This window comes from Phyllostomus discolor, chromosome 3 (genome assembly GCF_004126475.2).
Source record: "Phyllostomus discolor isolate MPI-MPIP mPhyDis1 chromosome 3, mPhyDis1.pri.v3, whole genome shotgun sequence".
Classification (NCBI taxonomy): Eukaryota; Metazoa; Chordata; class Mammalia; order Chiroptera; family Phyllostomidae; genus Phyllostomus; species Phyllostomus discolor.
The window spans coordinates 77,277,199-77,349,287 of NC_040905.2; the positions used below are offsets into that span (position 1 = coordinate 77,277,199).

Consider the following 72,089-nt stretch of genomic DNA (forward strand, 5'->3'; position numbering starts at 1 on the left):
GTGATATGTGTGGTGTTTAGTAACTTTTTAAAATTCATAATGTATTTTGACATTTCCTCACTCCACATATTTATTTTCATGCCCAGTTTTCTATTCATAATCTGATGTTCTTTTTCTTACAGAGGCTTCCCCAACCCAATACATTGCATAAGCTTCAGGTCCACAAAACCTGCATCAGTCCCTGCATGGAATACATTCAAGAAACAATGCAAAGGAAAGAAGACAGCAAACACAAAAGCTCTTCAGTGGTGTACTTCTAGGAGTGAGAGAACAGGGAAAGGAGAAGAAGGGAGAGGAGAGAAAAATTAAGTCAAAGGAGAAGTGAAAGGGAAATGATACCACCAAATGTTTCACCTTGGTTGTCTGGGGGTCTATCACATTTTCTGGAGTTTTCAGTGGTGGAGAAAATGAGGGAGTTGGGATCTTGGAATAGACCAAGTGCAACTGAGCATCACAGAAGAGCCTGGGTCTCAAGGGTCTGTCCTGGGCCAGCCTTAAACACTGACCTTGAGTAAACACCACAGAAAACAGGAGGTTCAGCAGGTGGTATTACCACCTAGGGCGTATGTTTCTTCTAATAGCTTTGTAACCATTGTTAAATGGTTTGGTTTTCATTTAAGTAGAAGAGTCTGTTCAATCAAAATCCCTGGCGGGGAGCAGGGATTTTGGGGAGGATTAAACAAAAAAGCAGAAAGAAAGAACTCACAGACACCAATGTGGTGATTGGGGAGGGGGGCTGGTAGAGGTAGAAGAGAGTATAGAAGTGGTGATGGCAAAAAATAATAATAAAATTTAATTGTAAAAAACATCCTGTAGGCAGACCCAATATACACAGAGATTAAAACATACAGATCAGGGTTCTGGTGCGTGAACAGCTGGCTTCTTGCAGTGTCCTCACACGGTAGAAGGGGTGAGGGCGTTTCTGGGGGCACGACTGTCATTCATGAAGGCTCTGCCCCCATAAGTAATCACTTCCCAAAGGCCCCACCTGCTAATACTATTACATGGGGGTTAGGATTTCAACATACGAATGGGGGGAGGAGGTCCAAACATTCAGTCCATAGCGATCCCTTTTGTGCATCATTCCTTCCAGCCTTTGCGAACTACTCATTCTCCTCGTAATTTTAACTTCCTCACCTTCACATGTCATTCTCACTCCCCAGTTCCCCAGACCCCATTCTCTGCCAGTGGAGTCACTGAAGTCAGTTACTCCTTGAAGGGGCTTTTCTCCCCATGAACCTGTAAGACTGAAGTCAGAAAATGTTTTCTTCTTGTTGTATCTTCAGAGCCCAGCACCAGCAGCTTAGCAGGGTGGAGGGCATGTATGGGGCAGCGGTGGGGGGGCGTGGCGGAGAAAGGCACAGTGGTTATAGTGCAGGGACAGCAGATCCCTCTGAATGCTAATATTGAGAAATGGAGAAAATGTAGTGTGTCAGTTATCAGTTTATTGCCTCTCAGGGTCCAAATTTCCACCCTTCAATGCCTGCTCCATAAACAGAGAGAAAGAACCCGTATTTTTCCTTTGGCGCCTGGCGCAATGTTAAGCTTCACCAGCAGGGAGTGTGGGGAGGAACACTGGAGAAGAGGCTGTTTCCTGGTGCTGGTGCGCTCCTCCGCGATCTCCCGCAAAGTGCCCACAGCTTCCTGACTCTTGGCTCGTGCAGCGTGCGGTGGTAGACAGACAACTAACAGCCAGCCAGCAGCTCCGCCTGCTTCTGCCAACATCCCCTTTGGCCCCAAAGCATGGTACCTGGCGCCAACAGCTCCCGTTAGCACCCCAGAAGACCTATTTCTAGGAAGTTCCACCACGTGACACCTCAGTGATTTCTCCACCACACTTTGCAATGAGACCTGGAACCCAGCCGCAAGGGGCGTGGAGGAGGGGCTTTCAGCTTGCTTCCGTGAGCGCCCTCTCAGCCCCAGGGCTAGTACCTACCCATTCCCTACAGCTGCTTTTCGCGTATTCTAAGTTCTTTACTCCCTACCAGCCAATTCCCTATTACTCCAATCTCTGATCATGCTCATTATTTATGCTTAAATTTTCCTCTTCAAATTACTGTGCGGTTTTTGTCTCCTGGTTGGACCTGGGCAGAGACAGGTGATCAGAGGAAGGGGCCAATTTAACACACTTGTTCTCCCTGCTAACAAAACCCAGATCAGCCTTTTGCCCCCTTGCCGAATTTAAAAACTGAATCCATATGCCGACATGGTATACAGAATTTAACACCGGTGATACTTAATACAAGGTACATAAAGGTCTAAGATTATCTTCCATGAAGGACAATAGGTTCCATATGCTAGTGGCAAGAGTCACACAATAAGGTAAGTGACCACTTATCACAAATGTGAAAGAAAATCAAAATCAAAGCAATAATCTGGGTCTTTGGGGCAAACACTAAAAATTCAAGTGTTCAGCTGTGGTTTGAGGTCGTGGTGCTCCTGACTGGGCCACATTTTAGCACTAGGGGGCAGTATCATCACTTGGCATCTGTTCTCAACTGGCACACTCCTAACAAATTGTTGTGGCTGTTTATTCCTCCCAGGGATTTGTCCAATTAGGGGGAAGAATCAAGAGTGCATAAAAGAAAAATAAACGCAATTCATAGTTCACTTGGGGACTGAAAGACTTGCTCTCCAACTATTTTGGAAACTCCCAAGACTAGTCAGTTAATTCTGATTTTCACCTCAGCAGTTAGAACTTGGGATTCCAGTGTGAATGACTCTGTAACCAAAAGCCCTCATCAGCCCCTGCTGTCATTTGCCTATCAAACAGCCATCCACACAAAACTCTCATTTTTTTTTAGAGTGAATTTCAGTCAGACACTGTAAATGTAAAAGGGGAGAGCTACAGTTAAATGAAATTTCTCCCTGACACATCAGGACTTGGTTAAACAAAATTATTCAGTAGTGGGGGAGAAGGGAAAATGAGAGGGGGGAATGGGAGAGGGGGGTAATTAAGCTTCTTTGCAGGAACCACAGGAAAAGTCTGTACTTCCCCAATGCTTGGGGAATTGGGGAACATACTCTCGTTGTTTTGGGTTTTTTTTTTTTTTTGAGGGCAGCAGGCCCTCCTCCATGTCTAAAATTGCATAAATACAGGTCACCCAGCACACCATTGAACAAGGCCAGATGGCTGTTTAGGAAAAGCTCTAGCTTGGAGAGCCATCATGAATTTGCGGAAAAGTCAAAATTTGTGATACAAGGATCTATTTAATTTGGTTGAAACTGTTCACATTTTTTGAGCATTTATTTTTCTGCTAAACACATTATTCATTTTACCTTTGCAGCAACCCTAAATTCCAGGAGGTAATAATTTGCTCAAAGTCCTTCAATTTGAGAGGAGTGGAGCAGTCTTACACCAGAACTCACATTAATCACATAATCATGCTTCCATCCCCAGGTCTTGAGCGTCTGAGAAGGTTCAAGTGAGAAGGGCTTTAGAGGATCATCCAATTCAGTGCAACCATGTCTCCAAATGAATTCTTAGGCAGAATTCCAAATTTTAGAAAATATTACAAAAGACTGGCTTTAGTTAGGTGGGGCGAGTGAGAGAACTTCCAGCCTTACCCATTCAGCACGGCCCGCCCCCGTCCCATCTCACCCTGCTAGCACTGATGCGCCCGTTTCCCACCGGTGAGGTCCAGGAACCACACTTCAGTGCGACTCCCGTGCTGAAGGTGAGGAAACAGGAGCTTAGTTACCATTCAGATCTTCCACACCCAGCTCTGACACCAGAGGTAGGGGTTTAAAGATTCCCAAAACATGGCCCCCTTTCCAGTGAAGTTGTATTTCAAAGCACAACAGAATGGACAGCAAATGTTTCCTCCAGGTGGCATTAAAAAACTTCCGGAAGAATGAGGCTCTATTTCCATGAAAGCACAGCTGACGCCTAATGCGCAGCTCCTCTTTTGATCGGATAACAATTTGCATTTATGTCATGGAGATTCCATTAAACATTAACTATATGCCAACACCATGGCTGCTGCAGAGAGCTCTGTAGTTTATTTACTCAACAGCCTGACACACTCAGCTCGGGGGAGGGGGGTAAAGTGGGGCCCAGAACTCAGCCACTGCCTCTGCCCAGAAGGGGTCCCTTTGTCTAATTCACACAATGGTGTCATCTGCTCCCTGAGCTGTGTACCTCCCACCAAGCCAGTGTCTGTGAGGAGTAGGATGCATTTCCTAATTCACACAGAAGCACCATATGGGCTAGCTCAGGCCTTGGTGGTTAAAACAGTTTATCTTGTTTAATCCCCATTTAATCACTAGGACCCAAGGCTCCTCTATCAGGCCCATTTTACAGCTGAGGGAAGTGCCTTCCTCTAGCTTTCCCATGTCACACAGCCAGTAAGTGGCAAAGCAGAATCCCATCCAGGTCTCTAGTGCCTATGCCACCACTACCAAGACATCCAGGTGCAAACAAAGGAAAGTTCTGCAGCCACCAAAGTCAATCTGATCCCACCACATTCACACACAGTCCCAGTGAGAACTGCCATGTGATCTTCCCAAAGTCCTCAAATGCACCTTCCTCTCCAGATATGTTCCACAAATAAGTACCTAAAATCACATCAAATAAACTAGAAGACTGTTGCATTAGCTACTTCATTGTGGACTATTACACAGAAGTAATATATATATTAGTATATAAAAATGTGTAGTTAAGAAATAAATTAGTGATTCCGCTCCTGTGGTCACCACCCAGGTCAAGAAGTCACCAGCACTTCAGAAGACACTGTTCCATCAAGTCCTTCCCAGTTACAACTTCTTCCCTCCTTTTATGATAAAGGTTTGTCTGTATATTTTGATACCCATATATACATCTCTAAAGAATATGGTTAAGGTCACTCAGGAACTATTCATTAAGCATCTGATATGTACCAGGCTCTGTCTAGGCACTTGAAATAATAAAGATCCTTCCCCTCATGGGGCTTACATTTTAGCCAATTTGTTTTTGAACTTGTAACTATCATACATATAGCATGGCATTTATTCTGCACATTGTGAGATTAATTCATTTTGTTGTATATAGTTGTGATTCATTTTCCTCGCCCTCTATGTAAATGCTTCATCATTTATTTCTTCATTCTATTATTGATGATCATCTGCATTGTTTCCAAGTTGGAACTATGAACTTCCTTGTACATGACCCAGACGGACGTGACCATGAAATCTTTAAACCATACATCTTTGAGTAGAATTGTGAGGACACTGAGTATGCAAGTCTTCAAATTTGCTTGATAATAAACGATTATCTGAAATAGCTATAACAATCTACCCTCCCACCAGCTATGTATGAGTTCCTATTGATGCTTACAAATACTTGATATTTGTTAGCCTTTAAAAATATTTACCAATTTGACGTGTTAGCAGTATCTTGATGTGAGTTTAGTTTGCGTATCTCCAACCATGTATTGGTCTTTGGATTTCCTCTTTCATAATGTGCCAGTTTCAAGGCTTTTGCTCACTGACAGCAGAGGGGTTGGGGGTAACTGTAGAAGCACGTGAGCAAAGCTAATCCTGAATATGTATCTGATACTTCTGAGGACTCCCAGTGTACAGATTAAGAGTCATTATTATTTAGTTGTTAATGTTGACATTATGACAGTTGTACCACAGGATGATCGGGTTGGAATTTGCTGAGCACCTATCATAAGCTAGACACTTTATGCCAAGCAAGCTACAAGCTGAACTCACCTCCAGAGGTAATTCCAAGGTAACTGTTAATAGAAGCAACAAAACAAGCTAAGGGCATCTTGTTACATCTAATCTAAGGAATTGGTTGGTCTAGCTCAAAAAATAAAATTGTTAAATCACCAGAAAAAAAAAAAAGAAGAAAAATCTCATTTCCTCAATCTAACAAGATCAAGAGAGACACTCCTGTAATGGAAAGGAACCAACGAGTAAATTCCGCTGGGTGAGAGAATCGTAAAGAAACCTCAGGGCTTCCAGAGAAACAGGAACTTGAGGTCTGTTCCCAGTTTGTGAAGGTGGGAGGGAATTAACTTTGCCGAGGTCACTCCCTAATAAGGAGCAGATGTGCGACTTGAATTCAAGTCTACCCTCTCCAGCATTCTTCACATTGCAGCTTCTGAGGATTCAAAGAGTACGCCAAACAAGAACTTCATTGGCAAAACCTGAGAGCAACTCAGCCAGAACCTAAGTGACACTGACAGGAGGCAGGGAGGTGGGGACGACTTACCATAGAAGCCGTTATTCCCTATCAATGACTTATTAGGCTTTCAGAAGTGGTATGGCGAGTTGCTGATGACTTTCTGATGCACTTAGATGAATGACTGAGCATCCCAAAAGGATCCTGTCAATTCTCTCTGACCCACCATTCTTTTAAAAGATTTTTAATAGCTCTTCTTTTAATATGAATTGCCTAGTTTGCAAGGGTCAAAGGGCTCTGGGAAATTGCAGTTTAATTTTAAGGTACCATTGAGACACCATGTGTCTATATAAGGGTTCTTCTACTCCCAATTTCAATATACCTGTGAGCAGCACGTATTCAAGCACATCTCTACCTACCATCTGGGTGTCCTACAACTGAACTCAATACTGGTGCTGTCTACCTGGACCCCAACCAACCCCCATTTTGGAGACCAATCAAAAGTCCAAGCTGTCAACTGTGCTGCTTTCTGACCAAGCCAGACGTTCCCACAACCCTCTCCTTTGGCACAACTGATTTGCTAGAGTGGCTCACAGAGCTCAGAGAAATAGTTTACTTGACAGATCACCCGTTTACTAAAGGACACAACGTAAGAACAGCCAAATGGAAGAGATGCACAGGGCAAGGGATAGGATAAGGGTGTGGAGTTCCCAAACTCTTTGAACACACTGCTCTCCCCCAATCTCTTCTTGTTCACCAGTGCCAAAGCTCTCCAGGCTCACCCCTTTTTGGATTTTATGGAGGCTGCATTACACAGGGCATGGCTGATTAAATACTGGCCATCAGAGATTGATTCCAGCCCCTCTCCTCCCCAGAGGTTGGGCTTGGGATTGAAGGCTCCGATCTTCAAATGACCTGGTTGCTCCATTAGCAACTAGCACCTACCCTTAGGTGACCTAGGGGTTTTCCAAAAGTAACCTCATTAACACAACAAAGGACATCTTTATTGCACCTAGGGTATTGGTAGAATTTTAGGAGCTCTGTGTCGGAAATACAGACCAAGACCAAACATGTATTTATTATAAATCACAGTATCACACCATGCCAAGCAGCAGTTATGCGTAAGTGAGTTTGGGACTCAGAGAAGAGGTCTGGGCTGGAGAAAAGCTAACTGCAGGGCCACTGGCCAATGGGTGGTTACTGCAGCCACTGCAAAGATGGAAGTGCCTACAGAGTCAGGACTCCACATGGCAGGCAGCGCTAGGTCATGGACTGAAATGACAAATCCTAAAACCCCAAAAGCAAATACGGATGATCCAAAGTTAGTCAACATCCTAGCCCAGAATTTCGGTATGAGAAAAATGCAATGATCTACATCCTCTGATCTCCTTCTAAAGACTTAACATTTGTTTTAAGATATCCACATGTAACTAATTTCCTCACGCTTTCAATCCAATCTCTTAGGCCGACCAGGATGGCCAGCCTAAATTCAGTTAGTATTTCAATGCACGTAAGAACTGAATCCTTTAGCCTGAGTGGCTTTTGTTTTTGTTCTGTCATACTGCACTCATCTCTTCTACTAATGGAGGTGTGGGCTCCTCGGATGTCTACATCCAAATCAACAGGCATCTAAATGCAAAAGGTTGTCTCATGTCTTTATTCACAAGGTATCTCAATTGGAAAAACTTAGAGCCTTAGAAAAATGGCCAATTGGGGGGAAAATTGGTCAAACTCATTGCTCACCATAATCTAAGAAAATGAAAGTACATAAATTAGGTCCAGGTCAGTCGATTACATTCCTACATTAATTAGGAGGAATTATTTAAATTATTCAAATTGATTGAAATAATTGAATTCAAATCATTTACCTCCACCATCAAAATATTTTGTACGAAGTACAATGTAATCTCTTTTAGATCAATGCTCCTTTCATTCCTATTGTCTCTAAATCAAACTATATATAAGTGAAGTGTTGAGATATGGAGAGAAGGTTAATAGATACTGAAAACCTTTTCAATTCCATAAATAGCCTTTTAAAGTAATTTTAATTCTCAAACTATGTGCAGATGAACTGTAGACAGGTTGAAAAACGAGGGATACTGTGGCTCCTGGTTGAGCTAAAACTATCGAAGCAAAAGATCTTTGGGGGAGTTAGGGAAACTATCTCAAATAGAACCAAAATGAGACTATTCACACATTAAAATATAAGCTGTTTTCTGAAACAACTTATAAGGAAGACGGTCAAGAGTGCTATAGACTGTAAATAAGGTCAGATATGGGGCACCGTGACCAAAGCACACACATCTCTGCTACTAACTGGAGAAGGTGCTGCCTAGAACAATTCTACACTTTGTAGATACTGGGATTTCCCTAACTGAAATATAATAACTCCATGCATTTTAGAATAGATCCAAATCTTCAAACTGCCTACAAATATGACTTACCACCAGAATCCATTTGTATTACCAACTTCTGAGTTATACTTGTCTTTGAAACCATTTAAAAGCAGAGTCCAGGACTTCCGGCCAAGATGGAGGCATAGGTAGACACACTGTGCCTCCTCACACAACCAACATAGGGACAACAACAGTTTAGAAACAGAGTAACAACCAGAACTGACAGAAAATTGAACTGTACGGAAGTTGGACAACCAAGGAGTTAAAATAGACCCGTTCATCCAGACCGGTAGGAGGGTCGCAGTGCGGAGAGCACAGAGCATTGGGACCAGGCGTGTAAGGCATCCCGGGCATGCAAGACTGCAGCAGGTGGGCCCTGAGTGCGCAACTGGCAGACTCCAGCTGAGGGGAGGAAACTGGCAGATCCAGCAAGGCAGCAACTCTGAAGCAAAGCACTGTGTGCAACCCAGGATCCCAGCACTGGGAAATAGAGCCTTGGGGCACTGAATGAAAACACCTGTAGGGGTTGAAGCACAGGGAGAGACTCCCAGCCTCACAGGAGAAGTCCTTGGAAAGTCCCATGGCGTGCACAAGCCCACCCACATGGGAATTGGCACTAGAGGATACTAGTTGGATCAGGGGAAGCAGTGGAAGGGACTGAGGTCCAAAGGAGAGTAGACTGTCATTGTTCCCTCTCGGACCCTGTCCCCACATACAATGTCACAACCCAGTGACTGGGGTGCCCCGCCCTGATGAACACCTAAGGCTCTGCCCCTCATACGTAATAGGAGGAACCAGACCAAAGGAAAAAAAAAAGATGGCTCAAACAGAATGAAAGCCCCAGAATCAGTACTTTTAAGCGACCAAGAGATAGACAACCTATCAGATGCACATTTCAAACCACTGGTGATCAGGATACTCACAGAATTGGTTGATTTGGGTCACAAATTAGATGAAAAAAATGAAGGCTACAATAAGTGAAATGAAGAAAAATGCACAGGGAACCAATAGTGATGGAATGAAAGCTGGGTCTCACATCAATGGAATGGACCAGAAGGAAGACAAAAACACAATCAGAAAAGAATGAAGAAATAAGAATTCAAAAAAATGAGGAGAGGCTTAGGAACCTCCAGGACATCTTTAAACATTCCAACATCCAAATTACAGGGGTACTAGAAGGAGAAGAGGAAGAGCAACAAGTGGAAATCTTATCTGAACAAATAACGAAGGAGAACTTCCCCATTCTGGCAAAGGAAATGGACTTCTAGGAAGTCCAGGAAGCTCAGAGAGTCCCAAAGAAGTTGGACTCAAGGAGGAATACACCAAGGCACATCATAATTACATTACCCAGGGTAAAAATGAAGGACAGAATCCTAGAAGCAGCAAGAGATAAGGGGACAGTAACCTACAAAGGAGTTCCCATCAGACTGTCAGTTGATTTCTCAAGAGAGACCTTACAGGCAAGAAGGGGTTGGAAAGAAATATTCCAAGTCATGAAAGACAAGGACCTACATCCCAGATGGCTCTATCCAGCAAAGCTTTCATTTAGAGTGGAAGGGCAGATAAAGTGCTTCTCAGATAAGGTCAAGTTAAAGGAGTTCATCATCACCAAGCCCTTATTTTATGAAATGTTAAAGGGACTTATCTAAGAAAAAGAAGATTAAAAACATGTATAGTAAAATGACAGCAAAGTTACAATTATTAGCAACCACACCTAACACAAAACCAAAAGAAACTAAGCAAACAAGCAGAACAGGAACAGAACCACAGAAATGGAGATCACATGGAAGGTTAGCAACAGGGGAGTGGGAGGAGGAGAGAGGGGGAAAAGGTACAGAGAATAAGTAGCATAGATAATGGGTAGAAAATAGACAGAGGGAGGGTAAGAATAGTATGGGAAAGGTAGAAGCTAAAGAACTTATGACACATGGACATGAACTAAAGTGGGGGAATGTGGGTGGGAGGGGGTGTGCAGGGTGGAGGGGAATGAAGTGGGGTAATGGGACAACTGTAATAACATAATCAATAAAATATATATACACATATACATATAAGCAGAGTCCAGTAAAGCTATTTTTTAAAAATGAGAATTTCTCATCTTCCAATTCCCTATATGTATCTTCAAAACTCTATGCAGACCTTGAAAAACTCAAAGGCTTTATAGGCAGGGCAAGTAATAAGGAGGTGAAGATGCCCTGAAATGGTGGAGTGTGTGCCCTGCCCAGAGACAGAAAGCCATTCAAGTTTTTTGCTTTTTACAAGATAAAAAGCGAAAAAGCTGTTTTTGCATTTACAGATGAGGAAACAAAACATATACAGACATTCCTCCTGGAGTGGCTATTTTAAAACCCTTGACTAAGGATATTCTTTGAAGCATTATTTGTAAGAGCAAAGACTACCAAAGACTATCCAACAATGCAGTCATTAAAAACTTGTTTTTTAAGAATGACAGAAACAATATTTTGTGTGGCAAACATTCCTCAATATTTAAGTGAGTTTTCATAGGAAGGCTGGTTAATAGTTCAACATTTAGATTTTGAGTTCAAATCCCAGCCCGGCCACTAATAAGCTTTGAGATCCACACAGGTTATTTAATCTCTTCGACACTCAGCTTCCTCACCTGCATGGGTAAACTCCTCTTTGGGATGTTTTTATGAGAATTACAGTAAGGTCGACATAAAGCAGTTAGCATAGTTCCTGGAATATAGTAATCAACAAACGGCAAACTTTTGAAATAATAAATCCTAACAAACCTTTTAGCTAACTGTGGATATATTTTACAGTTAACTCATTTTAGTTTATCAGGGACTAAGGGTCAGGAGAATCAAGCAAATTCTACTCAAGGCACAGTCTGGAAGATACATGCTGAAACGTAAAACCACGGTGGGCTTTTTGTAAATGGTGGCGGTGCCCTATAACCCCTGCACTGAGTTTGGGAAGCCCACACTCTCTGCGGCAGGCAGCCCTCCTTTCATTGCACTCTGCTTTACTGTGCTTCACAGATGTGTATTTACGAATTGAAGACAAGACTCCTTCACCAGGCAGAGATTATGGTTGGCTTTATTGCAATACAAGCTTTATTGCAGTGGTCTGGAACCGAACCCAGAATATCTCTGAGGCATGCCTCACTGAATGACGCAGCACTTGGGGGTGTTTCAATTAAATGTTTGCCCCAGCACTCAAGAGGATTCAAAGCTTCTTTAAGAGATCATTTTGGCCTTACCTGTAAATATCATGAGGCCTATGTCAGATGACAGTTCCCATTCCAGTGGAGCCTGCTAAATTTTCACTAAAAAATGGCATATACTCTGGTACCTCCTCTCCACGCTCCCCCACCACAGAAGCTGGAGGAATGCTGCGGTTCTCTGAAGCCCAGCGCCTCCCCCGTGATCTGGGCTCAGCAGCATTGGCTTCACCTGGAGCTGGTGAGAAATGCAGGCTCTCAAGCCCCACCTCGGCCCTACTGATTACATTCTGCATTTTAACAAGATGCCCAGGTGACTCATGCACGTTAACACTTCAGAAGCACTGCTCCACAGCACCTGCAGCTTTTTAATTACCGAGACCATCGGCAGGTTTCAGGAACCAAGGAGAAATCGATCATAGACTAGGTTAACCTGAGAATGACACTTGACAGGGGCCTCAAGTCCTTTTCGTGCCGTTTATGAGTTCTTGTTCAGTTACATAATGAGAAAGAAAGAAACCTGAGCTATCTGGATTTCACAGAAAACTGGATTTAATTTTTATCTGACTGGTTGAATTATACTTCTAATTAAATATTCGTGTATTGCTCCAGTTTGGTGTTGGGCATCATAAGCAAATAACAGCAGATGAACATATGACTTACGATTCCCTTAGTACAATTCTGTATTCAAATATATTCTCATCATTTGTGAAAGATCTCTTATGAGATTAAATACTATTTTCAGAAATGCTAGTGATGTACATGTGAAGCCACCATATACTGGTTTAACACACCAGGCATTGTGTTGAGTCCTTTGCATACATTATCTAATTCACCTAAAGTACATACCACTAGAACTATTTTACAGGTAAGATGAAGCTCACAGCTTAACAACTCGTCTAAGATCACATATCTATTAAATTAAGAAAAACCTCAGATGTAAATCCAAACCAAAAATCCACACTAACTGTAACTATTATGCCTGTGCGTTCCTTAGAATGCTCTCGCTGTAACATTTACAGTCAAATGGGCACTAAATGCTGACAGAATTCCTGCAAAAATAAAATATCTGACTGCTTAACAGATATCACCCAGACTTATTTGCTCATGGAGTCCTCGCCTTTCCCCCAAACCTTTAACCAACTGTTAAGTCACCCTGTTGACATGCATGGCAATGTATCAACCTTTACACTTTAAAAATGTTTTTGAAATTCCCTATCACTCAAAAGGTTTAAGGCAAAACAGTTCAAGGCACTCAAGAAGGAATTCAAATGCTTGCATGTCAAGGTTATAAGCAGAACTGATAACCCAAGGAATTATTTCCATATTGTCAAAGATGCTCTGCTTAAAAAAAAATGCAGGAACTTTCTAGGGTACAAAGAATCCAAATGGGGAAAACAAATTAAGGTGTTATACAGGTATTTTGGAAATACACAGATATATAGATATTACTTTGAAGAGATATAAAATACTTTTACAAAAGCTAATAGTCCTTACCACTCATCCTAGGAAAGAAAGTTAGAAAATCAATTTGTTCCAATAGTCTTAAGATTACATGACAGTTATTACTATTCCAAAAGACACCAACTCTAAGAATACTCTTGTCTTAGGAGATCAAGACGTACAAAAAAGGAAAGCAGATTTCTAGAGGCAGTCATATAATCTGGCTAGTGAGCACAAACTCAAACTGCATTTGAACCACATACCAACATAAATACCAAGGAACTTTTTTAGGTCTTCCAAAAGCAAGCAGTAGTAATATTTAATAAATAAAGCATTGAGCCCTGGCTGATGTGGCTCAGTGGATTGAGAGCTGGCCTGCAAACCAAAGGGTCTCTGGTTCAATTCCCAGTCAGGGCACACACACCCCTGGGTTGTGGGCCGGGTCCCCAGTAGGGGGTGTGTGACAGGCAACCACACACGATGTTTCTCTCCCTCTCTTCCTCCTTCCCTTCCCCTCTCTCTAAAAATAAATAAAATCTAAAATAAAATAAAGCATTGAGTTCAGATAGGTTAAATAAAGAAATCTAAGGGGAAAATAAAATAATTTTATTTAAGAGCATTTTGTAACTACCCGCAGGCAGACTGGTGTCTAATTCATGCACAGCACATTTCAATTTATTTTCATTTTAACAGTATTCTACAATCTTACTTTACATGCAGTTACCAGTCTAGTCAGGACTTTAAGGATACTTTTTCTTAACCACAGACTTAATTATTCTTCTCTATTACAAAAGAAGATTTCAAACGAAAGATGACAAACTCAGAACAGAAGCAACTCCATTAGCCTCAGATTATCAGAGCACAGAATGGCTAACCAGGGAGAGGAATACCAGTAAGTAAAAGGGTAAATAAAGGTGCATAGCTTTCTAAGTCTTCTTTCTGAATGTTTTAACAATTCAGAACAGTATAAATATTCTTATTTAAGCAGTCAGCAAAATGGTCAATAGCCTTCCTCCCCCCACAAATACACCAAACTCCTTCCCACTTGAGCCAGTTATTCTCCATTTATGCCCCCCCCCCCACAACCACTGCTAGGTCCCCACTTTCCCCATCTCTGCCCCAGGAAGGTGGCCCCTGCTGTCTGCATCTCTAGAAGGCCCTTGCTGGCTGGCTTGCAGTTGGGCGTGGTCAACAGGCTGCCCTGGCAGATCAGATCCGGTGGATACTTCTGACTCCCTCTCTGTCTTGGCACCACATCTCTGGAAACATCCGCGCATCCCATGACAATCCCAACTCCCACCAAGCAACCTGTTCTTTTAAAAACAAATACTTTATTGATGATGCTATTACAGTTGTCCTAATTTCTCCCCCTTTGCCCCCCTCCAAGGGTACCGCCCAATCCCTCTGGCAGTACCCCCCTTAGTTCACATCCATGGGTCATGTGTGTAAATTCTTTGGCTTCTCCATTTCCTATACTGTTCTTAACACCCCTCCTGTCTATTCTGTATCTGCCAATTTGTTCTTCTTAATCCCTGCACCTTTCCCTCCATTCTCTTCCTTCCCCCTCCCAACTGATAACCCTCCAAATGATCTCCATAACTACGATTCTGTTCCTGTTCTAGCTGTTTGCTTAGCTTATTTTTTAGATTCAATTGTTGATAGTTGTGAATTTATTGTCATTTTAAGGTTCATAGTTTTGATTTTTTTCGTAAGTCCCTTTAACATTTCATATGAAGAAAAAAGAATTAAAAACATAAAACAAAAAGCAAGGATAGGGTAAGGAGCCTCTGGGACAAATTGAAACACACCAACATTCGAATCATAGGGGTGCCAGAAGGAGAAGAGAAAGATCAAGAAATTGAAAACTTATTTGAAAAAATAATGAAACAAAACCTCCCTAATTTGGTGAAGGAAATAGACAAACAAGTCCAGGAAGCAGAGTCCCAACAAGATGGACACAAAGAGGATCACACCAAGACACATCATAATTAAAATGCCAAAGGTTAAAGATAAGGAATCTTAAAAGCAGCCAGAGAAAAGGAGACAGTTACCTACAGAGGAGTTCCACAAGACTTTCAGCTGATTTCTCAAAAGAAACCTTGCAGGCAAGAAAGGACTGGCAAGAAATATTCGAAATGATGAAAAGCAAGAGCTTACAACCAAGGTTACTCTATCCAGCAAAGCTATCATTTAGAATGGAAGGGCAGATAAAGTGCTTCCCAGACAATGTAAAGCTAAAGGAGTTCATCATCACCAAGCCACCTGTTCTTAATGTTCTCACTCTCCCTGAGGTCTAGCCACTCTTTCCCTTTGTCCTCAGTGCTCTAATGGCAGTAACAGCTTCGGGCTGTGGCTAGTCTCTCCACAGCTTACCATTGCTTGTTTCTTCCTCCTAGGTTGCCCTTATCTCTAAGCAATCCTTTCATTAACTTCTTTTTAGCTGACAAATCCATGGTGAATTCTCTGTCCTGCCAGAACTCTCACCAATTTACTATCTCAAAGCCTTTGTGCATTTATATTCAGTCTATTGTACTCAGGTGTTGAAACTGCATCATCCCCTCAGAGGGGCTTCCCTGATCACCAAATCTAACGGTAGTTCCCACCTCACATGCTCTTTGGTCTCTTCAGTTTTTATCATCTCTCCTTTGAAATTAAGCACCTAAAAACAGGAACCTAGCTAGACTGATTTGTTCACTTTATACTTAATTCACAGCTCAGTGACTTAAATAGCAAGAGTTAAAATCTTTTTGTGAAATGAAGTAGTTTCAAATCAAACTTTAAAAACTTGAATTCCTTCAGGTTTATTTATTAAAGCAAAAGAGTCCCAAGAAAAACCTCAAGTCTCAGGATGTTATTCCAACACCTTTAAAATGAATGCAAATTTATGTGGTAGACTATAACTTCTTAAGAGTATTCTTGCCTCAAACACTAGTTCTCAATTGTTTTCTGTACCAGTACAATTGATTATATTTCCACATGGCACACACTCTCAAAGCCAAATCAGATGATGGGCTAAGGCAAAAGATTTAACAGGACCAGATTGTGTTCAATCCCTGGAGACAGCTCTGGCTCTTACTACTTTCAAGAAAAGCAACAGTAAATGTGAGAAGTTATTACACAGTATCCTACCGATAGCTCTGAATCTCCTTTATTTATCTTTTTAAATGAAGACCCGTCACGCATTAATAGTACTTCACCATGATCCACAACGAACCACAATGATCAGAGAGCCCCATAACCCAACGTTATAATGTGAACTAAAGTGCCACTCATCTAATCAGAATCTATTATGAATCAGAAAAATTAGACAAATTGATGCATTAATTGGAGTAAATTAGTTTCATGCTAAGCTTTCCTAATGATCACCTCCATAAGAATTAAAGCTAATAATTAAATGCCCAAAATAACTTTATATAAAAATTAGCTCTAAGTTAAAATATTCAGCTAAACATCTTTCTATGAATAATTTGCTTCCATTTTCCATATAGACATACTAAGAATTCCTGCAATGAAGATTCCAATGATTACACTTGACTTAATTCTAACTTTTATTAAAAATGAAAGACGTCAAAAATGATTTATATACAACTATACAATGTTTTAAACAGCTTTCCTATTCCTACTAAAGCCTTATATTTAAACTGTCTACATAGTATGTGCTTACCCAGGCTTGAGACTATCAAACTTTTTTTCACATGTGACTTCAGCAGTTTTACTGCACCACAATCCACGTAACACTGCGTTTCTGTTTAGTTTAGCCCATGTCATAAAGTGCTATTCACCGGTGGGCAGTAACCAAGCCTACACCACACTGAAATTCTCCACGGCATTTTCTATTTTGGTTGTGTGCATGTGGTGCAGGGTAGGGGACTAATTTTGTGCTACCAACCTGAATAAGAGATTTCTATGAAAAATATATAGTGAAAAAAAAAAGGCCTAAGAGTGTTTTGTTAGTCTTTCAACATGTCAAAAGTATTCCCAAATGATGAAGGCTAAAATGTGTAAGTCTAGTTTCTAACATTTTACCTTCAAACAACCAACCAGTCTAAAAACAACCTAAGAAAAAACATGTCTCAAAAATGAACATAAAATTTAGATAAAGTAATTCTTTACATTAAGATACACAGTAATTATGATTTTAGTTGTTACTCTTCAATAATTAAATTTGTACTTTTTACTTGGTTATTATTTCCAATGCTCATTACCAATCAATGAGCCACAGAAAATGCCACACAGCTGACCAGTTAGTCATTCCACATTTTATAATATATTTAATTACACTAAAAATAGATCATGAACTTTTTAAAAATGTAAACATAAACCAGAAAATCAGATACGTAATATATGTTAAAAAAAAATGAAGATCTGAAGAGGGGATAAAAACAACAAATGACAAATATCAATGTATCTTCATTAACATTTATGAAAAACAATTAAGTGCAAATATTTTCATAACACAACTAAGAAAACCTAAAGACAAGTTTTTCTGAAAAAATTATATAAAATGAAGAGCTTAATGTATCTACCACTAACTTTGTGTTTCCTGCAAGAAGGGACATCACAGCTAAGAAAATGCTTTTAAATGTCTTCAAGAATACAGTCTGTCTTAAAAAAAAAAAGGAGAAGAAGAACAGCAGTGCTCATTTTCCAGGCAATATATTCTTAATATTTGTTACACATCTCAAAATACATAATTTTCCATTTAAATATATTACCATTTTTATGGTCTTTTTCCTTATCTATACCTTTCTTGTCCTTTCAAAAACAAATACAAGACACAATGCTTGGTACTAATTTCTATCCATAAGGCATTTATAAAACATCTTAGGACATAAACATGATATAAAAATGAAAAACCAAACACAAAAACTTAATAAATACATTTGTCTGCATTCCCGCAACAACAGGCATGTAAGTATCAGCAACACCAGCTAATATAAATAAATTAGGTTTCCTGCTCATAAAAAAGGAAGACACGACCGTGTTAACTATTTGTGAAAGGCAGAAAGAAAAGCGACACGGGAGAGGTAAGGCTGTTTAGGTTTTCCGTCTTTGAAGAAGAAACACACAGAAGACAAGTGTGGCGACAGAATACTTAGATGATATGTAATTAGTTACGAAGGTTAACACCAAGGCATTATTTTGCTTACATTTTTCATTCTAAGTCACATCAGATGCTTAAACTACATGTCCTCTTGGTATTCTAGATATTTTGCTGTGATGAGTTCTTCAAGTTGAATTCCTCCACTGCCCATCAACGCAAACGCTGGATACATCGTATGCGAACAGTCCACTTGGCGCTCGTAAAGGCATTTCATGTGATCCATGTCATAGAAACTCACTTTGCCTTTATCGTAGTCGAGGAAAATCCCTATACTTGTTGGCATGGGAAGAACTCTATTTTCAGGTTCATTAGAAGAAGTAGGTGACTTGGGTATAAAAAATTTCTTCATGCCTATAGTAACTAATGTAAAGGGTTGTGAAGAATCAAAAGAGGCATCTTCACTTCCACTGTCATGCCCACTGTCTTGCTCATATCTAAAACAAAACACACAAAGTAGAATCTTATCTGTAGCATTATCCACAGGCCTTCGAGTATCTTTGAAACATTTTACAAGACAATACACACTGATTTAAAATTAAAATAAATTATATAGCAAAAACTTTCTATTAAAATAAAACCATAAGGATTACACATTGCCATTCAGAATTATACCAACACACTTGACCCAAATTCTGTCTTAAAACATCACCCACTTTTACATAAATATATACACAGATGAAACCCTAAAAAATAACTCTGGCCTATCAAAAATAAGGCAGGAGGACAAGGACTGAAGGACCTGTCAAAGATTTAATACTTGCAGTGTATAACCATATGTAAGGAAATACAAAACCAAGATGTGTGCCCTGATCCAAGGAATTACAAACTAAATAAACAGCCCTGGCCAGGTGGCTCAGTTGGTTGAAGCATCGTCCTATACACCAAAGGGTTGTAGGTTCGATCCCTGGTTGGGGCACATATGGGAGGCAACTAATCAATGTTTCTCTCTCTGTCTCTCTCTCCCACCTCCAATGTCTAAAATCAATAAATATATCCTTGGGTGAGGATTAAAAATAACAAGTAGGCACTACATAATAATATAGAAGAAAAAAGCATGTTTCATTCTCTTCCAAATAACTCTATTTCCCAACTGAGATTTCTACATGGATCTATAATGTGAGCAAGCATTATGAAGAGTTTTTTCCCTGTAACATAAAGCAGTAGCAGCTTATTGAAAATTTTGACATCAAGTTCCTTCCATTTTTTTCTATGCAGTTTCTTTTTATATATTTGTGATCATATGACATCAACCATTTTAGTCTTTTGTACTAACATTCCTCATGTTACATACTTTTTAAATATGATTAATACTAATACTAACATTCTATCAAGTGTACATGCCATTATGTTTAATTAACCATGTCTCTAATACAATTTTCATTGTTATATCAATTTCCCATCTTTGTGTAAAAATTTTTCCTATCACTCAGATTAACCTGAGATTCTGTTCATGTAAGTGGTCAAACATTATTTGTCTGAGCTAGTTCACCTTACACCATCTACAAAAATTAAACCAATCTCCACTGAATAGTCAATCTGTTAACAAATTGAAATTCTTTGCTGTAGAAACATGTCTGCCATGACCTAACTTTGTAAAGTACTGATGGGATGTTTAAAGATACTGTGTCCCAAACAAAAGAACAACATGTATCAATTGCGAAGTGTGGCAATTAGAGACACTTCACTATACATACAGGTGGGTGATTCTTATCACAGAATTAAGGTAAGTGTTAAGACTTTCAAAATTTAAAACTGCAAAGCTATAGCATAATCAAGAGGTATCCAAAACAGACTTATTTACTCATGGCATTATACATTAATCACTAAATCCCATTATTTCCCTGTGTGAATAAAGAAACCTGACTCATTTTCTTAGCCAACTGCATAAACACAGCCCAACTCCTGAATCTAAGAAATGTACTGAAAATGTAATAGGTAAATCCAGATCTATTTTCAACCTAACCTTGCTAAGTAAGCATGTTTACTTTTAAAAGAATTATAGTTCTCGATCAATAAAAACATGTACCTTGGACTAACTGCATCCCGGGGAGAACGGAGCCATTCTTGTAGTTTATCACTGGAAGCAACTCCCGCTTTTACCAGGTATGAATACGGTTCCACACGAAAGGCCCAAAAGTGCTTCCCTTTTGTAATTCCAACATCTCCAATGATGTAGTCTAAACTTGTGTAACAACCCACTTGGATTCGTTCCGCAGCAAGCAGAAGATTAAATCCAGCTCTACTCTCTACACGGTCTCTCTTCAAGTTCAGTGAGAGGTGTTCATTATTGTAGCCACATTTTTCATCAAAGAGGAAACTGAAAACTATAAATAAAACTTAAAATTAGCCTGAGAAATATTTATTAGCAGTTTTGTAATTTATGGTTTTTCCAATAGATATTACTGAAAAGAGGTAAGATGTACCATACTACTCTAGACCAAACCATGACAAACCAAAACCCCAACTTAGAAATAACTTCCAGCAAATTCTCCATACCTGAAAATCTTAAGAAACCTCAAAGGCAGAAGAAAATATTTTAAATATGAGAAAATGTATGAATGTGGTTCCTTGGAATAGATAGAGCAAGTCTATCCTAAGTATTTCATACTACTGTATCTGTCTTTTACCCTTAAAATAAAGGGGTAAACATTTTCATATTTTCTTAGATATTAATTACAAATTTTATAAATTTGAAAAATAGCAGCAATTTTAATAACATCTTTTCCTTATTCTTCAATATGGCAGACATGACAGTGGTGCAGTGTGAAAAAAGAAAGCACAGGCTTTCTGTTCAGAAAAACATGGGTGTGAATCTCTCCTCAAGCATTTCATTACAGTCTAACCAAAACTTTAATTTCCTCAACTAGAGAATGGAGATAACACCACTTTTCATAAGTCTCTATCAACTCAAATCCATTAACATAGCCCTGACAGCCAGCCCAAAACCTGGGGACGATCCAGATGTCCACCAACAAATGAATGGATCAAGACAATGTGGTATATACAAATGCAATGGAATATTATTCAGCCTACAAAAGGAAGAAAATTCTGATACATGCTACAACACAGATGAACCTTGAAATCAGCCAGTCACAAAGGATTATATGAATCCACTTATGTGAGATACCTAGAATGGGCAAATTCACAGAGGCAAAAAGCAGAAGAGAGATGACCAGGCTCTGCTGGGAGGGAGAACAGCAGTCACTTGTTTAATGGCCACAGAGTTTCAGTCTGGAAAAAACCGAAAAATTCTGGAGATGTGAGTGGTGGCAGCTGCACAACACTGTTGGTGCACCTGAGGCTGCTGCTGACTGTGCACTGCTGGGGTGTACCCACAAAACTAATAGAATGATGTTGTCAGCTATAATTGAAACAAATTTTAAACCATTTTAAAAATTGTTAAAATGGTAAATTTTAACTTGATTATGCCACATTTTCCGAAACTGTCTTCTAGCGAAAACCATTCTCCATGTGCAGCTGACCACTCTTCCTGGCAATGCTTACTGTCCCAACACGGTAAGTCACGCTTCCTTTTCAACCTTGAAAGCCTACAGTTTGCAAAATAAGTTTAGATGGGCACCCTATTCACAATGGCTTCTCTCAGAGAAAAGGAAGACAACTTTTAACACTTCCTTTCTGCCTTCACCTCCACTCTGTTACTGAAACAGCAGCTATCTCAGGTTTCCTACTTTCAGCCAGAGACTGGAAAAGACAGCTGAAGCTGCATGAACTATAAAATACTTATTTAGTTCCTGCAAATCCATCCTAAAACTCTCTATTGGATTTTATTAGGATTCAGGAAAACTAATTTTAACCAACCCTACTTATTTGCATCCTATTTTTTTTTTAATTTGCCACAATGTGTATGGAAAATAAATAGTGGACATGTACACTCTGCACAAAAAGAGGAGGACAGACTGCACAAAATATGCATACAGGAGCCACTGAAAATGGGCAGGGGCAACGCAGTCCCAAGACCAGCTGACAGAATCTCCAAGGCAATGACTGACAGGGAAAACGTTTTCCTGTGAACCACAACAAGCCCAACCTGGTCTAAGTGTCTCGTCCACGCGGATGTTGTCGTGAACGTCAGCCGAACTGTAAATCGCTCCCATTCTACAACAATCCACAGACACTCTATAAGCAGTATCAGTGGGTTTTAACTTGAAAGGGTGAGGGGAGGTAGCTGGGCAGGAGGAGTTCTAACACGGAAAGAGAGCCATACGTCTGGTTCTAACACATCCGCATGTGCTGGAAACCACTGCACTAGAAAATGCAGACAAGTCTAAGTCAGTGTAATCAAAATTCTATTTCACATTATACCAACAAATCTTTAACTATCCATCTAGACTCCATGTTCCAGAGATTTCTATAAACTAATAAAAAACATAGACTTATACTATTTAAAACTTATAAGGTAGCCTTTATGCTATTTTAATCCCAAATTAACAGCCCTGCCCCCTCAGATGTCTTCCTTTCATGTTTCTCTTTATTTGGTATCAGTCAAGAATCTAATGCTCTCCTCAGCCTACATGGCAAAATTCACGTAATCAGTCCATTTCTAAATCACTGCTGGTCTCCACAGACAGCGACAACATGTTCCAACTCCATGCTGTTGTTATTCCCTGCGGTCACAGTACCTGGAGCTGGAGGAGTATGAAGAATCAGTTCTCTGCTGCAAGGACTGCACACTGAACCCTTGTAGGCTCTTACTCTGAAAGCATATTTACAGTTACTCTCAAGTTCTGAAATAACTTTACTTGTGCCACAAACTTCTATCTCATTCCAAGACAACATTTCTTCATCTCTATTAATCTTCCGATACTCGAGGACATAGCTATCAGCTCTATCCTTTTCCGGATGGTGCCAATTTATCAAAGCTTTGTTATAAGCTTTGCTCTGTTCCTCATTGATCTCTGGCACATCTACTCCTGAAAAAAATTATGACATAGAAAACAATGTTAGAATATCATTAAAGAACCTATGTTTTTCCTTAATGAAAATGATGTATTGACAATACTTAAATCATTTCTGTACTGTCCAATTTTCTAAATTTATAATTCTGTGTGTGAGAAAAAGAACGATTCCTGCATATGCGACAACAGGAATGGACACTGCAGAGGGGCCAAGTGAAATGGGCCCGACATAGAAAGACGGATACTGACGGCATGATCGAGGTCTCTGAAACAGTCAAGTTCATAAAGTCAAAGGCTGGAATGCTGGTTACCAGGGGCTGGGGGAAGGGATAAATGGGCAGCTTTTAATCAATAGCCATGAAGTTCCAGTTAAGCAGATGAATAAGCTCTCAAGACCTGAAGTACAGCACTGGCCTCACCAACCACTGTGCTGCACTGGAAATCTGCTCCAAGGATACATTCTCATGGTAAGTGTTCTTACCATAAAATTTAAAAAGACAATAAAACAGAGACTAAAAAGGCATGTTTATGTTTATAACTGAAAAAAGAAAGAATGAAAAATAAGGCAAAACTTGAAAGACTCAAATTCTGCAACATAATAAGTAAAAATTTTAATTGTATGCCATCAATTTCCACCTATTGATTAACAACCCTTAACTTTAAAATGATAATCTGTGTCTTCCTATAAACAATTATTTGAATAAATATTTTTAAATCCAAGTTTGGTGAATATAGCAAAAAACTTCACTGAAACATTACACAATTTTCTTTCATATCTTCTTCCTAGAGTTAGTTGCAAAGCAATTTAAATAAATTTTTCTTGGTCGAAACATGGTTTTTATAAGAAAATTAGAGAGTACATAAAACATGCAAAGATAAGTAACTGAAAGATAATGACTTTGTGTAGATCCTGCCAGTATTTTTCTTGCAGTGGTATTCCACTGAATGGATGTACTGGCATTAACTGTCTTCAGAAACATGCTTCTGTTAAATGGTTAAAATATATTACAGCTAAATCTTTGTGCATACCCATAATCCTTTCCACAGAATAAATTCCAGTAAGTTTAACTATTTGGGTCATATGGTCAGAATAAGCTATAAAAGTTATACACACACACACAAACAAACACATTTTTATCAAATCACAGAGAAGTACATGAAATGGAAAAGTAGGAGTCCCCCTTTTTTTCTTATCCCCCAGCTCTATGCAGCAACGTATAAGCATGTCTGGGTACAGTGCATTTATGCAACCATAATGAGATCTAGAAAGTCATCCAAAATACACCCTAAAGTGAAAAGAAAGAAAACACTAGTTACAAAAGAACATTACTAGTACGACCCACCAGACATCCCTTCTATTTTCTGAAACAAAACTCACTAAAAAAATATGCATGCAGGAAAAAAGGAGGAGACGCCCATCAGTCAGAAGTTGGCAGCTGACTTTCCACTGCTACACACTGGGTAATCCAAGATTACTGGGCCTCCACCGCATCTTTCCAAAGACTGTTTTGGGATCCCCAGGGGAGGAAGGACCTTGTACTACAAAGTAAACTAGCGTATATGAAAACCAATACCTTTTGGAAAAACAGGGAGTACAGGGTATGAAGTAGAATCAGCATTTGAAAGAGTAACAAATATCTATCTAGAAAAGAAAGACAGTCATAATACACAAGATAAGTACATAACTGAAAGGAGATTCAGGAATACATTGGAAAAGAAAGGTAGGCACAGTAATACTCCTTCAGCATTTTTAACTTTTAAAAAGACAAATTTTCTTCGATTGAATATACAGATCTATACATGTACACCTGTATAGTAATTAGACTAAAAGTACGCCCTTCTAAGGACCGAAATTGCTCACCATCACTAGAAGAGAAATCTAAGGGGGATGGAAAGGTCAGGAAAAAAGAGGAAAGGAAGAAGTCCCTGCTGGGGAGCAGCAAAACACAAACGTAAACAAGTCTTATCGGCTGAACTGTGCCTGCCCCCCACAAAAAAAATTCATGTGACGTTCTGACCCATAGAACCTCAGAGTATGACTTTATTGGAGAGAGGGTCTTTAAAAAGGTAATTAAGTTAAAATGAGGTCACTACAGTGGGCTCTAATCCAATATGACTAAAATGACTGGTGTCCTGATAAAAAATTTGGACACAGATGTACAGAGAAGACCAAGTGAAGACACAGGAAAATGACCATCTGCAAGCCCAACAAGGAGATGTCAGAAGAAACCAACCCTGCCAGCACCTTGATCTCAGACTGCTAGCCTCCAGAATTGTAAGAAAATTAATTTCTGTTAAGGCACCCACTGTAGATCATTTATTTTGGTAGCCCTAGGAAGCTCATATAGCAAGATAAACAGTTAATCATCTGAGTCACTCTGAGCCTGGCTACAGCCAGGTTTCTGCCCTAGAGAAACTCACATACACATACAATCACTGTAGAAGATGTTCGACACAGCATTGTTTAAAATGTGAGACAAAACAGAAACAACTGTCTCTCAGCTGAGAAATTATTTATATAATGAAATAATATAAAGTTAAAACATAGCTTTAAAACAGAACTTTGTACATGATCAAATATTTATGTTAATTTTTTCAAAAAGGAACTCACAAAAAGGAAACATACAATTCAATGCCATTTACCTAATGTTTAAAAACACAAAGCAATACACTAGTTTTGTGTACAAAATAAGTTTTAAAAATATAAATACAATTTTTAAGATACTATGGTTCTAGGCAATTGAGATTCTGCTTCATAATGTTCAATTGAAGAGAATTTGTGTTTTTTCTACGCAATGCAAACTCAGACTAAATGAGTGTGATTTTGCCTTGATTAAAACTCACCACTAGAGAAGAAGGACAATTCTCCAAGAACCTCTGTTTGTTTAGATGTATCAACAACGTAGTCTTCAAAAGAAGTCTGAGCCGCAGGTCTAAAGCTTTTCAAAGATTCCGTAGCTTTCTGGATTCTATATTGAAATAAATATATTTTACATAACAGTGATTTGATAAAAAGGCAAATTAGACAAGTGTCTTCGATGTGATTGACAAATGAAAACCACTCAGCATTAACAGTGAAACAAGAGGTGTTTCACAAAACAACTAACTTCATTGCGAACAAACCACTCATTAAATGAGTGGGTAAACCACTCATTTAAACCACTCATTAAGTGTCATTTAATGACACTACTAAGGAGATTCTAGGTTAAAAGGAAATACCTGAGGTGGAGTTGTTTGGCTGTCTGCACGAAGCAAGACTGATCTGTCTCCTTAAGCACTTCTTGAGCATATCCCACAAGTCCATTGTTCTCTAGAAGCCCCTGATACTCTTCCATTTGAGTCTGAAATTTGTCTAATCTGAGTTTCTTTGAAGCATCGATTGCTTTCAGAACACATGATTTCCTCTCTTCTAGAATTTCAAAGAGCTTTTCAAAATGTGTAATTGCTTCTTCTTTAGCCCTCTCTCCATTGCACTATTATAAAACAAGCAAAGCATTACTAATGTCTTCTCACAAAATAACCAAATTCAATAAAACAAACTCAAACATTATAAAGAAAACAAATTGTGTCTGATTCTGAAATTTGGCATCAAGAAATGATTAGTAACCTTTATTTAGACATACATTGTAGTTTTATAGTATTGTACCTTCCTGAAACTTAATCACCAAAGTTCAACAATAAACAATATATTTAAAATAAGAAAATAACCTTCAATTCGTATACAAAGAAAATTGAGGCATAAATTAACTGATTTAACTAAAGACATGGGAAAAGACAATTCTGGAGATAATAATTCACTTCTAATTAAAGTAATTTTCTTTTTTTACCATTTCTACCCTATCCCGGTTTCTTCAAAAAGTCAAACAGTGCCATGGAACTCAGTAAAAGGGACAATCTTTGCTAAGATACAAAAATGCAATTCTTCAAATTAGTATCAGTTAATGGTAATTAAAGCCTATGTGGCTTTATGCAAATTAGTTAAATTTTTTATGCTTGAGTTTTTCTCTTTTGAAAACTGGAAATAGGTTTATTTTTTGAAGACAGAAAAAGATTTATTTACATAAAATGCTCACCACAATGTCACATAGCCTTAATAAACATTATTTTCACTGTACAACATAAGTATTCCTCCACTTTGTGAAAAAAAGATCCTATCTGTAGTAAGCACTACAAGTGTAGTAAACATTTTCATGTCAATAAAATCAGAGGTCAACCTGATTTTGAAAATAAGACCACAGCAGCTCTCCTAAGCACTCATCATAACAGGCCTTCAGCAGCAGCCAACAGGAAAAAGTCTCCAAGAATATTCTTAAAAGCTGACAGTATATTACAGAAGTACATTGTGCATTTGCCAATGACTGCTGGGCAATATTTATTGTAATGAGAGAAAAATTTTTCCAGATTCCCTTCTGTGCTTCCTAACACCAACAGCCAAATTATTTTTAATGGGCGTGATGGGAGAAGATGGAGGGTGGTGACATTTGGGTAGTATTTCACTGACCTATTAAGACATTAAACCAGAAATATCATTATATGCAGGCAAAGTGGATATTTTCTCCAGCTAAGTATAATTATAGATTAAAAAAAAAACAGTATCACAATCATCACTAAGTAAAAGTCAAGAATAGAGACAAATTCTCTAGTGTCGAAAATCCTTTCTGATGAAGCTACAAATGCTGCTTAGGTAAAAGGTACAAAAAGAAACTAAATGACTTCTCCAGGATCCCATGGCATCAGTGTCTACATGAATACTTAATGCCTGAGTTCCTCGGTTTTCAACCTACTGAACGAAAAACTCCAAAACATGTACTGGCTTGCCCTGTTTCTGAAGGGCAGCATGCCTGAGAACCAGCAGAGTAGAACCAACCTGAAACGACCAACGAGACGGTCCCTGAAGCAACCTGGATCATTAAACCTAGGACCCAGGTGGTAACTTGCTGTGTGTTGGGCAATTATACCAATCAGACAAAAACATAAGAAAATTCCATTTTTAAATTACATGCAAAAACCACTTACTTAGGGGTAGTGAGTGCAATTACCAAATATCAGAAAAAGAATATTAAAAACAAAAGGAATACTGGCAGTTTAGTGCTAATTCACATAACTTCTCAATAATTTTAACCCATCTTTGAAAAAATTTTTAAGAAGTTAACAGTCTTATACCAGTCAAGATATTTTTATATTGAATTGTAACTTCTACAGTGATCACGAATTAATGGTTCTTCAATTTATTTCACATAGACAAAAGAAACAGGCATTAAATCAGTGAAAGATATTTGTAATTTTAAAATAACCCAATCCCGTCCTCTTTACCATATTTTTTAAATGCTATTAATTTTTCTATATTTTTATTGAAATATACAAACAGGAAAATGTAGGTCGGTGTAGAGATTAATGAATGAATCTTTGCAAACACACCCATGTAACCAGCACCCAGATGAAATAAAAAACCATCACCAGCACCCCCAACGCCACCCCAGCTCTCCGAGGCACTAATCCTCACCGTCTTCAACAACATTTATCCTGAATTCTAACAATATAGTCCAGTTTCACCAGTTTTGGTACTTTTCATAAATGGAATCACATAGTATATACTCCTTTTATCTGACATCTTTCAATATTATTGCAGTACTTACCTACACTGTTGCACGCAGCTATAGATCACTCACTGTGGCTTATATTTATTCCACTACTGATGAACATGTGGGTAGTTTCCACTTTGTGGATGTTACAAATAATACAGCTATGAACATTCTAATACATGTCTTTTAATGAACATAAATCAGGTATATATACTTAGGGACATCTGGAATATTAAATAAATTTGGTTCTATCCATAGATAATACATTTTTCAAACATGACCTGTTGATTTTTGTAAAATACAGGTAACTGCAAAAGCTGTCATTTCCCATACATTACTACTTTAGAGACATTAACTGCCACATAAAAAGTTCATCATTCCTTCCTCTGTGCTCCAATATTATTTAATCATATACCTCTGTCATAGCACTAATCACACAGCATTATAATTTATATTTCACATTCGTTTTCCTAGTCCCAGAAGAGCACAAGTGAAATCTAATTTTGTATTCCCAGTTCACATACTATCCCCAAAATTTTATGAATTAAAAAATAGTTATCGAGATGAAAATGCAAACCAGTTTCTCATTTACCTCTGTTTCTTTCATTAACAAGTTTAGTTCAGAAATTTGCCTCTTCACCTGGCTCTCCTTGCCAATAAGGTAATCGATATCCTTTGAAAGCTTTTCCTGTTGGAACATATTAGTAACACAAATAAACAGAAATAGAAGTTTAACACAGCTCTTGCAGAATCTTCTTTTTTTACACAGTACTTCTTTAGGCTATGATGCACAGACTATGATGATTATAGTGATTAACACAGGATAAATAGTTCCTGGCCTTTAGCAGAGACCCAAGTACATATAAGATATTAGAAGCAGGCTGGAAAAAAGAGCAATGTAGTAATGTTCAAATTAGTCAAAATTCCTCATACACAAATAGTACATCTTTGATAGCCCTTACCACTCCTACAACTCTGTCTCCTAAGGCTTCTATTCCAAGCAAAGGGAACACCAGTGGTCCCAAAAGTGCGTCCACCACCAGTCTTTATAATTCATTACGCACATTCCCCGCCCACACCCACACCACACACAGCAGCAACGGCCCTTCCAAAGCAATCCCCAACACCCATCTCAGCCTGGGTATTCATTAAATAATTATATAATACATAATACTGCAAATGCAGATTTATAAAAAGTAGAGCTCACTACGCTTCCAGAGCTTATTGAATAACTGGTTTATAAAGTAGCCATTTTGAAATTAGTATAGTTTATCACAGATAGGACATCATAGGTTTTGGTGAGATCCCCACTCCATCCTAGAAAAAAATAATATGTATGTACCTAAAGTATATTAAGAAACAATACAAGACAAAAAATCCTGAAGCACCATGGTACAAAGTTAAAACAGACAAATGTATTCAATTTAAATAAGAATAAGAACATTCAGAAAACACTATAGCTATACCATTTATAGGATCTGAGCATTTCTTGGTCTCTGATGAAGACATGAGTAAGAGAGTAAGAAAAAAAGAGGCACAGAGACCCAACTTTCAGGAATTTGAGAAGTTAGTGTGCATATTTCACCTTCCTATTTTTTTTACTCAGACCATGTAACAGGGTGAGAGAGCACAGACAGAAATCAAAGTGACAGGTCTCTGACAGGATCCACTTTTAATTCTTTGGAACACCCAGAAGTCAGACACAGTGAGTTTTCTTGATGGCTCACTGGACAGACAGAGGAAGAACCATCAGGTACAGGAATAAGATTTCTGAGGATTAAAGGCAAGATGGGACCAAGAAAGAAACCCAGGTGTTGAGAACAGGAAGAGACAGAAAATCCTGTGTCTTAACCCAGCAGTTTACAAAGCTCATTGAGTACAAATTTCACAGTCAGTAAATGAACTGGAACCTCCTCACTGTGGTTCCTCCCATATGTCCCTGTCCAACCCATACTAAGTAGGACCAGAAGTTATCGGGTGCAGATGGTGGCACTCTTTTTACCTACAGTAGCAAGGAAAAGAATTTGGCCATTTAAAGTGAAGTAGGTCTTGGTTCTAACACAGCTTAAAGTAGAAATACAAGGTAGGCCAGAGAAGAAGAGATGATGGAATTCAGAAATATGGTCTGAGGTCCAAGAGCACTGGGGTCACTCAGTGAGCTGTAACGCTCAAAGTCTTTGGCCAGTAACAGCCTTATCAGAGACAGCTCTGGTCTTCTCTGCCCTCTCAGACCCAGGCAGTCTGTATTAAGGCTAGGTGTATTTTAACCAAGAAGCAGTGTCCACTTACTCATGGGCCTCCAAAAAGTATAAGCACCAGGAACTGCAGATAAAGTAAAATATTAAAACAAAACTATGGCTGCTACCTTCAAGAAGTTCATTTAGTAGGGGAAGCAGTTTTAGCTCCTTTGGATGTATCAGAGCAGCAGTTCTCTGGGAACAGGTCAGAGGCTGACCACTCAACGACCCCAAAATTGCTCACAAGCTTTGCTCTGGAGCAGAGGTTCTCAAGTGTGGTGTGCATCAGTCTCTGAGAACTAATAAAGTGTGCAGAGGCCCGGGCTCTTTGAAGTCAGAGAGGACTTGACGTCCATAGTTTTACCAAGTGCTCCAGGCGATTCTAATACCCACTGAAGTCTGAGAACCACTACCTCCCTCTTGGAATCAGGCCCTGGGTCAAAGGTAGCCAAAGAAACATTAGCATCAACAAAACAAAGGAAAAGGAAGAAAGAGAATTTCATTCAATAATTTCTCCAAATACCTTCTATGTGAGCAGGCTGGGAGAATAACATATAACCCACATGGTCCCTAATGCTCATGAGTTATGTAATTTTAAAGGTGATATCAGCTTTGCTATATGTCTGAAATGTTCAGAATAAAGTGTTCAGAAGAAAAGTTATATATTAATACACTTTACTCAAGCATCAAATTATGTCAGCAAACACAGCAATACTATTCACGATAAATTTCACATACCCTAAAATACAGCAGCTACATTACTTTCTCATTCAATGGGTACTATTTATAGGGATGTTTACATTTTCTTCTTTGCTAGGTCCTACTTTCTAAGCATTTGTCTAAAACCATAAATCCAGATGAAATAACAGTACCTGAACAAGATTCTTGACTCCCTTCTAGAAATTTATAGGAATGAAGGAAAATAGAACTAGGAAAATTTCCTTAAGAAATATTCCTTCATAAAATGTCAACTAACTACTGTAAATATAACTACAGAGTAGACAATTAAGATGTGCTAACCACCAACTCTCCTTAATGAGAAACTGTACAGTTGTGTAAGAAGTTGAAAAAAAATCCTAGAAAATCCACTGATACCCAAAGTAGGAGGAGGCATGGGTTTGAGGTGCGGCCAGACTGATGGAAAAACAGTGAACACTCAACTGTGGCTCCCTTTTCATGCAAAGCCTTAGCAGTGCTAGGTGGTCAGAGGGAAGAGCAAACTGGGTTCCCAGTGGAGGGAGGTGGGAAGAACTCGGAGTCAGTCCCTCTTCTGGAAGAGCAAGTCAGCGAGCAAAGGCAAGCTATAAAAAAGATGGAGCCACTGCATTTTAAGTGCTTACATGTGTATACTTCTGTCTATCTGGAGATTAACAGGAGAGATGACTATATGGAAGAAAAAAAAATACAGGTGTCACCTAACAGAAGACAGTCACAGGACCGACTCCTCTCAGTTATTAACTATTTAGGCCAGTTCACCCAAAAGTAATACAGCACTTTCCAGAACTGAAAGGGCACCATCCACAAAACAAGTTGGTAATAATTCTGAGAGGCCACATACTCTAACAGTTTACCTGCATGAGAAGCCGGGTCAAACAAAGACACAGACAGGGAGCCTGGCTCCTGCTTTAACAAATGAACATAATAATATAGCCTATATCATGCAGCTTCCAGCTCAAAAATCTAAAACCAAGTGAAAAGGAAGAAGCTCTAAGGCAATCTGATTTCTATTTTTGGAGGTTGGAAAATCCATTATGGAGTCTATTTTTTTTAAAGTCTAAATATAGAGAGAGAAATAACAGAATGTAAAGAATAACTTCAGTGTATACTATTGTCAAAGATTTCACTCCAGGTAAAAAAGTTTTTGGACAACTGCTATAAGACCAAACCAATACACAACAAAAAAGGCGTCCAAGTTAAATTTAATTAGCAAATACTGGTACTACACCCCTGGAGGGCATAATAGAGTAACAATGACTAGATTTTCTCTCCCATTGGAAAAAAATTTTAAAGCCATCAGAAAATATGCAAGAACTCTGAAGACCCCAGACATGAACAAAAAGCTCTGAGAGATGGTTAACAAGACCAGCCTATTCCTACCCCCAGGTGACTGTCTGGAGAAGGCTGCCAAGGCCAGGTACCAAGATGAACTCACACAGAGCCAAGCCTCCCATGAGTTGAAAAGATGACGCAGAGTCAGGTAGGCCAGAGTTTGTAAAGGGTGACTCCTAAGAACAGAGAGTACAGAAGGAACTCCAGAGATGTACAAGGGCTCCCCTTACTTCTTCAGAGAGTGCTGATCAATCCCAGTGAGAGAAAACTGTCAGAAGCTGGGGAAAGCATCACCCAAAGGGATTAAAGGGAACAATTCCAGGAGCTCACAAAAGACTGGAAATAGTGCCTGTTTACTACCAGCCAGACTAAATTCACTGGGCATTGGGAAGAGTGATTCTTTTTTATATCAACAGTTTGGTTAAAATTAGCCCTAGAACTAAGTGTTGCTCTGTTCTGCCTAACAAAGCTGAACAGCAAGGCCCAAAAGGAACGACTGTTTCCAAGTAAGTAACTTAATCACATACCAGAAGAAAACTCAAGAATCTGTAGGATACAAAAATAATCCAGTGCCCAACAAGTACCTGGCAGCCAATCAAAAACTGCCAGGCATGCAAAGAAGCAGGGAATACAAATCAAAGTGAGGAGAAATATCAGTCAAAACTGACCTAGTAATGCCCTGGCCAGATGGCTCAGCTGGTTGGAGAATACATCAAAAAAGGTTGTGGGTTTGATACCTGGTCAGGGCACATACCTAGGTTTCGGATTTGATCTGGGTACAAGTGTATATGGGAGGCAACTGGTTGATGTTTCTCTCTGATATTGATGTTTCTCTATCCCTCTCTTTCTCTCCTCCCCTCTCCTCCCTCTTTCAAATCCATAAACATAGCCTCAGGTGAGGATTAAAAAAAAACTAACCTAGTAATGACACAGACAAAAGTAATATACAATGACAATGAAACAATTATACTTGTAATCCACATACTCAATGTAAAACATTGAGCATGACAGACATATAAAATGCAAATAGAAAACTGTATATATAAATAAAAATTAAATTTGGGTCAAAAGTACATATACATATTATTAAAGATAGAAAGGGAACAAAAATTAAAATGGGTGGTAGATTTATGCATTGATTTAATTCCTTTTAAAAATATTGTTTAAAATAAAAAGGAATGAAACAAAAAGATAGTATTATACCACTGCCCACTTTACTGTTTTAAAAAGGCTATATGTGAGGTTAAAAGACAGGAAGTTACTCAGTTGTAGCCAGTGAGGATCCCACCAGAATAAACAAAATTCTATAGGCAAGTAACGAGAATCGAGTATCTTAAAATAGTTACTGTCCTTTGAAGTGTGCCATTCCCATGCACACAATGTCACAGGCACTAGGCTCACTGGGGATTATAATGAAGTATCTTTCCTCAGAGTTCAGAACCAGCACATCAGCATGACAAAAAACCGCCTGGTCAAAAATCCTACAACCTGGTATCAGTAGACCATTAATTAACAGTTTACATTGTTAACTCATTTTGGTAAAACAGACCACACAACAAGTCTTGATTTCATAGAGAAAAAGTTAAAGGCATAAAGAAAAATAAAGTTATAAAGAATCAAAATTTAGTTCCAAAATAAACAAGTCCTACCTTTAAGGTTTTGTAGGCATTGCTCATAGTGGTTACACGGTGATTTGAATGATCACCACCCAGCTTACAGAGATGGCAAACTGGCCTCCTACATAATTCACAGTACATGTTTATTCTCTCTGTTTCATGTTCTGGGCACATTAAAATCTATTGAGTGAAGAATAAAAGTGTGATTAAGGGTCATCATAGCTTTGCAGATTACTCAAATTCCCAAAATACAAAAGATCTGCTTTAGAAAAATCACTAACTCAAGCCATTTAAATGAATAAAAGTATAAAAAGAAATAAAAACATTTGGCATATCATATGAAAATTCTCTATGTTGGAATTACTACTGTTCAATTTCAAACAGTCAATTAAGTATGTAGATGTTACTTCCTCTAAACCTGGTGCTAAGATGGTGAAAATTTAACGAAAATTTAATTCTTTTCAGACCTAAGTAAAGCATTTAACCAAGCTAGAAAGGCTCTGACAGCACTGACGAGGCAACTGTCAATGATCATAACCAGTGTTTTTACAAGGCACCATAACGCGTGAGAACCCAGGCCTCACTATCCTCATAAGAAATCTGCTGCTGGGAGAGTTTTGGCACGCTTCATGATACAAGCTTCCAGATGAGTTTGTTTCTACATATTAATTGCACACATATTGACCAAGTCTAGAATTGTGTTTTTCTTACTTAAATTATCTTTTACTCAGTAAACTATCATCAGAGGTACATTTGAAGATTTACATAAAATAACTATTTTCATTTGGAAGGAGAGATTCCTTCAGACTAGCCTATTGATAAAATCAAAAAGGTGTCCATGATTCCAACAGTTTACATTTGAAGCAATCATAGCTGCTGTGATAATTTAGAAAGAAAAAAGAAAGTTCAATTTGAAAGTCCTAATACCGATGTGCTGGTCCTGGAGAAAAACAACTGGAAAAGATTTCAAATTTTTACCATGTCCAAGATTCTACCTTCTCAAAGTCACTACATTTAAAATAAAATATAAAGTTTGGCTTTCTGCAAGGAATAATCATAAGAACTCAAAGCTATAAGCAACTATTCTATAGAATAACCTTTTTAGAATTTTTCTGTATTGAATAACATAACTGGGATAAAAAAAGATTTTTCTCAATATAACCTATTCTCATTTTTTTAGTTCTCTTATTAATTTTTTATTTATAAACAGAAAGAATAAGACTGCAATTTATACTCAAAATTTTTACTGAAAATCTCATGAATTCTTAACTCATAAAACCCAAGCCTAGTATAATTTATTCAATAATCATAGGTTCTTTCATGATGGGATTAATCAATTCATTAATTTAAAAATGAAACAGTAAACACCATGTTGAAGTCATAAATTTTTAGAAGTCTATGACCTTGAGCATTTAAAATGACATAGGAACATAAAAGGATTGAAAACTACTTAATAAACCTTACTACACTGATGGAGTCTGAAAAAGAGTCATTCAAAACACAGAAGCACAGGTTTGCTTGAATCTACAGTTTACTACACTATTTAATACGATCTAAATAATTAACTCATGATTTCAAGACTATTTAGAATTTTTTCCCATTTTTCAATTACAAATTAAAGGTTTTATGCTCAATAATATAGATTTTAATATAATGTAGCTAAATTGTAAGGAATAAGAACTTTAATTGAGAATCTACAGAAATCAGAAAGTAGTGTAACTGAAGATACAAAAAATCATTCTGCCTTTCAGTCACAGAGCAGGACTAACAGTACATAAAGTTCTTCTGAACATTATTATAGAAGTTACCCAGAATATTTAAGAAATACAAATTCTACTTCAGATACTAAGTGGTATATCATGAACTTCAGAATATTAGGCTGTAATTACACCAATTTATTCATAGTAAAGTTCTAGGTAACTTTTAGACAATTATGGGTTTGTCATATTAAAACACAAAAGCTTTTCAACTTTAACCATTTTAATCTTAAGGAGTATGTCTGAAATCACCTTCCTTCCATTCCTCCGAGTTACCATTATGAACATTCGTGTGCTGTGTTGTATTATTTATACTTCTAATCCATGGGTATGTTTAGCAGCACACTAAATAACTCTACCTATGAGGACTTAATTTCTTGTACAGGCTTTTAAAGTTATTTTTTTCTTACTGTCAAATTCTAAAATGAATGCAATAATTCCTTTTATAATATTGTTTAATATTCTAACAATAAAACTTCACTTACCTTGGGTCTAAAATTAGTGGTTGGGCCCACATACTCATGCTGAGCTTTTACAGTACCCCAAGGATGATAAATTTTGAAGCATTCATTGCAGTAGCTTGCACTACAGTCCATGCAACTTTTTGTGGATTCTTGAGGTGGTGGTTTACAAAGGTCACACATAATAGCTGTGGCTGCCCTGGCTGCCTGCCGATATTTCTCAACAATAGTTTCCAAAGTAAAATTTCGAAAGAGACCATTGATTCCTCGTTCTCCAAGATCCACATCATGCTCACAGCCAGGACAAGGAAAAATAGTTGTCCTGGGGGTCAGTGAATTGCGCTTCCAGCCTGCGTGATTAGTAAGTCCTTGTTTAGTTACATCAGTAGGAAAATGAATAGAATGAAGAAAAAAAGAATGATGTTTTGGAACAATATATATCTACAAATATATTCCAAAAATATAATGCTCAAAGTGGCTCCCTTTGAATCAATCTGTATTTTGAAATGCTTTTTTAAAAAATATTTTCCCTTGGTAAGTAAAAGACAGACCCAAGTTACCAAACAGTTATTAAAACCAAAGAGAAAAATATTCTATAGGAAATCCCACATAAAAACCATTTAAAATCAAACAAATATATGGACAAAATATACAGGGTCTGGCAGAAGTAACACCTACTTGAGTGTGGCTGGTAGGGTAATAATGTGGGTATAATAATTTCTAGTTTTAATTTGAACATTTGACCTAAAATGTCATATGGTGTGCTTGAGTGTGATATTGATATGTTACAGACTTACATGCATATGATTTTGTAATAAAAAGGGGTGTTATTTGTGCCAGACCTTGTATAATACAATACTACACAGGGTCAGGATCTTTTGAAATTATATAATTAACATTCATAGTTATTTTTATATATCATATCCAAAGGAATTTGACTTCCATTCAAATAAACACAATGTGAGCTGTGTGACTAAAAAACGATTCATACATAAAAAAGCAGGAGTCCTTAACCTGGGGCTCCATGATTAGGCTCCAAAAGATCCCAATAGTTTTCCAAACTATCAGAAACTGTATGCAAATTTTACATATTTATACCTATGCATATTTTGTTTAAATAATCCGTATCTTTTATCAGATTCTCAAAGGAATATGTGACCACAAAATTGTTAAGATCCACTGCCATAGAGGGCTTCCCCCTGTAGTATTGTTTATCTGGGAAAATTCAGTAGGCCAAATCATTTGCTAATTGAGTGCAATCAGTAAGAGTGAAAAGCTCATTCATAGGCCTAGAATCTAGTGACTGACTATAGGAGAGACCAACCATTTAGTATCTTCTTATGACCTGAAAAAAAGAATCATTGAGGTTACTTCATTCAGTAAGCCAAAAGTTAACCAAGAACTATTACAAATAATTTTATGGTGTATATATAATACAATGAATGACCTTAAACATCACACTATTATCAATATTATCCTCATTTTAACAAACAAACCATAACATGGAAATCCTGACCCACAGGTTCACAAGGATCCAGGGTTGTCCATTTAACATAGGTGCATGCATACCAAGTCCCTCCTCTCATTTATAAACCTATTCTTAGAGTATGTAATCTTGGTTACCCACAAAAGAATTACCTAAAAATAAACACAAACTTCTTAAACTACAGCCTTTTTTAATACTGCCATGTATCCAGACCAAAAATGAATGGTTAAACTTAGTATACCACAGTTAGAAAAGGTCTTTAAGCAGCTATACTAACATTGTCTTGGCATAGTAACATCACTGAAAAGACTGTCTTAAAAAATGCCTGTCATAATATATGTACAGGTAAAATTTGGCAATCAGCTCACAGTGTTATTCATTTAAGATGACTTCACAACATGCTAGATGGCATTGGGCCCTGAAAGCTAGTTACACAACAAATGTGCAGAATATTTTTAATATTCCATCAAGGATATTTTAACCTTTACATTTTTAAACACACAGAAAGAAGCATATCAAAAAAGATGTCCCATAAAAATCTGAAAATCCTACATAAAATGCATTCTTGTACTAATTATCAAAACATGCAATACAGTCCAAGATGTTTCACAACATAGCAGGCATATAATAAAATAAGCAGCAAAGCTGTTTTTAAAAGACATGCCAATGAAAATTTCATTCAGTGAAAAAACAAGCCATATAATTCTGAAAGTGATACAGTGCAGTGGTCAAGTTTAAACAAATGGAAATTCACATTTAATTGCATGCTTTCACACATGAACTAGGTGACAAATTAAAATGGTTAACTAATCTCAACAGTCAATGTTTTTTAAAAAATGAGTTATTATTGGTTTTATGAATTAAAGGTTGTGATGCACTGAATAATGGGATAAAGTAAAATTAAATCATGCTGGGTGTACACTAGTGACGCCCAGAGTTTGGCCTTCATGTTCAAAAGTTTAAAAAAAGTTTCATCCCTTTTCTGTAAACCTCTTTTAACTTACATTTATAATAAAAAGTAAGGCATAAAGCATCATAATAAATTTCTTAAATCCAACGAAATATTTAATCAATATTATCTATTTTTTAAACAGATTTTAAAAGCACTTGAATTTTTTTCAAATGCTAAAGAACTGATATATTTTTATTTTGGCTCTCTTTGACTTCTACAATTGTTTTCATAAAAACAACCAATAGAATATGTGTTCAGGGCAGCAAGGAACACAGGACACATCTGAGGATGTTCTGGGAAGTAAATCCAATGAAGAAAAATCAAGGAGTGGAACTAAGAATAAAATGTAATAGAATTAACTTTTTACTCTCTATAGCTCTGCTGTCCAATATAGTTAGTAACCATTAGCAAATATGGCTATTGGAATTAGATTTAATTCATATTAAATTAAAAATTTACTTCCGAGGTCGTACCAGCCACATTTCAAATTCTCAAGAGCCACATGTAGCTAGTGGCTGCCATACTGTACTGTGCAGGGTCAAACATCTGCATGATTGTAGAAAGTTCCATTGGATAACACTGCTCAATAGCACGGTATGAAAAAGAAAAGTAATAATGGCTTAGAAAGGTAAGGAAGTGATGTAGGCCAAGCAATGCAATTTTAAGTCAAACTACATTTGTGGGGTCAATAATATACACAAATGATTTGAATACTGCCATCTTGCAGAATCAATTCTTTTGCCCATATAACTTTAGTTCAAGAACAAATTAAATCAAGTATAAATTGATATAATTTAAAAATGAAGACTCCAAAATATCTTCAAATTGGTTTATAGCAAATCCCCCCAAAAGTCAGCTTTCAGTCATGTTTTAGCATTTAAATATGAAGAGAAAAGAAAGTATTTCAAAACAGAGTCAATACATAACAGATTCAGAAACTGTTAGCTGCATGCTCTCCCACATTCTAGCTAGAAACAACCTCCCGATGTTACCGCCTGGCATGGCAGTCAGCAGGCTACCTCTCCACACTCTGGACGTTCACGTAGGGTTTCTCAGTGTTTGGCAATGGGTTGATATATATACCGCTACCCTAGTGTTTCTTTTGCACACTCTGACCATCTGATTCCTACCAGTTATGTTTAATTATTGAGGATTATTAGTCTTTTCAACTTGCAATACCTTTTTCTCAACTACTAACTTAATCAAAAACAGATAATAAGCAATGAACTTTTAAAAAGCAAACTGCTCCTACCTTTCCTCCTAATTGCTATATTTCAATATTTAAAATTCTCAGAGACTCACTAAAACAGAATGTACTTTCAACTCTTTTTTTTTTTAAAGATTTTATTTTTAGAGAGAGGGGAAGAGATGGAGAACGGGAAACACTAATGTGTGGTTGCCTCTCGCACAGCCCCTCCTGGGGACCTGGCCCACAACTCAGGCATGTGCCCTCACTGGGAATCGAACCTGCAAGCCTTTGATTTGCAGGCCTGTGCCCAATCCACTGAGCCACATCAGCCAGGGCTAATTTTAGCTCCTTAACTCTTTGATTTCTTTTAAGGAGTAGTTACATTTCATTTTATACAGTCCTAAAATTATTTGACTCTTTGAAGGCGGTCATGAGGCTAATGTGGCCCCCAGTGAAAATGAGTTTGACACCCCTGCACTAAAGCCTGTAAGAAAAAAGATTATATGTGGCTTCTAGTAGTGACTATAAGATTTTAAAGTCAAGGCATGTGGAGGAAGATAAGGAAGACAGAAAAGGGATAACATTTCAGATGTTTATTTTCTCCAATAAAATATAAGGTATCACCAGCACTTCTCTCTCTCTCTCTCTCTCTCTCTCTCTCTCTCTCTCTCTCACACACACACACACACACACACACAGCCAATTTTACTTTAAAGGTCAACTGGAGTAAGTGAAAAACTTTTTTTAAAAAAATAAGATGGACTGGCCCATCTTTTTATATAGAAAGAAATACTTCAGAAAGCCTTAAAAAGCAGTGTATGTTATTTACCCACAAATGGGTAAGACCCCAATCTTACAACTCAAATACTTTAAAACATTAACAAAGAAAAGAACCATATGCATAAAACATGCAAAGACCATTTTTAACTACAAAAATTCCCAACATCTTTAAGCAAATTTTTAAACACAGAAGCAAGCATTGACTTATTTAACCTCCCCAAGGTAGCAATATGGCTATTAACATAAGCTTGTTCCACTCCATAAGCTTTGTTCCACTCCATAAGTGTAAAGGCTTTTTAAATTAACATTATTTTTAAAAATAACAGAGGTACATTATTTTCTTTAAAAATACTTTGTCATGTATACTGACAAAACTGCAAGCACTAACAATCAGTGCTACCCTTTAAAAACATCAGAATTTGTTTGGAAATTTAGTCCCGTTGACCTTTAATTCATGTCAGCCCAATTTATTCATTTTCCACAGAATTTTGAAGACTTGACCACTGATGTTTAAAACCTTATCTACACAGGTTATTAATTTAAATCTAACACTATGCTGCCTGCGGCCACACAAGCAATAAAGCATTCTACCTCTCCACCCCAAAGATCTCCGTTGTGATGCTGTGAACAATGAACAGAAAGCTGGATTTAGAATTTAATTTCAAAGAGAAGATTCACAACGTGTTAACAAAAGATAAAGCAGTAACTGTGCCCTGCACATAACACAATCATTGAATTAACAGTAAAAAAAATGTGTTTTTCCTGGTACACACGGTATTCATGAAGCCATCAAACCTATCTTTGAGTTCAGAATTAATCAATATTGGTGCAGCACTTCAGAGATCTACACTGTATCTTACAGAGTTGTATTTTTAAACAAACAATCATATTTCTGGTAATCACTGCAAATACAAATAAAATCAAGCATCTTTTGTTTCTTTACTGATGTAAATAAACATTACAAAAACTGTATCTTTTTGACAAAAGGAAATACAAAATACAAAATATCTTTTAAATACAAAAAGCTTGCATATATATGACCAAAAATTACAGAAATACAGCTTTTATTTTTACATAATTTGATATGCTATTTTTATATACACCATAACTCCCTTCAAGGCACCTTTCTTTTTAATCTGTCAAGTGTCCGATGCAATACTGTACAACAAAGGAATATGTGGGCCAAAAGTGGAAGCCATGTATGTCATTTAAACTTCCCAGTAGCCAAATTTTTAAAAACTGTTGAAATTCATTTTAATAACACGTGTTATTTAACCCAAATATCCAAAATACTATCGCTTCAAAATGTGATCAACATAAAAATCCCCAATTAGGAAGAGATATTTTATAGTCTTCTTTTATTTCTAGGTGTTCAAAATCCAGTGTGTGTTTTACACTTACAGCACATCCCAAGTCAGACTAGCACATCTCAGTGCTAAACAGCCACGAGTGGCTAGTGGCTACTGTACTGGACAGTCCAGGTCTAATTCAACCCCTTAATTAACACTGGCAAAACTAATTTTTAGAATTCTATTACTCCCACAGCCAGTACTCAGAATAGGGTCTCTGATTTCCTTCCCAAGCATACCTAAATGATGAAAACTTAAATTAAAAAAAAAACCCTGCCAGATAAAAAGCGAAAATTACCTACCTGAGAATTTATGTTTGAATCTATCCAAAGAAAAGTTACAGAGACTAATGCCCCATAAATGGAGGAAGTGACTTCCACTATTTTAAAACTGGTGATCGTGAGATAGGAAATGCTAAAATTTGCATTCATTTGCTATAAACCTCCAGGATTTACTGCTGTTCTTGGAGCCTTCCCACCTTCTGAATGCTCCATCTGTATCTGTCAGCTTACTTTATATGTTCTTGATGAAGGACTACGGTCTATTTATTGCATCTCTTATGAAGCTCTATGTACAGTATTAAGCTATATGCTTCTTAAGGAAAAAGATGGATGGCATCTATCGTTTTCACTCTTCAGCATTTAGCCATGTCTTATAGCCAGCAGGTAACAAATATTTGGCAAATGAATGAATGCAACTGGTACTCAAAAAAAACACAGCACTTCAGGGGTGAAGAATACATAGAAGATAACATATCAACTGGCTTGACCCACCCCCAAGACAGAAATGCCCTTTACGATATTTGCAAAAGATGATCACCCATCCATTGTTTAAAACAAAGACTCCAAACACTGACGGCCCAAATGCTGGATGGGTCAGAGTCTAAGATGTGTTTTGGCTGCCCTGACCCTATACTGACTTGGTATGGTGTTTCTAAATAATTTGAATTGACTACCAACATTTAAAAAACAGATCTGGCATCAAAACCACTATCAGGTTTTTGTTGAGGGGAAAAACAGTAAATCTGACAATCTAGGGCCCCCAAACCCATATGATCATTCACTAGTGCCAAGTGGCTACTTCCCCCTCAGACAAGGCACCTATTCCAGTCTCCGCAATCCCAAACCAGGCCCATTGTCTCCAACAGCATCAGCCTGGAGCCAGCTGGCTGCTGACACTTGGGCTGCTGGTTTTCTACAGCAGTTGAGTTAATGAGAAAATGAAATATTTATTTTCCTACACCTATATCAAAGAAGCAAAGCAAAAGAGAGTCTTGTATTTATTTTTCTGGGGCCTATTTCACTAATGAACCTATTTCACCCCTATAGCATCTAAATTTGATCTCTAATTTAAACACTTCTAGTGACAGTGACCCAACAAAGCTAGGCAGCCTGTTTCATTTTTGGACAGCCTTAGGTGTTTGTTTTCTCTCCTGTTAAACTGTAATCTGCCTTTTTATTTCATCTGTCCATTGATCTGGAACCTTTGCTGGGAAGATATATAGTGTACTATTCTTTCCCGCAAAACCACCATCATATTCTGCAAGGGTCCCTTCTCCAAGTTAAATATTCTTATTTCCCATAACTGTGGTTCACAGTAAAGTTGCCTAACTTCCTCCCTCAGGACATAACCTAACTAATCAACTTCTTCCTAAAGAAGGAGGAGGAACATCTCAGTAATTTCACTTTTGATCTAGATAGAATAAAGTGTGGGGGACTAGATCTCCTGTTCTGGAAAAAATGCCATTATTACTGCATGTAAGCCGTTACAGCATGCTTTCAACAAACCCTGCAGCAGAGGTTTGTCATTTAACATCTGCTCAACACATATTTATTAAACATCTACTGAGTACTGTGATAGTGAGTTCCTGAAAACAGAGACGGTTAACTATATTTCACCTATATTGCATTCCTACTTCATATTAATCACATATAAAACAAATCTTAAGATTAGAAGCCTACCTTAAATACAGAATTTTATAAAATACATAGGTGAGCTCAATCTAATCATAACTAGAAATACTAGTACACAAGTAAAATTCCTTTCAATGGTCTGTGCTAAATATTAATATACAAAAAGTGAATTTTCCTTGGTCAATCAAGCAGGGGTCGGTCCCTAATTAGCCAATGAGGATCTAGAACATCAAGTTTTATCTGGTAGGATGATTTCATGCTGTTACTGTGTTTCTTCCCCATGTGCCAGTTTGCTGGCAGGGAGAGAAATAAAAGTGATGACTTCATAATGAGCATAACCCTCTCCCACCTCATACGCCCTGCACTCCCACAAGTTACCTAGTGCTCCTGTTTTTTGTACACAGTTATACCCTGCGTAACAACATTATGGTCAAGGACAGACCACATATATGACAGTGGTCCCACAGGGTTATAAATATCACCTCATTATGTCACAGCCATCCTAACGTTGTGGCACAATGCATTACGTGTTTCTGGAGATGTTGGTGTCACCTAACCTACTGCACTGCCAGTCATATAAAAGTACAGCACATACAATTACGTATAGGACATAATACTTGCTAATAATATAAACAACTGTTAGTCGTTTATGTATTTATTGTACTATACCTTTTACTGTCATTTTAGAGCACAGTCTTTTTGCTTATAAAAAGTCTTCTGTAAAACAGCATGCCGTGTTTTACTGGCAATAGCCGTATACACCTCATGTTTTCCATGTCTCTTGACTGCAACATTATCTCCTCTACTTGATTTAATCTTGTGTTGTTTTGTACAGTAACATGCTGTAAAGCCTGTAGCCTAGGAGTAAGGAGCTCTACCATATAGCCCAGGTGTGTAATAGGCTTGTGTACGTACACTCTATGATGTTCACACCAGCACCAAATTGCCTGATTAGGCATTTCAGAATGTATCCCCATCATTCAGCAGCCCATGACTGTACACATGTGATTTTTATATCTTCCAAGTAACTAGTTATTACCATTTAAAGAAAAACACATATTTTTAAAATAGCATATAATACTAGTCTTACAACAAATCTACTCTTATCCACTCTCTAATGGAGCTCAAAGACATAGACATTATCCAAGGAGATTCCATATCACAGCATGGACCAAAAAAAGTGGCATTCTCTAAAATGTAAATATGGAGAGACTCTTTTCTGATAAGAAAAGTTGTTTTTAAAAAAAAACAAGATTAAAAAGTTACTCCTATACTATATGAGGAAGAAACTGACAGAGTGGAGGAAAGGATTAAACTGAGAACCTCAAAGCCCAAACTGGACAGAGTGGAGGCCCTGAGGTCTGGTGCTTATGGCCACCAAAGCAGTGCCTACACGACACTGTGGCATTTCCGCCCCACCTAGGCCTCCCCTTGGTCCTCATTGCTGATTTTGGTCCTCACTCGCTCCTTAATTTTTCGGTGGCCCTGTTCCCAGTGATTTCAAATTAATTTAGATCTATATTAATTCTATTATGGATGTACAGAAAAAAGTAACACTATCCCAACAGGAAACAATTCAAACATTGGCTATATAATAAAGGTACAGTATGTGTGTTATACATCTCATTAGATCTACTTCTATCATGACTACGGAATTTTACTACTATTTAATTGATGTTCAAAATCCTTATTTTATAAAAATGGATTAAAATAGCTGAAGAAAATAAAGTTCTCAGGTAGAATAAAATGATACCAAATAATTCCTCCAAAAAAATCCTTAGGAGTAGTCACTATGTAGTTTCATCCCTTATTCTGTATATTTATTTACATATTACTATATATATAGATGTTTCCCTAGTAAGTACATCAGTAATCCATCACTCATCCCTCATGTAAAGGATATCACAGGGCAAGAACACCTCCCCTAAAATACACAATTAATAAGGAGTTTAACACAAAGTTGGTGTTCAATACCCAATTTTAAGTGCATTCCAAAAGTCGGTAAGAGTTCATTTTGACATTTTAAAAGGGGCAGGGGCCTCTGTATAACTACAGTTTTAATATATTCACCTGGAAAGATTAACCCTGAAAATGATAGAAGGAATTTCCCTTCCACAGTTATCAATGAAAATCCCTGACCCCAGTGTTCTACCACCTACCTGGTCTGTTAATCCTGTCGACTTTATCCAGGCTAGGGGAGTGGAGCCAAAGTCGAGGACTGCTCTGATTGGAGTTGTCTGATCCCACATCATTGAATGAATCATCAAGTGTCAGTAAGAGTTCTTTCACACATTTATGACAGATACTGTGTTGGCAAGGGAGAATCAACGGGTGGGTAAACAGCTCCTTGCATGCTGGGCAAATGAGCTCTCTTTCGATATTCTTAATGGTAACCTTAAATTCAAAAAAGAAAAAGAAATCAGAATCAGAGGCTCTTAGTGGGTAAATATATTAATATGCTTAGACCTCTTGTAGAAGTACATGTGTTTACCTTTCCAAAAGAACTAAGAAATAGATTTCTTTTTTGAAATCTGAAGTTCCTTTCTGGCTATGAAATATTACACCATCACTCCCCTTCGCAGCACCCAATAGCCTAGAACTGAGGTGTCATGATAGGGTAAAATTTGAAATATGGGAAAAGTTGGCAGAAAATATTAGGGGACCATAACAGCTCATCAATTATTAAGTTATTCAAACCATCATGAATTTACTGACTTAGAACTTCAGGGAATTCCTAAAAGCAGACTACTTCAATAAAAATTAAGAATATAGCACTAAGAATTAGACAGTTTTCCTATTTAGCACATTAACTCTGTGAGTAGCAAATAACAAGAGCTGCTCAAAACTAGGTTAGCCAGTGTGTTCATGGAACCCTACTTGAAATCTATTGACAAGCTGAATTATCAGCAATTTCCTACATTAGATGTAACCATTTTTCATATGCTGCAACTGTAATGTAGGTAAAATGCTTGAGGATCTCCTGCTGCAATATCAAAGTGGTTATCTTAATAGCACTTTATAAATATTGAAAGAGTGTAGAGGATTAGAAGGGACCATTATAAGTGCTTTCGATACTACAAGCTTGCATTATTTTCAATGAGAAACACACTTTAACCATAACCAGTTTTCCCATGCCATTTTTCCCCATGTATATCAATCTTCAAGGGCTATGAATCCAAGCAATTTTAGTGACAGTTCACTTTAAAGTACTCATAACCTTGTACAATTATTTCAACTACTGGAAATATACAGAATATTAAAATTGAATTAAGTCACTTACTTTAATTAAATAAAAATGTATACTATCTTATTTCTATTTCCCCTAAAGCAACACAAAGTGCTTTAATAACCCTGACAATAGCACTACAGCCAGCTGGCTCAGTGGGTCTTTGCAGTGTTTCTTGCTGCATCATTCAACAAATATTTAATAAAAGCCGACAACACATCACAATTTTAGTAAATTTGGAAAACAGTCACACCTCACAATTCACATTAAATCACAGACCATTTACATCCTATCTCATTGTACAAGAAAACTGACACTTAATTCAAAGGAAAATACTGTCCTGAATGTTCAAGATAGGTTCTCACACCCCATTTTATGGGAGGTTTACCTCCCACTGGAAGATCTAAATTAGTTTCCATTTTTCTTGTACATGAAACAGTACACAAGCTTTTTAAAAAAGCACAATAGATATAAAATAATTTTTACCCAAAAGGTAAATTAGTGTTCATTATACATTCATTGATGGAAAACAATCTGATTAGAAGAAATGTGATGTGGTGGTTCCACAATTAAGCTGTTTCAAAATAAATGAGGTTCGACAGAAAACCAACAAGTTCTTAAGAATTGACTATCCCCCTTCAAGCAAAATCACTGGTAGCCGAACAGCTGCCAGAGGGAGCCCGCAGGGGTCCAAACGGAACTCGAGCGCCGACCCCACCGCGCTCCCAGACAAAGGGCGGCGGGACACGCGCCCCGCTCAGCGATGGGCACCAGACTCCCCAAAGCGATATAATTCTACAATCTGAACCCCATTAAAAAGCCAAGCCCGGACTCCCCCAGGTGCTGAGATGGGCGACAACCGCATCCGAGCTGTGCTCTCTTCCGGACACAGCTGACCCGGAGTCCAGTCCTCCGAGGGGTAAAAAGGGGGCGCACCGAGTTGCAGAACCCGGCCCGGGACGGGAAAGGCGAAGAGGAAGCGAGGCCACCACCACAGGGCAGCCTTCGCTCCTCGGGAGGAGTGGCTCCCTCCCAGCTGAGCGCTAAGGGAAGAGAGACCTAGGCACCCTGGCGCGCCGCCATCGAGGCGTGGAGCGGTCGCTCCTCTGCCCCGCTCACCAGCGAGTCTGAACCATCCCCCTCCATGTAGCCTCCTTGCAGGTGTCATTAACAGCAGGGTCTAAACGGCAGACGAGTCTGGCAGGGTCCGGTGGGCGCGTCCCTGCAGCGGCCGTGGAGCCTCGGCTAGGAGCGGGAGGGTGAGCTGGTCAGCCGGACCCGGCCAGCGGACCGACGCGGCCAGAGGCCAGGGCGAATGAAAGCACAAGCGCAGAGAGGAGCTTCGCTCCCTGCGACGGCCCCGGAAACTCAGCCAGCGGCCCGCTGCGGCGGCGGCTACTGCGGACTGCGGCTGGGCGGGCGGCGGAGTGGAGACCAGGGCTCCGGCGTCGCGGAGGGGCGGGGCGGAGGTGGGGCGGGGCCGTCACCCGGGCAACAGGGCCCTCCGCACAAAGGAGGAGGGGCAACAGGTCGAGGGGGGCCCCCAGGGGACAGAGCAGCAGGGCAGGGGCGTGGCGTGGGGTGGGGTCCTGCCGCCTCCGCCCCTCGCTCCCACCCAGGCACAAGCCCGTCACGCCCTGTGGGGGGTAGGAAGCCCCTGAGGGGAGAAAGTGAGGGCGGCGGCGGGGCGGGAGTGATGCTGAGCGGCAGTGTACAACCCTGGCCTCTGGCCCCGACAGCTCCCTTTGCTGCATTTTGCTTTCCCTGCTCTTTGGTAAGGCGCGATACCAAGCATCACAGACAAGCCACATATCCCGACTCTAGACCGGTCGGCGAGGCGCAGGCGGGCCTGTGCCGTCCCACCGAACAGTGCAGAACCCCGCGCTGCGGAGGCGACCGGGACGGGAACTCACCCACCCCACCCCCGCTCCGGCCGGGGGTTCCCCTAATGGGTCCTAGTCCCCGCCCCGCTCTCCTCCTCCTCTTCCGGCCGATTCACAGGGTGAACTTAACACTCCCGTACTGCTCAACAGCCACTCTTATGCTGCTTTTTTGGTTCTGCTTTTCCACACGCACAACACGTTCTTGCCAAGTGGCTCCAGGACAGATCGCATAGCAGGGGTCCCTTTCCCTGGCGCTGGACAGGAATTGAATTCGAGATTGTAGCAAGGGAGCGCCCGCCCCGGCTAGGGTCAGCGCTCCGCCCCCGCCCCCGCAGCTGCTCCGCAGTTTCCCCCATCCCGGACCGAGCGCGCCGGTAAATCAGGACAGCTGGTGCGGAGCCACGTACACACGTGGTGGGCGCCGGCCGAGGGTTAAGGTGCGTCTTCGACAGATCTGGGGAGTAGGATTGTAACATTCACCTGCCACAGCTCAAGCACGTTTCTTCTATGTTGTTTTCAAGGCAGATGGGGAAAAAATTAACATGGGATTGTTGGAAGCCGTATTGGAGCATATTTATGACTGAGAAAACAAGCGCTCTGAACAGCTAGGTGAAGTGACCACAGAACTGGATGGAGCGCGGCATCCCCTTTAGGTTTTGGAATGCTTCCCACTTTATTTTGTATTTGGGAGAAGTCTCTGGCTGTGCAAACTTTTGTCTTTCCACAGCACTGTCAGCAGTGATAGCCTCTTCTCCAACCCGGCAATTAAATAACGGTGTAGCAGTACAGAATTAAGAACAGCAAGGGACCATAGCGACTGTCTTTAACGGAAACCCTCAATTTGCAGATGAGGTGCAGAGAGATTGAACGCCCTGCCAAGCAAAGACAGGACTTCTCTGATCCGCATTAAGGCCTGTTGTGTGGTCCCACATGCTGGAAAGGTTCCTCTCTTCCCAAAAGTTCAAAAGCATCCTAACTAGGAGGAAAATAATGCATGCCTGCAAAATTTAATTACATATAACAGGCACTATGCCATGTACTTGCACAGATTTTTAAAAGTTCAAACATTAAAAAGCACTATAAATCAGTTTTTATACTAGTCTTTGTTATACCGGTCACTGTGTTTTTCATAGTGGTCTTTGGGTCAAATAATTCCCCTTTAGCTGTAACCTCACATCAGCACACCTAAATAGTGCTGTGGTCCAAAACTAGCAGTTAACAGAGTAAAGGAGATTAGAAGGCTTCATTAACAGGAGCTAAAGATAAAACCTGTATAGACAATATTTGACTGAACACAAATTTGAAAGCCCTTCCATATGCACATCAAACTTCAGCGAGAAACCATTTTCCACCTGATTCTCAAAGTTCAAAAATTATGTTACTACACTTGGCTAGAATGTGGGGAACTAGGTACTTTCAAACTTTTTTTCTGTGACAATGTAGACTGGTACAGTTTATTTAAAGGGAAAGCTTGCAAGTTCTATCAAAAGTTGTAAATATACATCCATAATATACACTATACCATGGAATATTAGGCAGCAGTTAAAATGTAGTGATGAGAAGATTTCTAAAATTATAGTGATTTTAAAAAGTACAAAACCAGATGAATGCTGTATGTTGCCACTGGCAAAATGATAAGACAGGCATATATGCTTATATAGGCAAATAAGTGACTAAAAATAAAACTCTGAAATAGACTACACACATGCCCAAAATAATGGTATTGCAGAGTAGTAAGGGGAAGAAGTCCAGTGTAGAAGACTTTTCACTCACACAGCATTAAATTGTTTGTACTTTATAATATGCTTTACTTCCAGAAACTTTTTAATGTAATTTAATCCATATACTTTTAAAAGCAAAAGGGTGAGGGGGGATATTGTTAACAAGGCAGCAAATATCACCGTTCTAAACCATCATTCTCCCACTTCCCTGGTCATTTCTAACCCCCTTGGCTGCCATGCTTTGGGTCATCTCATCCATTTCTCTCAATATCCATACATTCCAGTCTTCAAGTTACCAAAGATACAAGATCCTTCCCAGTTCCTCAAGTTAAAATCCTGGTGGGGGGGGGGGGGGGCGGGGTAACTATCTTCTGTCCTTCCCCCTGCCTCCGATTAGCCTTCAAATACTTTCTCCTCACATCCTGTCCTTTCTCAAACTCACTGCTAATTCCCCTGCCTACTTTGAGCCTCCTCTCCCCATGCCTATAGATTACAATAACAGCCTATCGATGAGGTATTTACAAATGACTTTCCATATGTGTAAGTCAGTACCCTTACAGATCCATTTGCACAGGAACAGAAAATCTATGGTCCTGGACAACAAGCAACTTTGTACAGGAATATAATAGGGGTTGTATGTGCATGTGAACATATTTAAATGTTTAGCAGGGGTGGAGGACAGAGAGGTAAACTTGTAATAACACAAAATGAGTCTGCTACAGTATGGAGGGCCTGGAATACCATGCTTCTTTTCCATAGATGTCGAGAATCTTTTGAAGGCTTTTAAGTGGGAATAATGTCAAAGATCTGTATTTTTTTTAATCATTATCCTAATTTGCATTGCATATGCTCTCTCTTGGTGCCTACACCTCTTTAATTTGGAGTATCCTAGTACCTCCTTTTCCAATACTTCTTTTAAAATATGGGTCAAAATTCAACACAAAGAAGCATATTATTCCACACCTAATTAACACCCACCTGCCAAGTCTGCAAACCTTTAGTACCCTTGCCTACATTGTGGCATCTTGCACTTGTTGACGTAGCTTAATTGCTCTTCTGTCACAGAGGCATGAGTTGTCCCCCATCTATCTACTTCATGAAGTCCAAGATGTCAAGGAAGGATGTCACCAATTTTCTCCTACTTCGCCTGCCAAGAACTGCCACCCCCCAAACACACACACACACACACACACACACACACACACACACACCATTCAAGTTTGGTAAAACAGAAGCTCAATAAATGTTCCTGACCCAACATTAAAACATAAACCTGTTACCCTTGAGACTATAAGCTATGTAGTCAACTGACCAGGTCTCTTTCCATACTGACTCCTAATATGAACAAAAGATTAAATTACTGGCAGAGTCAAGTCCTAATGACCATGGTGCACATTTCAGTAAGTGCTGTGAGGCACCACTGGCTCTTAATCGGTTTGGTCTGAAATCGAACAGCCAGAGTTTGTTGACACACTGTTAGTCTGTCCTGAACAAGAAGTAACAAGGTGATATGGCCACATGTGCCTAAACTTTGCCCCCTGTTGGGAACCCATACTCATTGAACAACCTGGGTACAAAATTAAGAGAGCTCTGGATTTAGGAGAAATAAGGAAGATGGCAATGAATTAAATCACTAGGTTTCACAGGGATTGGCACGAGCACTGTCTACTTTGCTGGGTATCAGGAATTAAAGGTGAAGGAACAATAAACGTCATTTATTAATTATTGACCCAAGCCTCTGACAGGCCAAGCTCACCTGTCATAAAGTGTTTCTATGGGAACAACCGCAGGGGAGGGAGTCCAGTGAGCCAGAAAGTTCAGATTTCCATTGCCTAGCCAAATCCTACTCATCTTTCAAGCTGCAGATAGAAAGCCTCCTTCCTCATTAGTGTAGTTTTCATCGATTAGCTCCCCACACTCTAAACTCCTTTAGCATTTAAGAGTGTTACTACTCAGTTTAACATGACTCCGTACTCTCATTTCGTACACTAATGTTTAACATTTGGTAAGCCTTATCTTCCCATCCATTGAAACTCTGGTTTAAGAGAAAATCTAGTAGGTATTTATCTGCTAAATGGTAGTACCAACCAACAATTTGAAACTGGATATGAAGAACACACCGCTGCTCTGGCAGACATTTTCCCATTAATGGTGGAGTATACTGGCTGAATGCCTGGTGGGCCAAGGAGTCTCCTGGCCACCTTGAGGTAAACAACACTGGTAATAGCTGAAGGTTGTTAGCAAGTCTCTTTAACCCTATCTTACTATTCCTACACTTAGGATAGCTAGGGTTAGCAAATAAAAACAGGATAGACATCCTGTTAAATTTCATTTTCAGATACACAATGAAATTGTTTTTAGTATAAGTATGTCCCAGATGTTGAATGGGACAAACTTATACTAAAGAAATTATTTTTTATTTATCTGAAAGTAAAATTTAACTCTAATCCCTGTATTTTATCTGGCAGCTCTACCTCTACTTGCTAATGATCAGTTTGGAAATAAGGTGTCTCAAGACCCAACCCTGTTGTCATAGTAGCTATGTGCAATAGCTTGCACCTATTGAGGGCCTACTATGTGTCAGTGTCAGTATCAGGAACTTAAGTGAATAAAACATTCACTTAAGCCTTGCAATAACCCTGTGAAATAGGTGTAATTCCCTTCAGAGGGAACATGTAGCAACCATAACTCCTGCCCACCTCCACCCACAGACTAAGTAAGTCACATGATTACATAAAATCCCAAAGAGCCAGATTCAAATCTGGATCTCAGCCTGGCATCCCTTACCTGCCCACAGGTAAGTATAAAACATGAAATTTATACTTTCACTGAAAACTCTCATTTAAACATTCTTTTACAAAGTAGTTTAAGAGATATATTTTCTTTTTTTAAGAGATATATTTTCAAGTTCTTTTAAACAATGTAGCAAAAACATCAAAGGAAAATTATAATAATGTTTTATGAAACTAGCTATTTTCAAATGATATTGCTTCAGTCAAAATCTTGTTTGCCTTCTGTACCTCCATAACACACACATTTTACCCAATTTCAAGATATAAAAAATATTTTTTTAAAGAACACTTTGCAATGAACACAACCTTAGTATTATCACCCAGTTTAGATTTCAGTTGTGTGAGCAACTATCAATTGAACTTTCTGAAACAAACCATTTCGTGGTATTTTTTTTGATCCCAGGAGATGTTTAAGACTTTATATTAGTCTAGATTTGAGGATCTTACAAACCTAAATCTTCAGGGTGTATCTTCTTTTAAAGTAAATTTTGGATTTATAAAAGTTCTTGAATCTTTTGTGCCTAAAAGATGTTCAAAGTTAAATGTAATAATTCACCAAGTAATGGAATCAATGCCTGTTTCTCTATCAAAATTAAATGTAACATTCCAAAGCCTCTTTTATTTTGCTGAAACTATTGTACTCTTTGAAAGTATATGAACAGTAATTATTGAACTATGAGAAATACGAAGTACCTTCTGCCTATTTATACATAAATATATATGTTAAATACTCTATAAAGAGTTATACCAAATTTAAATTCTTCAATGATCTTTGTCATTGAATCTTCATTATATGACTCCAGAAGAGTGTATAACTTTGTGAAGGGGAAGGTGTATGAACATGATAAATAATACTAGCCTGGCAAATTATTCTAGAGACCAATAGATATTGACCACAGATTTGGAAAGCTCTCTTTTAGTCCAAAGAGACAAGTTAAAACAGAAACATAAAAACAGCTTCCAGAAATACAAATATCTCTGATAGTGAAATGTAAGGAATTCCATTTACATTGATTTTTAAACCTCTTGAGAATTATTGTAGGTTTTAACCATACTTAGAGTGTATTGTTGGCTGAGCAGAAAGACCACACTGGCAGGGATCACTGTGTACTTTAAATATTAAAGTCATCATCACAATAGAGTAAAATAAGCCCATCCATCCAGTTTCTCCTGTGGGTTTTAGGTTACCTTAAGATGAAAGGCTCACCTCCCACATTCAAAGAACAAACAACACGCTAATGTAATTTACAATAGACACAGCAGCAACCTGCTGCCAAGGGCAGAGGCAGTGAACTGGAGGTGGGAGAGAAGTTCCACCTTTTGCTCTGCAAAACTTTCTGGAAAGGTTGAACATTTTGAACAAGCACATATTAACTTAGTAATATTTTAAAGCCATCAGAGAAAAGTGAAAGAAATTATCATGATGGTCAACCCACTGGTCTCAACTTGGAAGGGAGAGAAAGGGGGCAAGAGGATCACTGGCCTCTGCTCTCCATTAACTCAGCCAACTTGGTGTAATTAGACCAGTTTCACCTTATTCCTTACATTGCAAACCTGAACTACAAGGTGGAACCTAACTCCTCAAAGGAAAATAAAGGAAGTAAATCTCAAAGATCTGCTATTCCATGGCTAATATTCAATGAGGTAGGTATTTGGTGTTCACTGTGTAATCACACACAAATTGAGGGTTTTAAATGGAGTTGGGGGTTGGAGGCAGTAAGGACAGTGGGCAGGGAATAAGCTTGAGTCAAAATAGTTAGAAGGCTATTACTGACACACCACCACCACCACCAAGAAAAAAAAAGTCAGAGGGAGGAACTGTCCCAAGTTTATTGTGAGAGCAGCCTGCTCCCCAAACTCAGGGATTTCTCAGGGACACCCAGCCTCTATAACTTTGGCAGTTATAGAGCATGCTGTTTGCTGCAGGCCCCTTGCTGAAGCCTAAATAGAGAGTGAGGCAGAGAAGCTCAGTAGATGAAACGAGGTTATTTTGTTTTTGCTTTTTCATTATAGTGATCATAGTGTGGTAAACACATTGCAAATTCTGAGAGGTTTATTTTTGTTTACCTGACTTTACCATAAGAAATTTTAAGGGTTCACTAATGGTTTTGACCTACTTCCTTCCCCATTACAGGAAATTTACCCGTGTGATTTATAATCACCTGAGGTGTCAACATGCAGATCCCTAGATCCCACCCCTGAACTATTCTCTCAGAATTTAAAGCTTTACCTGCTGAAGATATAAGTATTAGTCAACCGATACAATTCTGGCTGACTTGAAGAATGTCTGAGAACCACATGCCTAACTAAATTCACCTCTCAATTGAGACTGGTCCATTTATTTTATAATCAACAAATGGCCTCCTCTTTCCCCCGCCCCCATCCTGCCAGAGCTCTCTTGCACCACGGTCCTGCTGTGCGCTTTTTGAGGGTTGGGTCTTGGCCATCTGGCTGCGGGCCTCTTCACTCAGAACCAGCACTTCCTTCTGGACTTCTCTCTCCAGGATAGGCCCTGCAGAGGATAGAGCGGGATGTGGTATGCACCCTAGGCCTGGGGGCAGCCAACCGCAGACTATTGGTGGCGACCAGGCACTTGCATGTGCTAGCCAGGGTGTCTCCGTGCATGACTGGGAGACCCCTGGAGGTGCAGGGTGGAGCCCATGGTAGGAAGAAAAGTGGAACAAGGAAAAAGGGTCTTCCATTTGTACTTCTGGTCCAGGGCTGTCATTGTTAGGGGCAGTCCACCTTCAAAATGTTAATAAATATTCTATTCCAGATGAGGAGATTTCGTGTGTGCAGAACAGGAGAGTTCGTTCAGGGAGGCACACGGTTCGCCCAGGGCATTTTAGCCCGTAAGTGCATTAAACCGGCTTCCCAGCTGCAAGACTGTCTGCCCCACTCCAGACTTTGTACCCGCGGAGTTGGGATGAGTGATGTATGATGCTCAAGTTTCAGGTGCTCACACTAGGCCTGCAGAATCATCCTCCTCTCTGAGGAGAGTCCTTTTTCCTCTGTGCCACCACCTCTTCTCAAAACTCCAGGTGCAGAAGGCAAACGCAGACACCCCACCCCCACCCCCACTTCTCGCTTTTTCTTGCGAATCCCGGCGGACCGCGCACCGGGTGGCCTTTGCTTTTCCCGACACCTCCCTTCTGCAAACGATTTAGGCTCCTCTCTGGGCAGTTTCTCGAAAGCTACGCGGAGGCAAATCTTCCCGCTAGGCTTTCTGCCTAGGCGCGGCGCCACTCGGCCCGGCCGAGGGCGTGGTCGTGAGGCGCCACCAACAGCGCCAGCCTGGATTTGGAAAGGGCTCCGGGACAGGTGCTGGGCTGAAATCTGGCTCTTTATCATTTCCCCCCTCCCCACCAAAAGGAGTCTGCTTGAAAGGTTCGCAGCCTGGGGCAAGGCTAAGGACTTTAGAAGGAAGGCTGAAAACGCCTAGGCGGGGCGATCAAAGGTTCTACCCTGTTTACCAGCTACACGGTCGGACTTCACGCTCAAGCAGATCCCGCCCTCCCTGCCTGGTCACCGGCAGCTGGGATCCACCCACCCTGCGCTTGGTATCTGGACGGGAGAGGTTACCCACTCGAAGTCACCACGCGCGGGCAGCCCTAGGTGCTTCCAGGAGCGTCCCCTTGGCCAACGCCCGACCCTTCTTCCCCGGGATGCACGCTGAGCGCTCGCCCCTAGCGGTCCCGGGAGCCTCTCCTGTCGCCCAGCTGGCCCCAGACGCGCCGTAAAGCTCCAGTTGGCTCATTTCAGAGATGCCGCGTAATAAAGAAAAGGCGGCTACTTTGCATTCTGCAGCTGCTGGGACGTCCGCGCTGAGAGCGCGGACCGGGGTCCCAGCCCCGCCCTGAAATGGAGCGGGGCACCCACAGCTACCCGCCAGGTAGTGCCCGAGGTGGGTGCCCAGGCCGCCGCACTGCGCGCCCCAGCACTTACCTTTCCTCTGGCTATCAATTCCATGATGTAGCCAAATTCACTTATCTCCCCCGACTCGGACATGGTTACGGCCCTTCACAAACTCTGGAGGGCCTAGGCAGGTGCGTCCAATTTTGTTTTTCTTTTTCTCTGCTTTTTAGTCTGACTTTTGCCTAACGCCCCGCCAGCATGCTGTTAACCAGGAAAAATGAGAAAGCGAGGAAACAAGCAAAAAGCGGGGCTGGTTGGGAGGACGGCCATAGAGGGCTCCTGGGCAGCCCCTGCTAGTGTGCTCGGCTCTGGGAGAAGCGGACCGGGCCGGGCGGGCGAGGTAACGGAACAAACCAGGGCGGCGGCAGCCGTGAAATCCTCACCAGGCGGAGCCGCGCCGAGGCCCCGCCTCCTCGGGGGTCGCGGCCCGCGCCTCCTGCCGGGTCCGACCGCCGTGGAGACAAACACCGACACAAAAGCGGACCCAGCCCCGACACCCACTGGATGGTTAAATCGGTGCTTTATCCGATGCCCGGGGAGGTGGACGTCCGGTGCTCCCAGTGGGAGGCCCAGGAAAAACCCCCATCACACTGTCTGGAGGTGCGAGGGCAGAGAGAATGAATGCAGAGGAGGCACAACAAAGGATCTGGCTGCCAGCGCCGGAAAAAAAGAGAGAGAGAAAAAAAAAATAAGTGAGGGCCCAGGAAATGGCAACGCCGCATCTCAAGTCAGCCTTCCTGAAATCCAATAGGTAACAAAGACCAAGCCCAGCGCTTCTGAGATGAGAACAAACACAAGGATTGTATTTTAAACACTCTAAGTGTGTAAGGTCGATTGTATCTCTATATCCTCTTGATACTCAACCTTCCCCCAATTAAAAAAAAAAAATTAAAAAGCATTCCTGCCAGCAAGTCTCCTGGACAAACGCTCTCACTCACCCTTACAACTAACTCACTTTCCAGTTACTTGTTTCATGGATTGAGTTAAACATTCAGTGCATGTTTCTCACATTTTACACTTCTTTTTAAAATAGCAGCTCCCCTAGGAGGCTGCAGCTGAAATGGTCTCTCAGTCTTCCTGCTTCATTCATACCTGACAGTCTTTGCTTCTCCTGAAAAGAAAACTTGGCTGAACAAAGTCAGATCTAGTCTATTATTCCTCTGTAGGCAGTCTTACCTTTCTTAAAAAGGTGGAAAGAGAAAAGGACTTGAGGTTTTCTACTAAAAACAAACAAACAAACAAACCCTGCCATCGATGATTAGATGAGACACAAATAACAAGATTTACTATGAGAGTGAACCAGAGTGAACCACTTCCCTTCAGCAGGTTGGCAATGTTGCCCCGGGCTCAGCATCAGTGGCAGGGTGCAGTGTGGAAATGACCTGATTTGCAGGAGCATAGGCATTTGCCTGCTTGATGAGACAAGGATTTTCTTGTTTGCCTCTTCTTTTGGTCATTTTAAAATTTCTCCTCTCTGGCCCAGAAGTCCAAAAGTATATAATTTTATTTCCTGCACATCTCTTCTTAAATATCCAATGACCTCACCTTGACTGTTCTTCTACCAGAACTTTGCTCTTCCTCTTAATGTGTTGCTTTCCTTCCGCCTCGGTCCACATAGTCTATTAGATCAAGCAGCAAAAATTAATGTGCTGGGTATTCATCTGAGGAGGATAAGTTGGAGCAGATGCAATCATAATGCATTTTGCTTTGAAGCTGCTTGTCCTTCCCAAGTTCTGTAGAACCATGTGCATGGTCTTTGCTTTCATAAGGAAAAATAATAGAATTAAGATGAGGTCTATAGCTATGAATGGATTCCTCTCTACAATACTTGACAGATTACTCTAAAAGTGAAAGAGTTTCATGCCCAGAATGGCTTCTGGCCCATGATAAGAATCACAGTGTTAGAGCTGAACAAGTAATTTTATGTCTGCTTTACAAGCAGGAAGGTGGAAAGTAGAGAAAAAGGGGCATATCAGCCAAATATTTCCCCTGAAAACTTTCCCCAAACCCCATCCAATGACCTCCACTTGATCCCCTGTGAAAAATGGGTCACATGTCCACCCCTAGCTGCAAGGAAGGCTAGGAGGTGATTACTCTGGAAACATTGATTGCTACTCTAAACAAAATCAAAGATTTGTTATAAGGAAAGGGACAGAAATACTGGGTAGGAAATTGATAGTTTCTGCCACCCCTGGTGTAGGTCTAGTCAATTTCCTAGGTTTCATTTTTATGTTCTGTAAAATGGCTGATTTTTAACGTAATGATATCTAACCCTTCCTGCTCTCAATGCTAAGATCTCCAGTATCTCCTTTTCCCTGAAAAAGTTGCTATTATAAAAGATCTGTCCACCTGATCACTTGCTACTAAGAAAACTCCAAGCAAAATATCTTTATCAGTTGCTTGGATTCCTATCCAAGACCAAGACAGAGGTTGGGGTACAGATCTTAGAATCAGCTGCTGCAGTGGCAGGGAGCAGAGCTGCCCATATCCATATCGGTGTCCAGAAGTTAGAACCTGGACTGGTCCTGAGCATTTACTCAGATGCCTGGTGCCATTTGCCACCCCTTACTGCTGTCCATGTTCACAGGGCACTATGGAGCAGTAAAGGCCTTCCACAGGTGACAGCCATGCAAAAAGAAGACCACATTAAAATGTCCCCAAAAATTCTACGCATGGATTTCAAAGACACAGGGTCAGACAGTTAATAGATACCAAAGATAAGTTGCTTTATTATTTCTCTCACTTCTAAGAACAAAATAAGATTAATATCATACAGACATTAATATCATAGATTAATGTCTAACTTCATTCCCCAAAGGAAACATTTTTTTAAAATCATATTTCTCATAAATCATGAAAATAACACTATGGAGACACGGGAAACTTCCCCACCAAAGAGAAAGATATTTAATAGAGGGATTATGTGCTACATGAATTTTTCACAATGAGAAGACCAGCAGTAAATATCAAAGGGTCACATGCTGTGGGAAATCTGCTAATTTCCAGCTTCCATCTAATGGAGAAAACTTTTCAATATAACTGCTCTATTGCCATTCCAATTATTGAAATAATTGTAACCTGACCCACAGCTTTTAACTTCATTTTCATCCATGACACCCTATTTTCTCCTTCTAATAGCAATCAACATATCATGTAATAGTTTCAACAAATAATATTTACCAGATAGACATTCTAAGTTTTTTTTAGCTACGAACACAGGTAGTAATTTCATTTGTGAAGGTTTAAAAGTTGAAATCTCTAATGATTAATGTTTAGCAGGTCAGGGTTAGACACTAGAATAATCCAAAAAGATCTTGGTTTTAATAAGCCCTCATATTTACTTCAATAGTTTTTATTTCAAAAGTATAAGCATAAAGTATAGCTTCCTTATACAAATGCCTCCTAGCACCTGAACCCAGAATATTCACGTAAAACATCAATTTTTTGAAAAACACCTGGCTGGCTTAGCTCAGTGGATTGAGCGCGGGCTGCCAACCAAAGCATCGAAGTTTCGATTCCCAGTCAGGGCACAAGCCTGGGTTGCAGGCCATGGCTCCTAGCAACTGCACATTGATGTTTCTCCCTCTCTGTCTTTCTCCCTCCCTTCCCTCTCTAAAAATAAATAAATAAAATCTTTTAAAAAAGGAGAAATTGTCTATTTTAAAAAAAGAAAGAAAAACAGCTTTACTGAGGTGTGATTTATATGCCACGAAACCCACCTATTGTAAGTGTACGGTTCAGTGGTTTTTATGAAATTATGGAGTTGTGCAATCATCTTGTGAGCCAGTTTTAAAACATTAGAGTATCTCTCCATTTATTGATATTTTTTAAAATTTTTCTTAGCTGTACTCTACAGCTTTTAGTGTTCAGAGGTATTGCACTTCCTTTGTTAAATGTATTGCTAAGTATTTTATTATCGTGAATGAAATTCATTTCTTAATTTCATTTTTTGGTTTTCGTTGTTTGTATATAGAAATACAACTAATAACTGCATAACGACCTATGTCTTGCAGTATTGCAAAACTCCTTTATTCCAGTAGATTTTATTTGTAGATTCCTTATCATATTACATATGGCACCTCAACTTACAATGGGGCTCTGTCCTGACACACACATTGTAAGTTGAAAAGCTCTTAAGTCAGAAACACATTTTGTGCTACACTAGAGTTTGGGGGTGGTTATCCTCACAATCAGGTGGCTGCACTGGGAGCTGTGGCTCCCTGACACTGCCCATCTGTTGGGGAGCTTTGCCTGCAGAGCCCCCCATCCACCCCAGATGAGACTAGGTCTACCAAGACATGATCTGCTTGGGGAGGAAAGGTGGCTGATCTTTCAAAGGAGAAAGGCCAGTAGCCTGTTCCTCAATGGGCTTTTATTGGGTTTAATTTGCATAGGAATACAGGGCATATACAAAAAGCTCAATCATTTTCAGATTGTAATGATCAAACAATAGATCACATTCAAAGAACTCTGAGGGCTTATTTTGAGTCAGGGTCAGATAGCTAAAGGGCTATAAAACTGTGGGGAAACAAACTCCTTCTATACTTGGACCCTTAAGTTGAGGGTCACCTACTTGGACTCATTTAAACTGAGGGTATTAGTAAAGTAGGTTTCATAGGATTTTATGCATTCTTTCTTAGGTCTGATGGCCCTAGGGAACCCGCCCTTTTCAGCACAAGGTCACACTCACCCCAGCATTGTTTTAGGCTTAAATCGGCCAGGGGAAGTAAGGCAGCCAAGAGATTAGGAGACTTCTTGAAGACAGAATGAGGACTCAGGCTATGCCAAAGCTAAGGGTGAGGGTCCATCACCCCCTTTTTCTGTAGCCCCCCAAGTCTTCCCTGAGGGCCCCGTCATGACGGTGCCTGTCTTAGCTCACCCCTCCTTTGAGGAATCTTACCCGTCATTGGCTAACCAGTCATCCGCCCAGGGCCAAGCAGAGTAAAGTAAAAGTGGGCAGAGGTGGTTCCCCTTCAAGAAAGATAAGCTTTGTCTCCTTAATGGTTTATGGTCCCAAGGTCTATTTAATCAGCCTTAGCCTTGAGGGGTTACAGTTTCTGAAACCAGGCAGGGCAGGGCGGTTCCCAACACCCATCATCATGAGAGAGTATCATACCACACACTGCTAGCCCAGGAAAAGATCAAAATTCAAAACTCGAAATCTGGTTCCCAATGAAAGCTTTTGCAGCATCATAAAGTAAAAAAATCATAAGTCAGGGACCATGGTATCTATAATTTAGAAAGTCTTAATTTTTCCTTTCCAATCTATATGCTTTGAATTTCTTTTCCTTGTCTTATCATTCTGGTTAGAACCCCCAGTACAAAACTGAATGAAAGTGACAGGAATGGACATCTTTGCCTTATGCCCAGTCATAGGGGAGAAGCATTCAGTCTTTAACTATTAAGTATTAGGTTCACTACATTCCATAAATTTTGATATGCTGTCTTTTTGTTTCCATTCACTTAGAAATATTTTCAAAATTCCCCTTGTCATTTCTTCTCTGATATGGGTTATTTTGAAATGTGTTGTTTAATTTCCAAATTATTTCAAATTTCTAAATATTTCAGATTTCCCATTATTTATGTGTTTATATCTAATCTAATTCTATTTTGAACAGAGACCATCTTTTGAATAATTTCAATGTTTCAAAAACAATATTGAGGCTTTTTTTATGCTCTAACTTGGGAGTAAGCAAACTTTTCCTGACCCAATGAGCTAGTACACATTTCACACTTGTAGCTACAATCTTTTTGACTCCTCAGCTCTGCTGTTATGGGATGAAGGCAATCGTCAACAAGTAAACACATGGGTGAGATGATATTCCAATAAACATTTATTTACAAAAACAGGCAGCTGAATGAGCATGTGTAAAGATGCTCAACATTGTTAGTCATTAGGTAAGTACACATCAAATCACAACTGATACCATTTCACACACGTGTTAGATGGCTATAATTTTTTTTAAAAAAAGGAAACTAACTGTTGGTGACAATGTGGAGAAATTGGAACGCTTGTACGTGGCTGGTAGGAATGTAAAGTAGAGCAGCCACCGTAGCAAACAGTTTAGTGGTTCTTCAACAGTTAAACATAAAATTACCATATGACATAGCAATTCCACTCGTAGGTATATGCCCAAAAGAATGCAAAACAGGGACTCAAACAGATACTTGTACATGAGTGCTCACTGCTGCATTTTTCACAACAATCAAAAGAAAAAACCCAAGTGTTGATCAATAAATGAATGGGTAGTGAAATGTGATATATGCATATAATGGAATGTTATTAGACTATAAAATAGAGTGAATGCCTGATCTATGCTACAGTAAAGGTGGAACTTAAAAACATTATGTTAAGTGAAATAAGCGAGATACAAAAGCACAAATATGGTATGACTTTACTTACATGAAATATCTAGAATAGGTAAACTCATATGGACAGAAAGGACATTTCAGGGGCTAGAGGGAATGGGGAATAGGGAATTATTGTTTACAGGGTACAGACTTTATGCTGGGGATGATGAAGTTTTAGGTATACAAAATGGTTGCACAACATTATGTAATTAATGCCACTGAATTGCACACTTCAAAGGGTTTTTTAAAAATTAGGTGGCTGGCCCTTGGGCTGTAATTTACTGATCCTGGCCTAGAATATCATCTATTTGGGAGTAACATTCCTTGTGTACTTAAAAGGAACATGTCTTCTGCTGTTGGGTGGTGTGTTCCATGAATCAGTTAGGTAAAGCTGGCTTCCCATGTCTCACCGTATTTTTTCTGACTATAAGATGCACTCCCCCTCCCCAAATTTGGGAGGAAATGGAGGCGCGTCTTATAGTCTGAATGTAGCTTTACATTTACATTGTAAATTGCTGAAATATTATGTCATTTATGTTATTAAATATTTTACCACTTTTTGCTTCAAAATTTTTTTCCTATTTCCTCCTCTAAAACCTAGGTGTGTCTTATGGTTGGAAAAATGCAGTATGTCTTTGTTCTTCCTCAGTGCCTCCTTCACTGTTGACTTCTGACAAAATTTTTATTTTTTTAATAGTTACTATAGGTACTAAAATATAAATCTTAATGGTTCACAAACAATTTAAGATTAATACTGATTCAATTCTGGTAAAATATAACAACTTTACAATATGGTTCCAATTTTCCTCCCTCCACTGTCATGCATGTTACATCTATGTACATACATTATAAACTGAAAAATACAGTGTTACAATTATCACTTTACACAACCTAACAAAAGACTGCATGTGTGGATTGAGCGCGGGCTGGGAACCAAAGTGTCCCAGGTTCGATTCCCAGCCAGGGTACATTCCTGGGTTGCAGGCCATAACCCCCAGCAACCGCACATTGATGTCTCTCTCTCTCTCTCTGTCTCTCTCTCTGTCTCTCTCTGTCTCTCTCTCTCCCCGCTTCCTTCCCTCCCTAAAAATAAATAAATAAAATCTTTAAAAAGAAAGACTTGGAAAATTAAAAAAAAAAATTAAAAAAAAAGACTGCATGTTTTTAAAGAAATTAAGAAGTGAATATATACATTATTTATTTACTCACAAATTTATCATTTATGATGCTCATCATCTTTTATTATCTATAGCTATTTCCTTTCATGCTGACGATTTCCTCTAGCATATTTCTAAGATAGTCTGTTAGCGATGACTTTCTTTAATCTTTTAATTAATCTGTTAATCCAAAACAATCACAATAAAACTCTCAAGGATTTAACGGGATCTTGTCAAGTTAATTCTAAAATTAATTCAAAAGAGAAATGCCCATGAAAACCCAAGATGATTTATAAAAGAATAATGTTCTAGCAAATAGAACAATGAAGCCATAAAAGTTAGAAAAATTGGTAAAAGAATAGACAAATAGACCAATAAAACAGTAGAAAATCTAGATAAAAACTCATGATAAGATTCCATATGATTTATATCGATTTACTAAATAATAAAGGGGACATTTCAAATCAGTGTGAAAGCACAGATCAATCAAATGGTGATGAGGAAACCTCTAATAGCCAAAGATACCAAGGTTAAAAGAAATGAGATTGGGGAAACAATATTTGCAATATATACAACAGATTAGGATATATTTAAGAATACATAAAGAACCTCCTGTAAATCAATAAAAAAGAAACAAAAACCCAGCAGAAAAATGGGTAGGGTATATAAATAAAATGTTTGTAAATGAGGGAAAACAAATGACCAATAAACGTGAAAAGGTACACAACCACAATAGTAACAGGGGAAACAGAAATGAAAATAGTGAGACCCCATCATTCATTCATCAGATTATCAGCAACTAAAAGAAATTCATAATACAAATTTTTAAATTGCATTTTAACGTTTATGCTATTACAGCTGTCCCCACCTTTTCCTCTCTGCCCCTGCCACCCAACACCCCCCCAACTCAAGCAGTCTCACACTGTGGTCGTGCCCTTGGGTCAGGCTCGTGTGTCCTGTGACTCCTCCCTTCACCTTCCTTCATCCAGTCCCCACCCTCCTCTTCAGCAGCTGTCAGTCTGTTCTGTGTATGTGTGCCTGTGTTTCAATTTTGTTCATTAGTTTATTTTGTTCATTAGAGACTACATATAAGTGAGATCTTATGGTACAAATTTTCTAAAAGTGTAAGGAAATGTGTACCTTTAAGAACTTTTGGTTTTGAGTATTAATATAGCTATTTTGGAGGGCAGTTGGGCAACAGTGACTAAAATGTTAAATGACTCAACAATTTCACTTTTCAGTATCTGTTTAAAGAAGCATCCTTCAAAGAGACACATATACATATGTTAATTGCAACATTGTTTATAGTGGGTAAAAAACTGGAAGTAATTTAATCTTCACTAATAAAAATGCTTGAATAATTTATGCTATATCCATATTTGGGACTCCATATAGAATATAGATTATATACAAGCGTGTGCATGCATGGGTGTGTTGAGAAGGAGAGGAGAAACAGAGGAAGGTACAGAAAATACTTGGAGAAACAATGTCTGTAAAGTTCCTAATTTGATGGAAAACATTAATTTACCGATCCTAGAAAGATAAACACGAAGAGGTTCACACCTAGACACAAGCCGTGTCTCCTCACTCAGCATAGGAGGAGAGAGAGCTGGGGTTCTCTTTCATAGAGACACCGATCTCATTCTTGAGGCTTCGCTCTCATAACCTAGTAACAACCCCCAAAGCCCCACCCCGATCCCCACATTCTAATACCATTGGGGTTAGGGGCATGTATCCAAAAACATGTGAATTTTGGAGGAGACACCTTTAGTCTATAGTAATACCCTTTGCAATGCATGGACACTGCTAGTACATTTTCAGGCTACGGCTGCTGTCTGTCCACCTTGTTTCTGGTCGTCTCGTTGGACTTTCTTACGATTTCTCATAGTTTGTTAGTTGATACTCTTGAAATTTTTAAAAAGGACGAATAGTTTATCTGAATATATATAGGCCCCTTTCCCTATTCTTTGCCAATATGTACAGATTACTTTGTTCTCTTTGTTTTTATTTGTTAGAACTTCCAGTATAATGTTCTTTAGCAGAAGTGATAACAGTAATTCTTGTCTTATTTCTGACTTTATTTATTTATTTTAGATTTTACTTATTTATGTTTAGAGAGGAAAGGGAGGAAGAAAGAGAGAGAGAGAGAGAGAGAGAGAGAGAGAGAGAGAGAGAGAGAAACATCAATGTGCGATTGCTGAGGGTCATAGCCTGCAACCCAAGCATGTGCCCTGACTGGGAATCGAGCCTGCGATGCTTCGGTTCGCAGCCCACGCTCAATCCACTGAGCTACGCCAGCCAGGTTATTTCTGACCTTAATGGAAACCATCCTCACAGTTCACCTTTGTAGCTGAGGATTTGGGGAAATAAGGACTTTGGGTTAATAATATCCTTTATTTGGGTTAAAAGGGTTTTTTTCTATTCCTAGTATGCTAAAAAGATTTTTAAAATTAGGAAAACATTTTGTATTTTATCAAATGTCCTTCTGAGGCATCTATTTACATGATCATATGGTTTTCATTTTTAATCTAGTAGTAGAGTGAATTACACTAATTTTTTCCCAATTTTGAGCCTTTCTGGCATAAGTCCCACTTGGTTATGATATATAATTCTATTAATACATTCCTGAATCTGATGTCCTGACATGTTCCTCAGCATTCTTGTTCTAATGTCCACACTTGTCCCAACTCTGAATTGTCTGGTGGCCTAGGGCTCTTCCTGTTCCCTGAATCCGTCCTTTCTGGGTCAGCAGCTCATTTGCAGGCATTCCCATTTCTGGGTAGCAGCTCATCTCTGTTAACATTATTCCATCTGCTTTGCATACTTCAGGACTTCATCTAGTAATTTCTGGCCCACCCAGTATCTACTTCTGTATTCTAGCCCTGTTATTAATTTTTTATGTTTATTTATTTATTTTTAGAGAGAGAGGAAGGGAGGGAGAAAGAGAGGGAGAGAAACATCAATGTGTGGCTGCCTCTAGCATGTCCTCAACTGGGGACCTGGCCCACAACCCAGGCATGTGCCCTGACTGGGAATCGAATCAGCGACCCTTTTGTTCACAGGCCAGCACTCAATCCACTGAGCCACATCAGCCAGGGCTAGCACTGCTATTAATTTTTAAAAAACAAAGTCAAAAAGTATCTGATCTGTCATTTCTAGGAATTTGGGATGGGAGGGACAGGAGTGTGCATGGGCTCTATTTCCTTCTTATCGAAAATCCAGGATCGATGCTATTTTTAGGCTCTTGCTGAAACCTGATTATTTCTAGTACTCTCTGATCTGCCTAAATATTACCAAAAAACTAGGCACATCTACCTATCACCCTTCTTTTTCACCCTATCACCCGTGCTTTTTTGGTTTAATTCCATGAAATGTTAACTGTTAGGAAGACAGGTTATATCACACTAGCCAAAGCTGTCTGTAATGGAGATACTTCACAACACACTTTTCCCACAAGACTTCTCAACTCCCATTTGGAACACATGCTTAGGATTTCTTCTCAGAATGAACAAGCTTGGTAGGTGCTACCAATATTTCTTTTTCTCCTCCACATTAGAAAAGGGTTTTTTGTTGTTGTTGTTGTTGCTGTTTTTCCAGTGGGAGTGCTGGTACCTCCATAGTGTTAAGAACAGAGTTTTCAGCCCTGGCTGGTGTAGCTCAGTGGATTGAGTTTGGGCTGTGAACCAAAGTGTCGCAGGTTCGATTCCCAGTCAGGGTACATGCCTGGGTTGCAGGTCATGACCCCCAGCAACTGCACATTGATGTTTCTCTCTCTCTATCTCCCTCCCTTCCTTCTCTAAAAATAAATAAATAAAATCTTAAAAAAAAAAAAAGAACAGAGTTTTCAAATCCCCTTTCCCTTGAGGTGAAAAGGACATTGTATCTGTTCACAGTTTCTTTTCTTCAGAAGTTCATCCCACACAATCTTTGTCTTAGATCCTTGTCTTAGAGTTTCCCAAATGGCCAAGTTGGAACAGTGTGCACATAACCTAAGTCCTTAATCTCCCAAGACAAGTTATTTCTCTACAAGCAGGACTCTGCCCAGGAGGAAGCTGCAATGGCCAGCGAAGCGACCATAGAAGCCAGTTGGCCCCTGGCACGCTACTGAGCACATGGCATTCAGTACTCGAATCCCAAATCCACTCACTGAATCCTAATATGCCAACAACACTCACTGATTGACTCAATATGACTGACTACCTACTATGCGCCTGGTGGTGTTCCGGGGGTGTAGACTGAGCAGTAAGCAAGGTACACAATTCTTAAAATGTGAATGTTCTTCTAATCCCACACTATGTCTTGAAAGCTTCAATTCTGTATTAGGTTTTTGATGCTGAGGTAATATGATCCTGGTAAGGGAGGGCAGAATCTTTTCTTCCTGCAGGGCACGCTGTGAAATGATATACCATTTCTTTCCTAGGAAATGAGATATGCAGAGAGATCATCAGTTTGTTTGTCATTAGATATCAGAGAACTATATTGGATAACCAGTCTTTCCTGAACTAAGATCCTGGGCAGTAACCCACCTCACACCCTTTTCACATTGGGGCATAATTCTTTGGGGGACAACAGCTTTTTAAGCTATGGGGAAGGTAGGGTTAAGAGAGAAACTCCCTCTGATCGATACAGCTACTGCATCATTATAAATAATTTAACCACATTCTCCGTTTTTAGTTTCTTTGATCTGCTTCTCTCATCATGTCTGGGTGTGTTTCTGTCACAAAGTTTGCTCTTTGCCAGTCCAAAGGCCTTCCCCTGAGTATTTCAGTCATCGTCTTGGGGCAAAGGTCCACCTTGTATTTTTCCTCCTGCCTCATAGCTAAGCATCCATGTGTTTTACCATCCCGAAGGATCTGAGTGCATTATCCTGTGAGGCATTATAAGCCAGAGATCAAGGGAGTTACTTATGAGCGCTGGTAATGAGATAAATGGGCTGGCTCTCAGAGCCATCCTCCTGTTGTTCCTTATTTGTTCTAGAAGGTTGTTTGTTTTGTGAGTGTTGGGGGAGGGAAGCTATGGGGAGGAAGGAGGAAGGATAATTTACAGGATCTCAGATTCAGATTTAGTATGATTTTTCCTGGCAGTGAGTAAGAAGAACAGAGTATATTAAGAGGTAGTAATTAGTGTAAGATTGGCTGCTGTGTGATTATCAAAGGAGAAAATGATTGGCTCTGACAAAAATGATAGTATGTCTATTGTTCTACTTTGCCACCAAGACACACTTTTAAAGCCTCTTTCTTATTGTGTCAGTGTTCCTCAACAGACTGCACAGCTCATATCTCCATTAATCTGAAATTAGGAATATTAACACCACCAATATAGGCTACTGAGTCATTGATTAAGTATTTGCTAGGATCCCAGCACTGTTGTTCTATTATAGAGGAGAGGAGTATCTGGGAGGAAATTCACAGAATAGAGAAAAATGCTAAGAAAGAGATTCTATAAGCATGATATTATAAAAATAACATTGACTTTGAGGAGCTGGAAGGACAAGCTTTCAGCTAAGAGGCAGGCACATTTTCACCTGTCCCCAAACTACAAACTAGCCAGCCAAGGCAAAAAATGGAGCTATGGTGTATGAATGTTTAAATTTTTTAAATCATCTTTTTCTAAATAAGATCAAGGGCACAATGGGAAAAGCATATTGAGAAATTTATTTATTAACCCATTTTCTGCTTTTTGTAACTGCTATATTCAGTCTTTGCACAGAAACTCCTTCAAAGTCTTGCTGTTCCTGTAAGACTTAACTTGTTCTTGCTGTTCTTCTCCCCACTGCTTCTGCTCTACTTCGTCTGCATCTATGTGAATCCGTAACTAAAATGGAGGGTTCTCTGTCTTTTGGAATTTGAAGTGAATACGTTTTATTTTAAGCACTCAAGCGATTTTTATGGCCCTTTTCTGCCCATAGCCACACATTTAGACAGGTCTCCAACCTGCACACCAAAGCTTCTAGGTGCTCTAAGGTTCCTCCTGAAGCCATTGTTGGCTGTGTACTCTGACAAACAAAAGGTGAAGAATTCAATAGCTTGAATGGCTTATCTAGTGTCAGAAGGCAATCAAGACTAACAACAAGCTGAAAATAAACCGGGACACCCCTCATAGCCTCAGGCTCTGATGCAGAACTCACATCTCTTTGTTTACTGTGACATGCACAATTTTGAATTCTACCAGGGGAAACGTTATTATAACATTTTCCACTGTAGAAGATTCATCTACAATGATTTTCTTCCTAACACATTTCTGAAACACAGTAGCAATATTTATAAATATTCCCTTAGAGAAGCAATATGGCTACATTACTATAAATGAGAAGAATATTTCTGCAAATATATTTACTTTAGAGTTGTATCAGCTCTAGGGAAGAGCACTGTATTTCACAAACACATTTCACAATACACTGTTTACTCTTAAAAGGAAAATTGTTAATATTTGTCTTTTAGTATCCTTATATGTAAAGATTCATAATATGTTTTTCTATGTGTAATGTGTACATAGTTGAAATGTTCATATCTCATGATTCC

The 72,089-nt window shown here is 39.2% G+C and overlaps 1 protein-coding gene and 1 long non-coding RNA gene across 6 annotated transcripts in view; both read right to left on the minus strand.

Annotated features, from left to right (window-relative positions):
• Window positions 1-17,885: 17,885 nt before the first annotated feature.
• Window positions 17,886-58,390, minus strand: TRIM36 (tripartite motif containing 36). Of its 5 annotated transcripts, none has more exons than XM_036020666.1 (11): window positions 58,091-58,390; window positions 46,683-46,917; window positions 38,179-38,199; window positions 36,879-37,204; window positions 34,670-34,816; window positions 29,327-29,422; window positions 26,372-26,625; window positions 25,997-26,121; window positions 22,877-23,167; window positions 20,263-20,560; window positions 17,886-18,670 (listed from the first exon to the last, which is right to left on the minus strand). In XM_036020666.1, exons 1-11 carry the CDS (start codon window positions 58,151-58,153, stop codon window positions 18,316-18,318), a joined length of 2,211 nt encoding a protein of 736 aa, XP_035876559.1. In that variant the 5' UTR covers window positions 58,154-58,390; the 3' UTR covers window positions 17,886-18,315. The 5 variants fall into 5 exon arrangements, with proteins under 5 accessions (XP_035876559.1, XP_028382635.1, XP_035876561.1 ...); XM_028526834.2 differs by lacking the exon at window positions 58,091-58,390 and adding an exon at window positions 48,869-49,187; XM_036020668.1 differs by lacking the exon at window positions 38,179-38,199.
• A 12,971-nt stretch (window positions 58,391-71,361) lies between these two features.
• Window positions 71,362-72,089, minus strand: part of LOC118499514 — a 4,629-nt gene continuing 3,901 nt past the window's right edge. The window contains exon 2 of the long non-coding RNA XR_004902012.1: window positions 71,362-71,808. This is a non-coding gene — a long non-coding RNA (uncharacterized LOC118499514). The remainder of the gene's footprint in view (window positions 71,809-72,089) is intronic.

Excerpts from the sequence above, each read along its gene's own strand:
- TRIM36 (XM_036020666.1), bottom strand. The coding sequence starts at position 58,153 with ATGTCCGAGTCGGGGGAGATAAGTGAATTTGGCTACATCATGGAATTG. Across the intron at positions 26,626-29,326 it reads TGTTAATGAAAGAAACAGAG|TGCAATGGAGAGAGGGCTAA; the intron begins GTAAATGAGAAA and ends GTTTTATAATAG. Across the intron at positions 18,671-20,262 it reads CGGGATGCAGTTAGTCCAAG|ATATGAGCAAGACAGTGGGC; the intron begins GTACATGTTTTT and ends GTTTTGTTTTAG.